This window comes from Pimephales promelas, chromosome 9, assembly GCF_988280905.1.
Source record: "Pimephales promelas chromosome 9, fPimPro1.hap1.1, whole genome shotgun sequence".
NCBI lineage: Eukaryota > Metazoa > Chordata > Actinopteri > Cypriniformes > Leuciscidae > Pimephales > Pimephales promelas.
In genome coordinates this window covers 6,857,270-6,929,358 of record NC_142777.1, presented here as the reverse complement: position 1 = coordinate 6,929,358, position 72,089 = coordinate 6,857,270, and the positions used below count along the sequence as shown (strand labels likewise).

Genomic DNA, 72,089 nt, shown 5'->3' with positions numbered 1-72,089 from the left:
GTGATGGAAACTACAGTCGTTGGCAGGATCACTCCGATTTCGTTTTCAGCTTATGTTCAAAACAATCACGTTTAAGCCACTGAACTAGTTTAGTCCGGTTATACATACAACCGCGAACAGCACATGTTGTCCATGAACTCCGTAACACCATCTCTCATAAAGATTTGCGTCTTTAAATAGTAAAATAATTCTCCGAAAAACAGCTAGCCTCTTCGCTAACGAACACACAAAATACCATTGGAATGCTACTTCCGCCGCCTCTCCGGAAGTTTCACCCACTTTATTTTTTACAGGAGCGCCCCTCGGAAACTTGTGGATACATTTCTGAAATTAACCTTGAGTCACTGAAGATATTCCATACACTGTCTCATGCTGTGTAATTAGTACCCTCTCCCCCAAAGCTGGTGGAGTGGGACCAACTGCAACATCTCTGACCCTTTCATCCACAGCACTGTCTTGAGCATTTGGGTCAGTTTGACAGGAAAGGAGGAGGGGTTTCTCTTGAAATAGCCACCACATGCACAGGTATCTGTGGACGCAGCTTCTCATTCTATTGCGGCACTGGCAGTGCAACTTGCCCAGATGGCTATCAAAAGAGACTCTGGTCCTTTCGAACACCACTTGTCTCTTACCCCAGTAAACACAGAAAAATAAACTAACCTGACAGAGGTATGCTTGTGCCAAAAAATGGGGAAAACACAATCCACACCACCAGCAATACTTTTGTTTCTTAGCTGCTCACATTCATCTTGTCGGGTTTTGGACAGCAGGCCACTCTCAACCTTTGACTCTAAAGAGGCTTCCCTAAGTGCTGCTGGTGCAGAATAGCACACAGCTCTATTGATCCTCTGAAGGTGATCGCATTCAATGCCTGGATTGCCACTTTCTACTCCAATCCTAATAAAATTTCGACAAAGTGGTGACTCACCGGCAATAGACCTGAGACGACTTGTTTCTTTAAGTGAACAGGGACTCTAGGTCCACGGGCATCTTTTGGGGTGGCAAAAATCCCATTTCGTTCATCAATACAAATGACAGGTGGCTGTTCCTTGACCTGCTGCCCTGCCTTTGGTTTGTCTGATGATGGCATTTCTGAGGGACAATATATAAACATGCTAAAGTAGACCAAGATCAACAAATATTAAACCTTCTTAAATACCAGTAACAAAGGTACATACTGTCTGACTTGTTGGTAATTTTGCATGTAACTGAAAGATCATGCAAAAAAAAAGGACAAAAGATGAGGTGAGTTAATCATAACATGAATGAAATCAAAATGAAACAAGACTTTAAAATTTAACTAATTACATTGCACATATTATGATTATGTACATGCTTTTAAAGTCAGGGGCATGACACAAGATGTGCTGAAACTTAGGGCAATGCCAATAGCACCTATTTTGTTGTCGGGCAATCAAACAAAAAGCAAGGAATACAATATTTTTCTAGAAAGACAAGAGAATTTTAATACATTTGAACTTACAACAAACGTGAAATGTATGTGTGCTTTGTACAATGCTTATGGATGCCATTGTCCTCAAAATGTATGGCATGCTTTACATACTTTTCCTGAGAGCTCAGAGCTCAGGACTTAACATTACCCCAGTTGTACAGACAACTGCCTGTCCCAGAAAAGACGTTATCTTTTCAAAAAGCAAAGGGTATTCCTACACATGCAGTGTATACAAGAAAATAGCATACCTCAAAAAATTCATTCATATATAAAGGTTGACATTTTTAGAAGTCTAATTACATCTTTAACATGGGCAGGTTTTTGAATGTTCTGCTCAAATTAACTTAAGTTAGTAAGATTTTGGGAAATAATTAGCTTCTTACCTGCCATAATTGTTTGGTAGTTACGCAAGAGGTGTAGAACAGGGTGTACACAGAGTTAGAGATAGAAAGGTAGTTCTTAAAAGGACTGTTTTTTCAAAAAATGCAATAGTATTAAAACAATATCAGATAATCCCAGAAAAATTAAATACACAAAAAACGATATGGTTAGTGTAGCACATTTAGGCTGAGCTTGTCAATAATTCCAATTAATCAGCATTACCTTTATTCTAATCAATAGATTAAGTTACAATGTTAACAAGCGCTAAAATGTAATGGTATTACTAATAATATTATCGTTGTATTTTAAGTTAATGGTAGCCCCTCGCAAACCAGGACCACACGGTGCACAAGCTGCGTTTCCACAAATGATTAAACTAGCAAATTAAACTAAAGTAGGCACAGATACACTGTCTCTAACATAAAAATCCAATTTACAGAGCAACAATTATTTATTAATCTGATAATTCATTTACAAACTTACCACGCCCAAAACCGCAGCCATTACTGAAAATTCACAGGCGCCACCAATGGCCTGCTGTCGCTTGACTTCAAGTTACATGTGATTGGTTGCTGCTACGTTGGACTATACAGATTGGCTGCCACGACCTGGCAGGTCCCTCCTAATTTGGCAGGGATTCGGCTGTCAACGGCAGATACTTCCTGCTGCCAGTTCATAGAGGAGCTTTATCTCTAAACTGCAGCTCTGACTCTATTCTGCTGTTGGTGTGTTGTTTTGGAGTGAACTGTAAACTTAGGGAAACTCATTAAGGATACTCAACAACATTTATTTATAATATCTCAATTTAAAGAGCATATTGCAGGTAACAAAAAAAAATCTAAATTAATATATAACCTTGTATGAAAATACCATATGAAAAGTTAATGCAGGATTTACAATGTTTTAAAACAACATAAGAGCACTAGTTATTATGTTATTTTACATCATGAACGGGAGCCTCGTTCTCGGCTCAGTGCAGAGTAGTGATGAGCGATGCTTATTTTGTTTTCATTAGACCTTATGCACCAGAGAAACGTGGGCGCCGTCATCTTTAGAATATTGTCTTTGAACTTCCGTTCTTGCGGTCGCTTTGTATATTTCTATGGCATCGCTGTCTAGGAGTAATTAGCAGGTGAAGTGGATTTACTTATTGTAGAGTTAACAAAAGTTATCATGAGCATTGTAATGTTTATCATAAGCATTGTAAAGCAGATGTCTTTACAAATGTCGACCGGAAATTTTTTTACGAGCAGTTCATTCATACCTATGCAAGATCGCTGTGAAAATACAAACCGCGGAATTCAAAAGACAACGAGTGCAGTGCTGAAAAGGGGCGGGGCTACATAAGGTCTATTCAATACTAATACTTTCAAGGCCAGTTTTGTCGAAACTGATACCAATACCAATACGATACCTCTAAACTGAACTTTAAAATTTGAAAAATTCTAAAATGATTCAGTTACTAAGATTAAAATGTGTCATTATTACCTATTGTCATGACCGAGCTCAAAAGGCCATGACAAAAACTGGGAAAGGACTCAGCAATTGATTTAAACAAGGTTTATTATAACGTAAAGTAATCAAACAATACCTGAATAATGGGATGGGTTAGTCAGCAACCTCAGTTATGTAAGTGTGGATGAGTGGTCATGGCGTAAAGTGTTGTAGTGTTAAAATAAAAACAAGCATGAAACAAAACCAAAACAAATGACTGCTGGTAGCAAGGATCAGAGAGCCCGACGATCTTGAAGGTGGAGCTTTTATCTCCTCTGGCGCACTGGGACCAGGTGTTCTCAATCGGTAAGGATCTCTGCAATCAGCTCCTCAAAACAGAAGAACACATCAGCCTTGCAATACTGACACAGATACACAGTCAAGCCACACAGGGGCGTCACCCCCCCCCCCCCCCCTTAAAGTCGGTGTCCCAAAGGGAATCACCGGCCCACCAACTTACAATCACCCACTACCCCATATACTTTAATTCAGCAATTACCTACAATAACAAAAATATGAACATACACCTGACTTCCCTCTGCGCATGGCCTGCTATGACTCCCACCCAATCTTCAGCAACCTGGTACCTAGGAAGCAAATTTAAGAAAACAGGCAGAGCAAAGCAACTCATCCGGCAGCACAAGTGTCATAGTACATTCAAATAATAGGGGCCCGTGATGGCGCATCTGCTATGACGTTTTCCGCCCCTTTAATATGCCGAATGTCAAGGTCATAGGCCTGCAAAAACAATGACCACCTCATAAGTCTTTGATTTGGACACTTAAATGACTGTAAAAATGTTAAAGGGTTATGGTCTGTGTATACAATGAGTGGTGCACCTCCTATGTACACCTGAAAATGCTGCAGTGCCCAAATAAGCGCCAGTGCTTCCTTCTCTATTACCGAGTAATTAAACTGGTAACGGTTAAACTTCTTAGAAAAGAAACTAACTGGTCTTACCACCCCCTGATCATCCTCCTGAAGCAATACTGCACCTGCTCCGACCTGGCTAGCATCTACCTGAAGCATAAAGTTTTTATCAAAACATGGGGCTGCTAGCACAGGAGACGAGCATAACAGAGATTTGATACTATCAAAAGCTTGCTGGCATGCAAAGGACCAAACAAACTTAACCTTGGCCTTCAACAGCTCCGTTAACGGAAACACCACAGTGGAAAAGTTCTTACAGAAACTCCTATAATAACCCACCAGACCCAGAAAACGCTGCAATTCTTTTTTTGTTGTAGGCTGAGGATAGCTCTCCACTGCCCTCAGCTTATCTTGAACTGGAGTCACCCGGCCCTGTCCCACTACACGGCCCAAATATGTCACAGTAGCCCTAGCGAAGTCACACTTAGCCAAATTAATGGTGAGATGCGCCTCAGCCAGCCTCTCAAACAAAGCCCAGATGCGTTGAAGGTGAGAGTGCCATGTATCACTGTAAACCACTAGGTCATCCAGATAAACTGCACAACCCTTCAAACCAGACACAACACGATTCATAAAACGCTGAAACGTCGCTGGAGCGTTTCTTAAACCAAATGCCATCACATTATAAAAATAGAGTCCCGACGGCGTAATAAATGCAGATATTTCCTGAGCACGCTGAGAAAAAGGCACCTGCCAATACCCTTTGAGTAGATCGAACTTGCTGACAAACCTGGCAGACCCCACCTGATCTACACAGTCATCCATCCTTGGCATTGGAAAGCAGTCGGGTTTTGTAACAGAATTCACTTTTCTAAAATCTGTACAAAACCTAGATGTTCTATCTACCTTGGGAACCAAAATACAAGGAGATGACCAACTTGAGGATGATGGTACAGCAAGACCGTTCTTAAGCATGTAATCAATTTCAGACTCTAGATGTTTCGATTTTTCTGGCGACATGCGATAAAACCGCTGTTTAATTGGCTACGCCTCTCCCACATCAATATCATGTTCAATCCAATCCGTGCAAGTAGGAACATCTCCAAACAAACAGCAATATTTCTGCACCAAATCAGACAGTTCACTACATTGGGACTCAGACAAATGGGATAAGAGTTTATCAAAATTTTTGAGTGAGTCTGAATTATTCAACCGGCCATATAATAAACTATCATCAGGCTCCGGCACCCCATCTTCCTCCTGCGACCCCGAAACTGAGTTGACCATAAGAGCCGGACGTACCTTATCTTTATCTGCCGGGCTGACCTCAGCATCCCGACTGTAATAGGGCTTCAGCAGATTGACATGACACAGTTGTGTCGATTTTCTCCTTCCTGGGGTTGCAATGACATAATTCAAATCAGACATTTTTTTAGCAACTGTGTAAGGACTGGTGTATTTGGCTTGAAATGGAGAACCCACAATCGGCATAAGAGCGAGAACCTGATCTCCAGGACTAAACTCATGGCGTTCCGTATGGCGATCATACATCTTTTTCATCCTGCTCTGTGACATCATCAACTTTTCCCTTGCCATCCCACCTGCTACCCACAATCGATGTCTAAACCCATTTACATAGTCAATCAAGTTCTTGGGCGGTTCAGTGTCCACCCAGCCATCTTTCAACACTGCCAAGGGCCCTCGCACTGTATGCGCAAAAACCAGCTCATTGGGGCTAAACCCCGTACTCTCCTGCACTGCCTCTCTAGCCGCCAGCATTAACCATGGAAGACCTTCCTCCCAGTCTTTATCCAGCTCGATGCAATACGATCGCAGGAGTGCTTTCAGAGTCTGGTGGAACCTCTCCAGGGCCCCCTGGCTCTGTGCATGGTACGCCGATGACTGGTTATGCTGCACCCGTAACATTTTTAACACCTGTTCAAACATGTGTGAAGAAAAATTAGAACCTTGGTCACTCTGGATTACTTTCGGTATACCAAACACGGAAATAAACTGAGTTAAAGCTTTCGTCACTGCTTTAGTTGTTATCGACCTCAGAGCATAAGCAGCAGGATACCGTGTGCTTTGACACATCACCGTCAGGAGATACTTACATCCAGACTTAGAACACGGCAATGGGCCCACACAGTCCACAATGAGATACTCAAAAGGTTCATTTACAGCAGGTTCATTTATATCGGCTGCAATGGAGCAGGCTTAATGGACTGGTTTGGCTTCCCCGTTAAATGGCACACATGACAGGTTTTAACATATGCTGCAACATCTCTTTTTACTCGCGGCCAAAAAAAATGCTTCAAGATGTTAAGATATGTTTTTTTAACTCCAAAATTCCTACTCTCATCGTGAGCCACTTTTAGGACCAGCGAACGAAACTTAGCTGGCACCACTACCTGAAACACTGGATCTCCCACAAAGTCATTACCAAGAGTAACCCACTTCCTGAATAACACACCATTCCGCACAAAGTAGCTACTACCTGCACTACTTATCACTGTAGCAGAAACAACACGATAAAACATCTCTTTCAGTGAGGGGTCACTTTGCTGCTCCTGCAATAACTCACTTACTGACACGGACAAAGGAAAATCAGACAAGGACGGAGCTACCAACTCATCACCACCACCCCCCTCAGATGATGCCTCCACATCAGACTTAACCATTGCTCGTGTTACCACACAGGCAGAAATGCCCTCAGATGAGTCATTTACCTTCTGATCTGAAACATGACTAGGAGTAACCACCGGTGATGGCACAGCATCAGCCCAAACCCGACCACCAGTCAAGCCATTACCTAAAATAAAATGAATCCCCTCAATGGGCAACGCCGGGCGCACTCCTACAGCTACTTCACCCTGCACCAGCTCACAGTTTAGGACTATTTAGTGTAAGGTAGTAGGCAAAACAGTTAACCCCATTCCCCGACTCAATATTCGGTCACCAGTGTCACTGGCCTCTGATAGCGGCAGTGCAGAACCCACTATAAACGAATCATAGGCCCCTGTATCTCTTAGGATTTTCACTGGGACTTTAGTGTCATCCCCAACCAGCGACACAAAACCACTTCTAATAAAAGGGCCATATGCAGCCAAAATGTCAGGTTCACAATAAGGGACAAACAATTCAGAGATCTCACCATTATCAACAGCCGCAGCCGCTGCAGCAGGCTTAACCTGGTGTTTGTTAAACTTATTTCTGGACTGCAACACCAGACACTCAGCTTTCCAATGTCCTCTGTCGTGACAATAGTTGAAACTTGTATCGTGATCCGCACTCCCTCGGAGCTTACTATCTGCTTTAAACAACCCAACTTTGCCAGAACGCATCCTGTCACCTGAAGCCCACACTCTTACCTCTCCATCCAAAATCATCACGCGCCACTGTGCGCTCTCTAAAATTGCCCTTATGGAGTAATACATACTCATCTACTGACTCAGCCGCCTCTGCGGCAGTAGTGAACTTTCTCTCTGTAACGTATGTGGCAATATGCCCTGGGAGCGTATTTCTAAACTGTTCTAAAATCACCAGATCACACAAATCATCAAACGTTTGAATTTCCAAGGCAGTCAACCGCTTTTTTAAAATGGTTAGTCAAATCCCTAGCAAACTCCATATGTGTCTGGCCATTCCTTCTCTCCCATGACCTGAACCGCTGACGATATGCCTCTGGCACTAGCTCATAAGCCTTAAGCACGGCTGATTAGATTTTTTCATAGTTAGAGCTATCATCCACACTCAATGACGAATAAGCTTCCTGCGCTTTCCCTGTAAGAGCGCACTGAAGCATTAGAGCACAATCTGCATCAGGCCAGTCCCTCGCCTTAGCCACACGTTCAAACATCACAAAAAAGACATCTGGGTCTCTCTCATTAAACTGCGGTAACAATCGTAAATTACTAATATCAAAGGGACGCACCCCAACAGGCCCATGCTTACCACGACCGTCACTGGGCCACCTGCCCTCTTCCCCCAAAGAAAGACGATATCCCTCCAGATCTAACTTGGATTTCTCTGTCTGCTGACGAATCCTCTCTAACTCAATTTGTTTTTTAATTTCCAATTCATGTTTAAGTTTCTCATGATCCATTTGCATCACTAGTAGCTCCTTCTGTTGCTCAAAAGTGAGGCCCTGCACCTGTATAGGTCTAATAGTGGGAATTGGAGAGGGATCCTCTAATTCTTCAGTTATAATCCCCCTTTCAATTAATTCAGCTTTCACCGTCATTTTAATATTTTCTTTAATACGTTTATCTCCAGTCACCACTATAGAATAATGCTCTTTAGCAACTGCTCCTTTGTGCATTTCTCCAAAGCCTCCTCAGACGGAGCCGCCACAAACGTTTCACAGTCAGCCATTTCCACTACTCATTACAATCAGCCAAATCCCAACAATTTACCGTTCCAGCAGGCCCAGCTAGACAGTCGCGTTTCCCTGTGAGCACTGAGAGGACTAATCCTCCATGCGGTTTGGAGTTTCCCCGCTACCTAAAAATCACCCAACTAACTAAGCTCCACTCTAGTCTTCATGTGGGTACTTGTGGTGGGTATTTACACACTGAAGACCGCTGGACCAGGAGAGCGACTAGCAAGCTAGCAACCCACCCAGAGCCACGGACATGCTCCCAAGCAAAGCTTCACCCACGTTCTCCACAACACTAACCCCAATCCACTCAACGAACCCCAAAAGGGGATCGTCGCTACCACCTACAAGAGAAAACTCCAAACCACTTTTTATAAAATAGCACACAAGGACCCACAACTGTCATCTGGCACCTAACACAACGTCTGGACTGAACTTCTCCTTCCCCAGCCTAAATAATGAAAAAAACAAAAGAAAAACAAATATATATATATAATTCCACAACAACTTCCAACCAAACCTAACGCTTACCCTGCCAAATCAAAACAGCAAAATAACACTGCGCCCTTTCCTTCAAACATTCCCCATATCAAATCACGGTAACAAAGGGGAAAAACAAATTAATTTATCGTACCTGCGCTACCCTGCTCACAAACAAACCAAATTTGATAATCAAACAAAGCAACATGTGCGACTAACTGCTCAAAAACTCCACAAACCTATTTCAAACAAATCTACAAGCATCTCATATAGATCGCGCTACTCAAACAGTTCAAAAACGGACGAGCCCCCATTTTGTCATGACCGAGCTCAAAAGGCCATGACAAAAACTGGGAAAGGACTCAGCAATTGATTTAAACAAGGTTTATTATAACGTAAAGTAATCAAACAATACCTGAATAATGGGATGGGTTAGTCAGCAACCTCAGTTATGTAAGTGTGGATGAGTGGTCGTGGCGTAAAGTGTTGTAGTGTTAAAATAAAAACAAGCATGAAACAAAACCAAAACAAATGACTGCTGGTAGCAAGGATCAGAGAGCCCGACGATCTTGAAGGTGGAGCTTTTATCTCCTCTGGCGCACTGGGACCAGGTGTTCTCAATCGGTAAGGATCTCTGCAATCAGCTCCTCAAAACAGAAGAACACATCAGCCTTGCAATACTGACACAGATACACAGTCAAGCCACACAGGGGCGTCACACTAGCCTGGTTCAACCAGACTCTAGTTCATTTCATTTCCACATAGAGTCTGGAACCGCTCAATTGAGAAACGTTTCCTTCCTTGTAGGCGGGTTCACTATTAAAGTTCAAATCTATTGGATCTGCCCAAAGTCACTCACGATCTGCCATAGCCAATCGCTAACAGGGTGTCGTGAGTGACGTATGTCACGCGCTGAAATGGCTGGAAAAAAAAGTCCGAATGATCAGAGGATTATGTTTACAATAGGATTTCAGTCAACGAGCGCCGCAGGTTTTGTTAATCTAGGAACAATTATTAATTCGAAATGTATATTTGACACGAAGGACAGTGATATATTCATTCAACGGTGAAAGCTGTATCTAATCATTACAAATACGCCGCTGTGGTCGTTTTCTGATCTGCCGCAAATGCTGTAGCAGCTACAGTGAATGATCAGTCTTGTCTCTATCTGCAGATGTGTAATAAACAACAATTTTTTCATATTACGTCTTATTGTTTCTTAATTACCTTAATTATGGTCTTCAAAGTATGTGTTTGTACATTTTTATGTGGCATTTAGTTTTTTTTTAGTAAAACAAATCAACCATTGCCATCTAATATCTTAAAAGTATGGTTTTTCACATTTTTATTTATGACAATTATTTTTTAAAAATCACAACCAATTTGTATGATTTACAACATGTAAAACTGACACAAAAACCTCCTGCACGAGTGCACAAAGGGGCTCAAAATGTTCTATTCATCACAAGAATCAGTAAATTTACAGTTGGGAATATGAGCGACTGACATGACTCCTGAGCGGATCTTCAACAATAGTTTAGCAGCCAGGACTCGGGGCTTCCGAACACCGCGAACACCAGGCTAAACCGTCCGTCCAAAATGTCACGGTCATCGTGCACGAGCTGTCCAGCACAAACTTCCAAACTTTCTGCCTCCTTCACTTGGTCCTCAGTTGTGCAACAAGAGGTGAGACGATTACAATCCGGCTTTAAATTCTGTATATTCGGCAGTTTCTTTTTCAACAACGGACCGAATAGCTTTTCTCACGTCTTTCTCCGCTGCCATTACTGAACTCAAACTGACTCACTTACATCAACGTCATCTTTCTCAGCCACTCCCTCTATTCGCTGATTGGTCCTACAAAAAAATGGTTTCTGGAAACCTAAGGATAGGGAGCGATCCCAGACGTAGTACTGAAGTAAAATGAAATTGAGCGGAAGTGCGTAGGAGGGCGCAGCCAGGCTAGCGTCACACTATTCACTACAATTATTCACTGACAGGCTATTCATCCAATTCAATGCATATTGTACGTATTAGATGTCTTGTCAAATGAACAAAATCACTGGTAAAAAAAAACAAAAAACCTGCAGTATCGATATTTTTATTTGAGTATCGATACTTTCGATTTTCGACGTCAGTATCGATACGCCCATCACTAGCGCAGAGTCGGCTGGCATTCAGTGAGAGCAGCCGTCAGTCAGTGTGTTTTTGGTAGTTTTTGTATTTTAATTTATCATCGTCATGGTAACTTATTGTGTTTGTGGAGGTTGCAAAAACTCTGGCCTGTCAGGACGGTTTGTGCAGGTAAAGAGACGGGATTTCTCTTCTCTTCGCGACTTTGAGAAACACGGTTGTGTGAAGCGTTCAATTCAGAGGATTATCATTCCGGCGATATGATGGAGTTCAACATGTGATGCCAAAGCAAGAATATTGATTGTCCAGTACCAATGGCATCAAATAGTGTGATATAGGTAGTCGTGCCCTATATAGAGGCAACTTGTAATTGAAAAACAAAATTACTAGGTTGTTTAAATATTATAATCTTTAATTTTCTGTTTATGTTATAACCAGGTGAAAAATATAAAAAATGTCCTTAAGTATGGTTTTGGTACATTAGAAATATACTCAAGTATAGTTTTTGTTCATTTAATAGTATAAATCTACCCTAATGTCTGCTGTCATGATTTACAATAGTAATAATCTGTACAATATTGTGAGCACAGTGTATATCGTTATCGAACGTGTATATCTATAAACATGTCTCTCACCAAGACAGTCCTTTTCTCCGGTTCTCCTCACACCACAACTCAATGTGTCTCTGATCGTTCTGTGTAACATTAATCCTGGCCTGTCCTGCTCTGTTGGCAGCATAGCAGGCTCATAACTGTATGGCTGTGGTCCGTCAAACGAGTAAGTATGAACAATTTCCTCAGCATCCAAAATATCATTGCGATCCATTGTTTTCCTGTTGTCTGAATTATAAATATGCTCCAGAAGCTTCTGTAGTGTATTTATAAATATATGTTAAAGAAAATCTAGTCCCTACATTATTTGTCTATACATTAACTTGTTGGGTCCTCTAACCTGCAATATGCCCTTTAATATTTGGGGGCAGGAGGAGTGTTACGAAAACTTGTTAGTCAGTATTTAATTAAAGCTCCAGTCCGTAACTTTTTTGGGTTAAAAATTACCCAAAATGATGATGATTTAAAAAAAAAAAAAAACATAACCAGACAGTGTTCAAAAATATCTGCTTGGCTTTGCTCGATTCAAAACGGTTAGCTTGTAATAATGATTTTAATTCCAGTGGTACTGTTGGATTTCCGCGGGAAATTCAAGCATGTCTTTGCGTCATTACGTCACATCTGTACAGATAAAGAAGGAGTCCCGCGTAGTAGGCTATATTGCGTGTGAGGATGTTGGAGGTGGAAATGTATAGCCTTTACTCACAGCATTTTAAATAATTAAACTTATGGCATATCCAGAAAGGTTAAAACGACAATCACCAGTAACAACTGAGATTCACCAGTTGTAAAACCCAAAAGATTTCGGACTTCGGAGTGGGTAGAGAAAAAAAGAGAGACTGGGACCAGGCCACGCGAAAACAAGGATAAACATCGGCAGTGCTTTGGAACTCTGTGATTTGAAGGGGTTCAAAACGGACACAAAGATCGTGTAACAGTAGCACACTTGTTCGCTTAATTCACACAGTTACAGAGTTTCCTTTGTTGTGGCTTTTTTTGTTTTGCTATTATGGTAAATATGAATTATTTTGTGCTAGCTAGGAGAGGGAGCAATTCTTGAGAGGGAGAGAATTAATGCAACGTTTTTTCCCCCTTAGTTGATCAGAAAAAAGTAGATGTTAGGCGTGCTTACTTGTTCAGATGATATTTTCTGATCTTCTGATTTTCTGTCATACTGCACTTCCTAAAAGTATAATGTGTGATTCAGAATGCCAATATCCACACCGGCACGGTGAATGACAGACTTGCAGTCTCCGTGTTCATCTGCGCTGTTTCATGCCAATGTACAACTGATGTAAAATTAATAATTCCAATATTACTGCAATTACAGATTTTGAACAGAGATGGTGACAAAGAGGAAAAATTGCGGACTGCAGCTTTAAGTGCCATTAGTGTGTGTGTTTGTTGCTTCTGTAGCCATTCAAATAGTTGAGAGTTCTAAATGTTCTGACATCATAGAGGAGCTTCATCTCTAAACTGCAGCTCTGACTCTGCTGTTGGTGTGTTATATTGGAGTGAACAGATCAAAAGACTTTCGAGACTTTCTGCAGATATCGACGACAAATATTGAATTGACCTGCAACATTTGGTGGCCATTATGGCGCTGTTCAGCCGTTTGTGTAGACAACTGTTCGAGTGTTGCACGTCAGTGACATGAATATTCTATTTGACTTCAACTCCAACATTTCATAAGTGTTACGTGTTAAATCAGAAATATATATCAGTTGAGCATGTTAAACTCATTTATATTTCTCTCTCTCTCTCTCTCTCTCTCAGAGTTGAAGCCATTCTTGCAGGTGGAAAACAGGATCTTTTTGAGGCTTTTGTTCTAGCATAAATAATTTTGTTCTTTCGTAAAATATAAACAAATACATATGTGTATATAAATTCATGCTTGAATCATTCTCGAGTTTTGCCTTCTGATATCTGGCCATATCATTTAGTGACTGCATGTGCTGATTCCATCGTTATTTTATCTGATAATGAGAAAATTAGTTAAACTTAAGGAGGTTAATCATTATACAGTATAATTCAAGAAACTAAGACTCACACCACTTTTCAGTTGATTAAAGATTGAAATACATTTTTAATTTGTTTTGCATAAATTTAAATTTTTCTAAATGCCTCTGATGCATTTTGAATAAAAAAAACACATTTTATTAAAATACTCCTGAGATTAAATATCTTTCAAACTATGTACGTACAAACTAAAACAAGGGTCCTGTAACCGGGGTCCTAAAGCTGCAGCCTCCAATTGTGCAGTGATTTTTAGTATAGTGAATGCGTTGCTCTGAACAACAGTGACATTGGTTATTTTAACAAAAGGTTATCACACTTGCATAGATGGGTCATTTTGGAACCATATGTGTAAACTTGGTGTATTAACACAAAATATTACATTAAAAAAATCATTTTTGACCAAGATATTTTGAACTATGATGATATTTTGATATGTTAAACTTATAAAACCTGTACAGAAGGGAAGTGAGAGATTAACTGTTTTTTATGTATTAGAATATTGTGCAAAAGTTCATTTCGAGTTTCACCATATTCTTTAATTTAAGGTTTACATAAATTCAATTCTGCTGTTCTATTATTTGATTTCAAAGTAGTTTGCTATAACAGGGATTAACAGGTGAATTTTTAATTTTTAAAAATGCAATAATTCTATAACCACATAGAAAGAAATGTTTTAAAAAAGTTATTTTTATTTTTTATTTAGAAGGGATAACTATATGTGCAATTTGGATCCCATATCAAAAACTCGTTTTAGTTTAAGTATAGATACTCCCAAAACCATTATTGATTACCATTTGTAACAGAAATACAAGAGAAATACAAAAATATTGTTTTAAAGCTACACTGTGTAACTCTTTTAGTTTATTCTTAGCTAAAAACACTTAGTTCTTTCAAAAATATATGTGCTCATTAATGTATATTTACTTCGTTCAAGTAATAAAGTATTCTTGTGAGTGTATAATATGCCATTGAAAATACATACGGGTAAAGGGGTCGACATGTTGCCCCTTCATCTTGAAAGTACATTCAACAAAGAGTGACATACCCGTTAATTCAAGCTTCGCCTTTCGCGTTTACGTTTGAGTTAACACTCACGGACGAGGTCGAACTGGAAGCCATGTTAATCTTGGACTACATTGGCCACCGTAGGAGTTAAAACGAAATCGGAATTGAGAGGAACAGAAACTAATATTCACTGGATGGTCATATATCTTTTCACCGCTAGATGGGGGTAAAAATCACACAGTGTAGCTTTAAGGTACATTGCTTACTTGTACTATATGTCATTAACTTACAAACCAGAGCAGATCTACTGGAGGGGCATTGGGTCATCAGCGGGGGGGCACTGCCGTTTAAGAAATATTTTTAAGCAAAAAAAAAAAACAAAAAAAAAAAACGAAACACCTTTTATTATTATAATTATTATTTATAATTATTATTTGTGTAAGGATTTTGGCCAGGCGAATTTCTGAAACACACACGCACACACAAACCTTTCACTTCCCCCACACATCGGATTGTGTGGAATGTTTTTTGAACAAAGAGAAGGACTTTTGGTGTTTAAAAACATTCAACAAAATGTTTTTATGTATATGTGTCTTCCCCATGTCACAGTGAAATAACTTTGTTTGGTCACAGTTTAAATAGGAATTAAAAATACCTTCGTCATGCATTTGAAACATAAGTGTATATTCCTTTGATATAACATAATGTTCCTTGATATCTCTAGAATGCTTATTGAATGAAACACTCGAATATGCATAGAGATGTAAAGTAAAGTGTATTTTTAATTCGTTTTACTGCCAATGAAGATCAAATTGTTATTATAGAACACACCCCCTTCCACGAGAAGCGCGCTGAGGAACAAAGGACCATAAAAGAAGGCTTCCCGGTTGTAATATCCACTCTCCGATTGGCTCAAGCCAACAGGAAGGGGATGGATTTCTCCAAGGTGATAAATGTGAGAACGCAGGTCCGCCCTCGCTCTCTTCTGAACTTTCCAGCGCTCAACATGTAAACCTCACGGGACTCTGATCCAACCATGGATCTTTCCTTTTGTTCGTCTAAAAGTTTCATCTTTTCCTCAAGTGGACTACCAAGTTTGTCTTCCAGGAAAGGAAGTGGACTTTGCCGAACTATCTCCTCGGGTAACGTCACCTCAAAGACTCTCAGCCTTTCAAATGCTGGCGCTAAATGCCGACGAACATTGTCCCCACGGAACAAAGCAGCCATGAACGAGCCGGGACGGGCCGCGCAAACACGCCGCGGCCGCGCTTCACGTGACGCACGCGCGCCGGACCGGCGCACCTCTAGCCGACACGTGGCCCGAACGGGCCGAGCAACGAGCCCACGACTCACACAGACCAAATGTGCCCTGCAAGTATACCTTCTTTTAGAGCTCTAAGAAGCATTAAGAAAATGTTTTTGTGGTGTTCAGAAAGGTTAACTGACTGTTTTGATGAACGTAACTCTCTCTCTCACAACTCACTCTCTCTCTCACTCTCTCTCTCTCTCTCCAACTCACTTAACTTGCGCGTATCCATTGTCTAAACGCTCTGCGTCGTCTTAGTTTGTGTTTTAATGTTTGTAAATACATGTATCATTGTAACGTAGTAAATGCTTAAGTAGTAACTTTATTAAATACAAAATATGCTTACCTTGACTGATTGTCTTGCTCATAATACGGGTCAATGAAATGTCAATTTAAAGCTACACGCTTTACAGAACTATAAATACCTAAGAGGGTATTTGGTTATAGAGCAGGGAAGGCAGATTCTAGTGGCCACAGAATTTGTTTTCACAAGCTATATAACTTAATTGAGCTAATTGATTTTGCCTGTCTTGTAAAACGTGGTCCTTGCAATCAATAACAATTAATTTGTGGTTGATTGCGGGGATGCACATGTATGCATATGGGTAAAAATTAATAAATTAATATGTAAGACCGGTCTGATCCAAATCCGTATGAATAATTATTAATTATCAATTATTAATTATGATATGCAAATTCCCCCCCCCTGATCAGAACCGACCCAGAGTCTTTACATTTGCGAATTTCCCCACCACTTTTTGCCAGGGTCGATGTTGTCCCAGCACTTTTATACATCTTGCGGCAAGGATGTAACCAATACAAATAAATATCCGGTTACCAAGCAGAGCACTCATTTGTTAAATAAGAGGCGATGTAGCACACTGAAATGTGTTGTTTTTTAAATCAAGTGATCAAAGTGCTCGTTGACGCGATCTGTGGTGCTAATAAAGTGTTCTCTTGTGGCTCGTGCTGCCACAATAAACATCTTCACACGGACGCGCGCTTGATCTGTTGAGGCGAAATCTCTATTCGTACCGGTGAAATCACAAAGTAAAATGCACTCAAACATGTCCCTGCTTGACAACCACTGATAAACATAATCGGTTATAATGATAGGGAAAAAAATAGCCACACGAGTGTGAATTCGAACCCAGAATCTCTTGCACGCCAGTCTAAAGTTCTGTCACTGGACCAACAGCACTTATGATGAAAAGCCAAATTGGATAGATTTCTTCATGTGAAAATTCTTGGCACCAACACATATTAGATCCAGTTAGTCAACAAATTAAACACAATGTACTATTCAAATAGATTGCTGGACATTTGGTATTGTATAGCCTACATCTGATTTATGATTTAACATTGTATTAGAAACTGTGGTAGGAGGGGCATCAATTAGCGCTAGGGGGGGCACGGCCCTGGAATGCCCCACCATAGCGCCGACCCTGTAACAACCATAAACATATTCCGACAGGAAGCAGCGACATCTTGCGCATGCATACAACAAATCACAACAAATCGAGTCACGTCTTTGGGCATGGGCGAGGCTTCTGACGTCACACATGGGCGTGGCTTCTGGGCGTGGCTTCAGAGGTCACACTTGGATGTGGGCCGGGTTGGATATCCACCGCAGGATGCAGCGAGCTGTACTTGAGGTCATAAGCTGCAGAACATGTCATGACAAACACAGACAAAGGGGAAGCTCGTGATGCACCCTGGACCAAGGGCGTAGATTGCGTAGATTACCCCCACATTTTATAAAATGTAAATTTGTCCCCCGCACTTTTTCATAGGGGAAGTGTTCACGAGCCAATGTGTATTTATAGATACAGATTTAAAATTCAAAGAGAAAAGATCGCCTATCTACTGAATCTACACGTGACTTTCACGTTGCCATGGTAATCAGTCACTCGCGCTCGTGCATCACCACACGCCCGTGCTCGCACCCGCACTGAATCCATCGTCGAAGGTCGAAAGGAATTCAAAACGGCGAAAAACACTTCACACTTTTTTTCGCAAAAAAGTCAAGAACTGTAAGTTGTAATGTGGTATCCGAATTTGGTTGCTCATTGTCATTGATGAATAACTTTGCCTAATTTTCTGCCATTATCTAACTTATTTGCTTGAATCATGCAGCGTTGTACTTAACATGTGTACATGATGTTTACCATATAATATATAAGTTATAACCAGAAAGTTTGAAGAAGTTTTAAAAGCATGAAGTTTGAATGTTTTCAATATGAATGACAGTTTTGGTTAAGTAAGACAGACAGACAGACAGACAGACAGACAGATAGACAGATAGATAGATAGATAGCTAATGAAACCTTATTGTAAAGTGTTACCATTCAATATAAATGCAGTATGCAATTGTATGCATTAATGTTCTGATTTAGGTCTTAATTTATAGGGCTCAATAACTTTATTGCACTAATTTAATGTTTTTTTTTCTTCTTCTGTGATGTCAAGATTGATCAAGAAACAGGGAGCGTAGGGTTGTCAGGTCAGAAAGAGGATGACACTCAAAAAAAAGAAAGTTCACCGGTGAAAAGTAATAGACTGGCTTTTAAAAAAAGCTTGAATCATGCAGTGTTGTACTTGTAACATGTGTACATGATGTATAAGGAAACACTTTACAATTTGATTAAAAAGGTTTGTAGACAAACGTTAAGTTTTCTTTAAAAAGCCTAACCAGAAAGTTTGAAGAAGTTTTAAAAGCATGAAGTTTCAATGTTTTCAATATGAAAGACAGTTTTGGTTAAGTAAAACAGACAGACAGACAGACAGACAGACAGATAGATAGATAGATAGATAACTAATGAAACCTTATTGTAAAGTGTTACCATTCAATATAAATGCAGTATGCAATTGTAAAAAAAAAGGTATAATGCTTGACATTCTGTCCCCCTCACTTTTGAAATGATTGCTACGCCCCTGCCCTGGACCGTGACCGTTTAATGTCCCAGACAACCTCTGAGGTCCCTGTATTTCATATCATAGAAAAAAAACAACAACAACATGAAAATATCTTGAGCTTATGTTAACCACAGAAATTTTATCAAGCATTTTACCCAAAAACCATTGACTTCAGGACGATGCGCCCGGAAGTGCTAAAATGTCTACATTTTTACAACTGTGTGTAAAAAAAAGTGTTAACCACACTTCACACATTTTAAAGTCCTTCACTGCAGAGCTAAAAGTGCTTGTGTAAATACAGTACAGTCATTTGGTTGCTGTTGATCTTATGTGCTTCAACACGGTAAGACAAACACACGTATTTGTAAATGAAAACTGATGATTATTTATATAGATGACGCTCATATAACACATGATTCCTGACATTTAAAATTATGCAAATATGCAATTTATCCAAAGCGACTTACATTGCATTTCCAGATACACATTTTACATTATTATCAGTTCTTGACTTGGGAAATATCTTCTGTACATCTAATGATCAGTTCATTTACACAATTTGATGTTGTGCATTAATAATCTTCAGATGTGCAAAGATCTTATTAACACAACAACAACATGAGAATATGTTAGGGTAGCTGTTTAGGTAAAAATAGCTGTTTAGAGTGATGAAATACACTGATTATGAGCATATAAGTGTTTAATGCTGTATCATAGATATATTTTATGCTGATGATTATATTAATGCTGAATTATAGATGTATTTTATGCTGATGTGGGTCAGAATGGCTCCTCGTCTTCCTCTGATCTTTCTGCTCATGATTCACGGTGAGTTAATATTACATTATTTTTTTATATCAGCTGGACTCTTTCGGGTTTGAACAGTTAGTGAAAGGGCCAACACATTCTCTTGGCCATACATTGGATTTAGTGCTGACTTATGGCCTACCTATCTAGGATATTGATGTTTGCGATGCTGGCTTTTCAGACCACAAACCTATATTATTTACAACTACTCTGTACTGTCCTTCTATTAACCATCAGACTTCTACAAAATTGTTTCGGAAAATCAGTGCTGATACTGGGACGGTTTTTTCTGCAGCATTTGAAGTGGCATCTAAATCATGTAATTTAGAAAGTCCCTTAGAGGAACTGAGTGCAGAGGAACATCTAACCCTTTTTAATTCTACCTGTATAAATATTTTAGACGACATTGCTCCCCTAAAACAGAAAACGGTTAAACCAAAATCAGAGCCCTGGCTAAATGATAATATACGTACACTGAGACAGACATGTAGAAGAGCAGAACGGAGGTGGAAAAAAGACAAGCTTCAGGTGTCTTATGAAATTTTGAGGGACTCATTGTGTACTTTTCAAAAAGCAGTAAAAGCCGCCAGGACAAATTGGTCATTTCAAAAAATTGCCATAGACCAAAAATTCTATTTCATACAATTAACTCTGTTGTAAATCCATCTTCGGACGTTCTTCCAAAACCATCTCTAACAATTTGTAATAATTTCCTGCACTTTTTTGTAGATAAGATTGCAAATATTAGATCCCATATCCAACCATCATTGTTAGATCCGTCAAACCCAGTTACTTGTTCTAGTGTCTTTGTTTGAACCCATCTCGCTTGAAACTCTTCAAGAAGTGGTTAACCAGCTGAAGCCAACCACCTCCCAGCTCGACAAGATTTCGACTCACCTTTTAAAGCAAGTTTTAGAGACTGTCGGCCCTACTTTACGGTCCATGATAAATAAGTGCCTTAGTTTAGGGACTATGCCAGAGGGACTGAAACATGCTGTCGTCCAACCCCATATCAAGAAACCAAATCTTGATCCTTCTGACATGTCAAACTTTAGACCAATTTCTAAGCTACCTTTTATCTCGAAGATTATAGAGAAAATAGTGCTTCTACAAATATGAATATGAATAACATTTCTGAAATATTTCAGTCCGGCTTCAGGAAATATCATAGCACAGAGTCTGCGCTGCTGAAAGTTTTAAATGTCATTTACTTAACCGTGGACACGGGTGATCATGCTATTCTGGTGCTATTAGACTTGAGCGCAGCATTTGATACTATAGATCACAATATCCTTATGTCCCGTCTCAAACAATGTGGATGGATCAAGGGAACTGCTCTAAATTGGTTTAATTCATTTTTATCAAACAGAAGTTTTTCAGTTTGCCTTGGAGAATTTTCTTCTGCCACAGCCCCTCTAAACGTTGGTGTTCCGCAGGGATCTATTTTAGCTCCCATTCTTTTCTCTCTGTACATGCTTCCGTTGGGCACCATCTGTAGGAAACACGGTGTTTCGTTCCACTGTTTTGCAGACGACACCCAAATTTATCTTCCACTGAAACTGAGGGATTCAGACTCATTGCAACCTTTATTTGAATGCCTGTTCGACATAAAACACTGGATGTCACTAAATTTTATAAATCTAAATGAATCCAAAACAGTCCCTCCGACAGGTATGATACTCAATATCTACATCTGGAGCGACTAACTTGCTTTCAAAAACCATATGTAAAAAATTTGGGAGTTCTATTTGATGGCTCCCTCAAATTTGATAAGCAGGTAAACTCGGTTGTAAAATCTTGCTTCTACCATCTAAAAGTTGTGGCAAAAGTTACATTTTTGCTGTCCCGCAAAGATTGTGAAAAGGTAATTCATGCACTCGTTTCTACCCGACTTGATTACTGTAATTCTCTTTTTGTGGGAATTAACCAAAGATCGATCTCCCGACTCCAAATGGTGCAAAACTCTGCGGCTAGACTCTTGCTGGGTGTACGTAAGCGCGATCATATTACTCCTATTTTAATGTCTTTACACTGGCTTCCTGTTTTATATAGAATTGATTTTAAAATTCTCTTATGGGTCTTTAAATCCCTAAACGGATTGGCACCTGTATATTTGGCAAGTCTTCTGTCTGTTCATAAGCCTTCGAGATCAGTCTATTGACGGTTCCAAGCTCAAGACTAAAAATGAGAGGGGATCGGGCCTTCTCTGTCTCTGCCCCCAAATTGTGGAATAGCCTCCCACTGAATATTAGAACTGCCCAGACACTCTCTGATTTTAAATCCAAGTTAAAAACTTATTTCTTTTCTTTGGCTTTTACTGTAGTGTAGTGACTGCAAATGTTGTATTATGTGTACGTGTGTTTGTTGTATTGTGTATGATGGAGCTATCTATAAGATTGTAAAGCACTTTGGTCAACTCTGAGTTGTTGTATATAGTGCTATAGAAATAAACTTGACATTGACATTATATTATTTTTATTTTCAAAACCTCATAATGATGGTTTAATGAGCAGTTTTCTGTGGTATGTTAATGCATTTACTTTTGAAACAGGAAGTTTGGGTGAGGCATGTCAATGAGCTTGTTTTCTTTTTTTTCTTTTTTTAGTTAGTTATGTCACAGTCTTGATCACGAATTGCTAATTTTCTACTTGCTACAGTAGCACCTCATTGTAGTACACAAGATCCTAGGGGCGGATCCAAATCTAAGGGGTTGAGAAGGGTACGATTAGGGTTGGGGTTAGGGATCAAGGGGTGGAGACGGTTAGGAATAGGGGTCGGGTTAGGGATCAGGGGGTGGAGATGGGTAGGATTGGGGGTGGGGTTAGGGATCAGGGGGTGGGGATGGGTTTGATTAGGGGTGGGGTTAGGGATTAGGCAGTGGAGATGGGTAGAATTGGGGGTGGGGTTAGGGATCAGGGGGTGGGAATGTGGGATCAGGGGGTGGAGATGGGTGGGGTTAGGGATCAGGCGGTGGAGTATGATTAGGTATATGCAAGGTGATAGGAGTTGGATCTGGATCTAACTCCTCCCCCTGGGTATCATGTTCTGTAGTGAGGACCATCTCACTTGCTATTCAGTGTCAGCTGATTTAGGGGAGGGACTTTCTCACTCATCAGAGGATTTGAATGGGCAAACAGATTTTTTGTTCATTTCTTTCTGGAGATATGATGGAGCAGTGTCAATCCTGTTCCTGGAGATCTACCTTCCTAAAAAGTTCAGCTTCAACCCTGATCAAACATGGCTAATGAAGATCTGCAGAAGCACGTGATGATTACAGACGGCTGTGTGTGATCAGGGTTGGATCTGAATCTAATCTCCAGGAACAGGATTTGGCTCCCTTGAGGAACAGGTTTGTATGTTAAATGATTTTGTCAGCATAGATGTTTTCTTAAGGGCTGTTTACACCTGGCCACTGATTTATCATCTGATTTATCAAAACGATTTCATTTACACCTGGTCACATTAATGTGGTTTTGCAAAACGGATATAAATCCGATCTTCAATTCCCGCGCTATATGCGGATTTAATGAAGTGCACGTCACTGAAAGCAACAGATATGAGCTGCATTTTATTGATCATCAAAATCAGCAAAGACGGTTATAAGAGAGAGCGGCAACAGAACTGGTAAGATCATTTCGTTTCTTTACTTTTAATGAAGATGGTAGTGTTAATCGTCTGCGACTTACTTTCACTTTGATTTGCGATAGAATGTGGCGCGTTGGCTTGATAGGCGTTCAGCTGCTCATCTGAGGTGATGCGCGTCGCAGTAGCGTCATCATATCTAACTAAAATAGCATGACATATAGCCTGTAACACGCTCTCACACGTTTATTTTGGGAGTATTAACATTTGCATATGTGGTTTCAAGAACCAGATGCATTTACACTTGTCCAGTTTCGTCTGGAATGCGGCCCAGACCACCTCCCGAAGTGGTTTGAGCGATCGGATTCAAATCCGTCTCGAATGCGTTTCGGGGGGCATTTACACCTGGTCTTTTCACGATCGGATAGCTATCCGATCACAGAAAACGCATGAAGTGGACAAGTGTAAACGGCCCCTTAGACTTAATTGTGATGTTTTTGGAAAGCGTGCCGCACAAGCCCTCAAAAGTGCAGCCAAAACGTCTCGATCGCCCCCCTGTGACCGGACCTAGTATAGCTCATAACCCCCGCCTCCCCATGTTATTCAATGGGATGCGAGACCAACTAAACAATTAAGGATCTGCAATCAGCAGACATCATTGGAGAAGAACGAAGCAGACAGAGGACACTTAATGAAAGTGCGGGGCGTGTGCTTGCGTTTGATTCAGCGAGAATGAGGCCGCGGCCTTGATTTTGCAGCTTTACTTCCTGCTCACGACTGTGCATGACTGGTCCCGAAACACGCAAGTGCGCAAGATTCAAGTTCCAAGATGTCAGCGTCATATCGAGACACTGGCGGCTTCAGTTCTCTCTGATGGAAAAGAGAGATGGGGCGTCGTCCATCTTTTTTTATTTAGAGGACAGCATGTTGTTCATGACTGATGTGTTTGCTCTGGTTTCACTTCTGTTTATTTCTGCACATCCTGCCTCAAAAGTGATAAAGAAATTCACATTTAGATCAGTTAACACTCAAAAGATTCTGAGAAGATTCACTTATAATATTCCCTGAAATGAGTTTAATGAAGTTTAATGAAGTTTTTGTGATCTGTCACTGCATGAAAAGGGGGATTTTTGGCAATTAATGGCACATAAAATTGTAGTGGAATCTGAGGTTAACGGCTATTAACGGGAATTTTTGGTCAGCACCAAAAACTGTCAGGAACTGCCAGGAATTGACGTGGGCTTTGTTTGTCAGTGTTGCCCCCATGACCCCCCTACCCCCAGGTCTAGAGGTGGCTTTCACATGTAAATGAAATCGCTGAGCCATACAAATGCAAATCAAGTAGCAGTGGTGGAGGTGTGATTACCTTTCTTTAACCAGATGCTTACATTTTAACAATGATTTGTTCATGCAAGTGACTACAACATTTTTAACTAAAGTTTAAAAATTGTAAAGTTTAAAACTATTAGTTTAAAACTAAACTTATTTTCATTTTCTTTAATTTTAAATAATTCTTTGTAATATTTTCCATGTCATTACACGACAAGTTAAAAGATAAATAAAGTCCGGTCTCAATGGAGGTCTGGTCTGTTTTTTAGTTTCGGGTTGTATTTCCATCCATCCATCTTCTTCCGCTTCATCCGGGGCCGGGTCGCGGGGGCAGCAGTCTAAGCAGAGATGCCCAGACTTCCCTCTCCCTAGACACTTCCTCCAGCTCTTCTGGGGGGACACCGAGGCGTTCCCAGGCCAGCCGGGAGACATAGTCTTTCCAGCGTGTCCTAGGTCTTCCCCGGGGCCTCCGCCCAGTGGGACGTGCCCGGAACACCTCCCCAGGGAGGCGTCCAGGAGGCATCCGGAACAGATGCCCGAGCCACCTCAGCTGACCCCTCTCGATGTGGAGGAGCAGCGGCTCTACTCTGAGCTCCTCCCGAGTGACTGAGCTTCTCACCCTATCTCTAAGGGATCGCCCAGCCACCCTGCGGAGAAAGCTCATTTCGGCCGCCTGTATCCGGGATCTTGTCCTTTCGGTCATGACCCAAAGCTCATGACCATAGGTGAGAGTAGGAACGTAGATTGACCGGTAAATCGAGAGCTTTGCCTTACGGCTCAGCTCCTTCTTCACCACAACAGACCGGTACATCGACCGCATTGCTGCAGAAGCTGCACCGATCCGTCTGTCAATCTCCCGTTCCATCCTTCCCTCACTCGTGAACAAAACCCCAAAATTCTTAAACTCTTCCACTTGAGGAAGGATTTCTCCACCAACCTGAAGTGAGCAAGCCACCCTTTTCCGACTGAGGACCATGGCCTCGGATTTGGAGGTGCTGATTCTCATCCCAGCCGCTTCACACTCGGCTGCAAACCGTCCCAGTGCATGCTGAAGGTCAAGGTGTGAAGGGGCCAACGCGACAACATAATCCGCAAAAAGCAGAGACGAAATCGTGCGGTCCCCAAACCTGACACCCTCCGGCCCCTGGCTGCGCCTAGAAATTCTGTCCATAAAAATTATGAACAGAACCGGCGACAAAGGGCAGCCCTGCTGGAGTCCAACATGCACTGGGAAGAAGTCTGACTTATTACCGGCAATGCGAACCAAGCTCCTGCTTCGGTCTTACAGGGACCGGACAGCCCTTAGCAAAGGACCCCGGACCCCATATTCCCGGAGCACCCTCCACAGGCCGCCTCGGGGGACACAGTCGAATGCCCTCTCCAAATCCACAAAACACATGTGGACTGGTTGGGCAAACTCCCATGAACCCTCCAGCACCCTGTAGAGAGTGTAGAGCTTGGTCCAGTGTTCCACGGCCCGGACGAAAACCACAATGTTCCTCCTGAATCCGAGGTTCCACTATCGGCCGTATTCTCCTCTCCAGTACCCTGGCATAGACTTTCCCAGGGAGGCTGAGAAGTGTGATCCCCCTGTAGTTGGAACCAGTGTTGTATAAAGTACTAGAAAGCAATACTTGAGTAAAAGTACAAGTATCATACAAGAAAAAGACTTTGGTAGAAGTGAAAGTTGCCTTTTAGAATATTACTTAAGTAAAAGTCTTAAAGTATCTGATATATACTGTACTTAAGTATCAAAAGTAATTTTCTGATATTTAATGTACTTAAGTATTTGAAGTAAAAGTAAAAAGTTTATATATATATAACAGAGAATTCTAAACACTCCGATTGCCACCCTTACTAGACAATTAACACTATTAACACTAAAAACACTATTAACTGTTGTTTGTGTTTTGTAGCCTTTACTGTACTTGTGTTATTGTTTATCTCACACTGCATGTACCTTAAGTTAGATGCTCTACTAAGAAAGAAAAAAGCACTGTGACTTTGATCAATAATGCAAGCCTATATTCACAATTTATAACATTAGCCCAACATTATCCAATATCCACTGAGTTTTGAGGTAATTAACATTAAAGGGCACCTATTATGGAAAATTCACTTTTACATGGTGTTTGAACATAATGTGTGTTGGCAGTGTGTGAGCAAAACCACCCTAGAATGATAAAAATCCACCCAGTGGTTTTTTTACAATCTCAATAAATCATCTGCACTGTCTCAGAACGAGCTGTTATTATGCTTTTGAAAACGTGAATAGCCCTTAACACTTTATAACCTCCCACTGATTAACGCAGTTTTCAAATAATATTTCTCAATCTAACATTAGCCTACCTGAGGAAATATTTGGCCCAGCAGTTAACGTTATGCTATACCAGACCAGTTAAGTGTGTTTCAGTACATGTATTTGAGAGTTCTCTGTTAAATTAAATTCAACGTTAACGTTGAAGTTAGGGTTAGTTAAACATGTGCGCCATATCAGCTAATTAGCATCGTTAACAAGCAGACATTAGCCTGGCCATCACGTTAGCCAGATATCTCTAATACGGCTTATGATAACAATGTTGAATCACTCTTATATGGTGGCATTACTGAATAACTATTAATTTAACCTACCTCGATGTGCTTCTTCAGGTTGGACGGAGAGTTTTTGAACGACAAAATTTCAGTTTTTTTCGGTAGGCATAAGAGGCACTTCATCCGGTAGGAAGAATCTTTCGATCCAATGTACAAAAACATTTCTTTCAAATACGGCCACGGGTGTATAACGTTATCTTCATCACTATCGTCGGGGTGGTTGTCTGTGATAACGGCAGGTCCTTCAGGTGCTTCCATGGCGGTATAGCTACAGTTGTGCTGCTTCCTCCTCCTTTGGCAATGGCAACAAACAAGCATTCGCGCTGAAAAAGAGCGTGCGTAGCGTAGCGTGATGCAATCTAGCGCAGTGATTCGCCAAACCTCCCTTATTGCAGTCGCACACATTTCTTCTGATTTTATTTTGTAGTAATGAGTAACGAAGATGAAGTGGAAATATAGCGGAGTAAAAGTATACATTTTATCTAGGAAATGTAGTGGAGTAAAAGTGAAAGTTGACATACATTTAAATAGCGAAGTAAAGTACAGATACGTGAAATTTCTACTTAAGTACAGTAACGAAGTATTTGTACTCCGTTACATTACAACACTGGTTGGAACACACCCTCCGGTCCCCCTTCTTAAAAAGAGGAACCACCATCCCGGTCTGCCATCCCAGAGGCACTGTCCCCGACCGCCACGCGATGCTGCAGAGGCGTGTCAACCAAGACATCCCCACAACATCCAGAGACTTGAGGTATTCAGGGCGGATCTCATCCACCCCCGGTGCCTTGCCACCGAGGAGTTTCTTGACTACCTCGGTGACCTCAGCTAGGGTGATGGACGAGTCCACCTCTGAGCCCTCAGCCTCTGCTTCCTCAATGGAAGACGTGGCGGCGGGATTGAGGAGATCCTCGAAGTATTCCTTCCACCGCCCGACGACATCCCCAGTTGAGGTCAACAACCGCCCACCCCTACTGTAAACAGCATTGGTGGGGGACTGTTTCCCCCTCCTGAGGCACCGGACAGTTTGCCAGAATCTCTTCGAGGCCAACCGATAGTCCTTCTCCATGGCCTAACCGAACTCCTCCCAGGCCCGAGTTTTTGCCTCCACAACCACCCGGGCCGCAGTCCGCTTGGCCTGCCGGTACCTGTCAGCTGCCTCCGGAGTCCCACGAGCCAACCAGTCCCGATAGGACTCCTTCTTCAGCTTGACGGCATCCTTTACTTCCGGTGTCCACCACCGGGTTCGAGGATTGCCGCCTCGACAGGCACCGGAGACCTTACGGCCAAAGCTCCGGGCAGCCGCTTCGACAATGGAGGTGGAGAACATGGTCCACTCAGACTCAATATCTCCAGCCTCCCTTGCGATCTGGTCGTAGCTCTGCCGGAGGTGAGAGTTGAAGATCTCTCTGACAGGAGATTCGGCCAAACGTTCCCAGCAAACCCTTACAGTACGCTTGGGTCTGCCAAGTCTGTCCAGCCTCCTCCCCCACCATCAGATCCACCTCACCACCAGGTGGTGATCAGTTGACAGCTCCGCCCCTCTCTTCACCTGAGTGTCCAAGACATACGGCCGCAGGTCAGATGAAACGATCACAAAGTCGATCATCGACCTACGACCTAGGGTGTCCTGGTGCCACGTGCACTGGTGGACACCCTTATGCTTGAACATGGTGTTCGTTATGGCTAAAAACTGTAACTAGCACAGAAGTCCAATAACTGAACACCACTCGGGTTCAGGTCGGGGGGGGGGGGGGCGTTCCTCCCAATCACGCCCCTCCAGGTGTCACTGTTGTTGCCCACGTGAGCGTTGAAGTCCCCCAGTAGAACGACGGAGTCCCCAGTTGGAGCACTTTCCAGCACTCCTCCCAGAGACCCCAAGAAGGCCGGGTACTCTGCACTGCTGTTCGGCCCGTAGGCACAAACGGCAGTGAGAGACCTATCCCGACCCGTTGGCGCAGGGAAACGACCCTCTCGTTCACCGGGGTAAACTCCAACACATGGCGGCTGAGCTGGGGGGCTATTAGTAAACCCACACCAGCTCGTCGCCTCTCACCATGGACAACTCCAGAGTGGTGAAGAGTCCATCCTCTCTCAAGGAGTGTGGTTCCAGAGCCCAAGCCATGTGTAGAGGTGATCCCGACTATCTCTAGTCGGAACCTCTCAACCTCACGCACAATCTCAGGCTCCTTCCCCACCAGCGAGGTGACGTTCCACGTCCCTAAGGCTAGTTTCTATGTCCAGGGATCGGGTCGCCGAGGCCCCTGCCTTTGACTGCCGCCCGATCCTCTCTGCACCGGCCCCTTACGGCTCCTCCTGCAGGTGGTGAGCCCACGGAAAGGCGGCCCCACGTTACTCCTTCGGGCTGAGCCCGGCCGGACCCCGTGGGGAGAGGGCCTGGCTCCAGGGTGGGGCCCCGGCTGCGCCATACCGGGCGACGTCACGGTCCTTAAATGTACTGTTCTCATAAGGGGGTTGTTGAACTGCTCTTAGTCTGACCCGTCACCTAGGACCTGTTTGCCTCGGGAGACCCTCAGACCTCAGACATATGAAGACAAGGCATCATACCTCAGACTAAAAGGCTTCAGTTATTGGACAAAACGGCATCACGCCTCAGACTGAAAAGCTTCAGGTCTCAGGAAAAACAATGTCAGGTGTCAGGTCTCGTACAATTAGGCATCAGACAAAACAGCCACAGACAAAAAGGCATCAGGCAAAACAGCCTCAGACTAAAAGGCATCAGGCAAAACAGCCTCAGACTAAAAGGCATCATACATAAAGGCATCAGGCGAAACGGACTCAGACTAAAAGGCATCAGACAAAACAGCCTCAGACAAAAAGGCATCAGGCAAAACAGCCTCAGACAAAAAGGCATCAGGCAAAACAGCCTCAGACTAAAAGGCATCAGACATAAAGGCCTCAGGCGAAACAGACTCAGATGGAGTTTGGAGGTTCGCATTGCCCCGCCTCTTGTGACGTCACGTTTACACGCGGTTCATAGCTCGAAAGAACCAAAGAAAGCTTTACTTCACAATAGTTTGCACATATTATGTCATCTAACATTTCAAACGTGCAAATAAAACTCGCGAAATGCATGTTCTCTTCTGCATACAATGAAATTAGTGTAACATTTAATTAAAACATTTATGAACGATAGCCTATATAGCCTAACACTAAGATTTTAAAAATGTTTTTAAAAGTATCTTCTGCTCACCAAGGCTGCATTTATTTGATTAAAAAACAGTAATATTGTGAAATATTATTCCAATGTAAATCATCTGTTTTCTATGCTGCCCTACAAAGTCTAAGTGCAGTAAATAAGCCTACGCAAACAAAGAAACAGGGAAAAAGGCCTTTGAAGTTTTTTATACCAGCCAGTTAAACATGTTATGGGTAGATAATTTAGTGGTAATGCATCTCCGAAATGGGACATAATTGAACCCAGATATTTTTTCACAAGACAGAACACATGTCATAAAGCCCATTACAAGTACTCAGTCATTTTTGACAAAATTACTGTTACTGCGCTTTGCCTTTGTAGGGCAGTATGTGAATATACAGTAGGCCTAAAGTGTAATTTATTCCTGTGATTAAAATTGAAAGTTCAGCATCATTAATCCAGGCTTCAGTGTCACATGATCCTTCAGAAATCACTCTATTATGATGATTTGATGCTCAAGAAACATTCATTATGTTTATCAGTGTTGAAAACAGTTGTGTACATTTTTTTTTCAAAATTCTTTGAAGAGAGAACAGCAAAAGAACAAAAGAATCTTTCAAAAGAACATCATTTATCTGAAATCTAAAGCTTTTGTAACATTAAACACTACCGTTTAAAAGTTTGGGGTCAGTAAGAATTTTTGTTTTATATTTGGGGGGAAATAAATAAAATAAATAAAAACATTTATTCATCAAGGATGAGTTAAACTGATCAAAGTTACTGTAAAGACATTTATAATGTTAGAAAATAATTTATTTTAAATAAATGCTGTTCTTTTTAACATTCTATTCATCAAAATTTTGGAAAAAAAATTGTACATAACTGTTTTCAACATTGATAATAATAATGAATGTTTCTTGAGCATTAAATAATCATATTAGAGTGATTTAATCGTGTTCATTGTGTTGTCTGGAGTAATGCTGAAAATGATGCTGAAAATTTAGCTTTAATCACAGGAATAAATTACACTTTACAACATTAGAAAAAATCTTAGTGATATATATGCTCTAAGTAAATCCCAGACAGCAAACTGACATTGAATCAACGTGGAAACGACGTCTCTCATGACATTGAAACAACGTTGATTTTGCTCATCGAATTAACATTGAACCAACGTCAGACGGTTATTATTATTATTATTGGGGAGGGGTTTACCCAAGCCTGTATTTCTAAAGTTCCAGGGTGACCAATAGCAACAGATCTACCAACCAATCAGATGTGATTGATGATTTGATGTCATTTGTTTAACCCAATGACTGAGAAGCTTGGTCGGGCTGCTGGAGATGCGGCTGCTTTTATATGGCAATAAAGTTGTTAATCCCGCGCGGGGGTGCCTATACGTTTCCGACGATTTTCGGCACAGGCGAACGCGCGACGCTGAAAACGTCCAATAACTGCCGGAGATTAGTGGGATTCACGGCAGTTTACAGGGATGAAAACCCCACATTTCATGCAGTGTGTTGGAACTGATAAAACAACATTTTCAGCAGTGTGAATTCTGTGTTTCAGGGGTTTCTAGTGCTAATTGGGGTGTGAGTTACAATCCTACACACATCTGTGCACTAAACGGCTCAACAGTGATCATGAGATGCACTTATACATACCCTACTGGATATCAGATCAAGAAAGTGTTCTGGACCAAAACAAAAGATAAAGAGAAACATGAAGAGTTTCCAGATCTGTCTGAGGACCCTGAATACAGTCAGAGGCTTCAGTATCTGGGAGATAAACAGCAGGACTGCACCGTCAGACTGAGTCATGTGACACTGAAGGATTCACACATGTACTATTTCAGATTCATCACTGATAAAGAAAAATGGATTGGTAAATCTGGAATGTCTCTTACTGTCACAGGTGACTTTTATCTCTTAATAAAAATACAATAATAATAGACTGTGACAGCAGCACTAGATATAATGTGTGTGTTGTGTTCAGATCTTCAGGTGGAGTCTCCTGACAATGTGACAGAGGGAGATTCAGTCAGTCTGACATGTAAAAGCAGCTGCGCTCTGACTGACAGAGCAACATTCATCTGGAACAGAAACTCACAGCCATTAACTGAGAGAAGAGACAGAAACAATGAACTCCTGCTGCAGTCAGTCAGAAGAGAGGATTCAGGCAGATATAGCTGTGCTGTAGACGGACACACACACGTCTCTCCTGATGTTCACCTCAATGTCCACTGGTTGTCCTCCTTTCATGGCAAGAGGAGATTATTTCGCATTTGGGATTTTCTGTGTGTTTGATCTGGATTTAATTTAGTCTTTTTAAAAAACAGAGATTGTGTTTAAATTACATGATTTAAGGGTTTCATTTTTGTCCGTTTTAGACCCACCGAGGAACGTCTCAGTGTTGATAAATGGATCTGGTGAAATAGTGGAGGGAGATTCAGTGACTCTGAAGTGCATCAGTGACTCAAACCCTCCTGCTCTGAACTTCAGCTGGTTTAAGGAGAATGAAAGCTCAGCTGTTGGATCTGGACAGAGTTTCAGTGCACTTCAGAGTGGACGCTTCTACTGTCAGGCTCACAATCGACATGGATCTCAGAGATCAGACGCTGTAACAGTCACAGGTGAAGCTTTTATTAAAGGATTAGTTCACTTTTGAAAAAACTTTTGCTGATAATTTACTCACCCCCCATGTCATCCAAGATGTCCATGTCTTTCTTTCCTCAGTCGAAAAGAAATTTAGGTTTTTGATGAAAACATTCCAGGATTTTTCTCCATATAATGGACTTCAATGGGAACCGGATGGTTCAGGTCCAAAAGACGGTTAATAACAGTTTCAGATGCAGCTTCAAATGTCTTTAAACGATATCAGACGATGAATAAGGGTCTTATCATGCGAAACGATCGGTTATTTCAAAGCTTATTCCAAAAATGTAACTTTTCTAAGGACAAATGCTAGCCTTGCTATATTCTGTGAGGCGCGTTTGCAACGTCACGTATTACGTAATTACGTTCAAAAGGTCACGGGAGACGTAGCCAAAAGTACAGAGTCAGTGTTTACAAGTTGAACGCATAGATTGAACGTGCAAACTAACTCAAACACCGTTTACAAAAAAAGGAATTAAAAGGAAAAACAACGATGTCGGACGATTTTGATTCTGTACTTTCGGCTACGTCGCCGTGACCTTTTGAACGTAATTACGTATTACGTGACGTTGCAAACGCGCCTCACAGAATATAGCAAGGCTAGCATTTGTCCTTATAAAAGTTACATTTTTGGAATAAGTTTTGAAATAACCGATCGTTTGGCATGATAAGACCCTTATTCATCGTCTGGTGTCGTTTAAAGACATTTGAAGCTGCATCTGAAACTGTTATTAACCGTCTTTTGATACTTGAACCATCCGGTTCCCTTTGAAGTCCATTATATGGAGAAAAATCCTGGAATGTTTTCATCAAAAACCTTAATTTCTTTTCGACTGAGGAAAGAAAGACATGGACATCTTGGATGACATGGGGGTGAGTAAATTATAAGCAAAAGTTTTTTCAAAAGTGAACTAATCCTTTAACACACTCCTGTATCTTCACATCATTCATCAGTTTGGAGAGTTAATCATGATGATCTTCCTCTTTCAGTTCATCACATTGCTGGTAGGAATGTGATTGTGATCACAGCGACATCTGGAGGATTATTCATCATCATCATCATCATCTTCAACATACTATTTATAATGTAAATTAAATAATAGAGTATAAATGTAATTTACTTAAAGGTGCATTGCGCAACATTTCATGTTAAAAATACCAGTTTTTCTAACCCATAAATGCTTTAACAATTGCCTAATGGGCTGAATGAGCCCTTCTCTGATCACTGCGATCGCCTCTATTATCCTGTACAGTAAAATACAGTTTTTGAGACTGATGTCATGCGCGTTCACTTTCACCTTTTGTCTAGTGCCAGGCGTAGGAATAAGACGAGAGTCAACATTGGGAAGCTTTCAACAAATGGAGAGATCTCCGGTCTGCTCTAGGGCTCAAACCGGATCAAAGTAATAACTTATCCACAAGTTTCCTACGCCCCATGAGGCCTTGCGTCAAAAGTGGGCGCGACTTCCGGTTGGAAGTAAACAAAGCGCGATTTGACATGCTTGACACTCGTTCATTCAACAGTTGACAGTCATTCAAGTTATAGAGATCCAAACTAGCTAACGATGTGGGCACACAACCTCAACGAAATTAAAAAGGGTGAAATAACAGTACTTCTACCCTCCGCAGTAGTTGATTGGGAGTATTATAATAACATTATTAATTATCAATACTTATCAAGGCATGGTGACAGACAGTTGTGCGAGCTGACAAACAATTAAAATAAAAAATACACACTTAGTCATTGTGCTTTGGAGTTTATTCAAAATTATAAATGAATGTGCTACTTGAATACATTAACTGGCACATTTGGTATTCTGTCAACACAGGCTTTGATCCTGAGTTTAGGTGTAACATCAGTAGCGAACAGCCAAACACATGCTGAGAGAGTTTATAGAATATTAAGAATTTAAACAAATGTACATAGGAAGATTCGTCGTCTTTTGGGAGGTGATGGAAACTACAGTCGTTGGCAGGATCAGAGACGCTGGCAGAATCACTCTGATATCCTTTTCAGCTTATGTTCAAAACAATCACGTTTAAGCCACTGAACTAGTTTAGTCCGGTTATACATACAACCGCGAACAGCACATGTTGTCCCTGAGCTCCGTAACAACATCTCTCATAAAGATTTGCGTCTTTAAATAGTAAAATAATTCTCCGAAAAACAGCTAGCCTCTTCGCTAACTAACACACAAAATACCATTGGAATGCTACTTCCGCCGCCTCACCGGAAATTTCACCCACTTTATTTTTTACAGGAGCGCCCCTCGGAAACTTGTGGATATTGTTCATGAAAGTGTTTCCATAATGATACAATCATAAGTGGATACAGTAAACACATAAAACAGTTCAACATGGAGATAGATGGAAACAAAAGCCCGAAGTTTTCCCCTCACACACACACACACACACACATAAGTGTGTAATTTACTTAAGGTAATTTACAGGTTTATTACTTTTATTACCTCTGGAGTCATTATGACTGCAATAAAAGATTTGTGTGGCTGATGCTCCCTTGGTTATGAACAGCTTGTGCAAGCGTGTGTGTGTGTGTGTGTGTGAGAGAGTGGTTCATGAGCATGCACACATTTGGTTGCAGTTTCGCTTGTCGCCAGAGGGGGCGTAGTTCTGCAAAAACTTGCGGAGACTTGCGCAATGCACCTTTAAAAACAAATGTAGAAGGATGTGTCATTATTATCTATATATGAATTATATTTCCTTTTTTGACAGTACAAGAAAAATAATTAACAGACAATCTGCAATACACAAGTGTGAGGTGAGTGGAATAACAACTACAGAATAAACTCTCTCTCTCTCTCTCTCTAATATATACAGTAATATATTTCTCTCTGTTTATCTATAGGATGATGATACAGGCTCATATGCAGCTCTTGACCTCAAATCCAGATCATCTGATGTCTACGACACACTCACAGTAAATTGAATATCAAAAACTACACGTGCAAAAGAATGTGTTCATTCAAAACTCGGGTGATAAATAATCAATGTGTTTTTCCCATAGACTGTCCATCCCATACCTGATGTTCAGCAGTCAGACTCTTCTGAATATGAGAATCTGTCCATAAGAATCCATATCACCAATAAAGAAGGAAATGTCCTCACGACTAGTAGATTCAAGTCAGTGTAATCCTTCACGGAGTGAAAATAGATTTCACATACAGTATATGACTGATCACTATATTAAATGGTTTAACAGTAGATTTGAAAATATACAGAATAATATATTGTGTTAATATGTTACAGTAAATTGAATAATACATAAGGAATTGCCGCTTTTCATATATTGAAAAATGTACCAATGTTTACTAAAATATCATAATGTATGTAATTTTAAATTCAGTAATACACTTTATAATAGGTAAATGAGGGATCAGATATGGTATTCCATGTGTAATATAAACATTCATGCAATATAAACACATAAAAAAATATATAATGCAATATATTCCTGATGCTTTTAATTTTTGTACATTTAGTGTTTAGAATTTTAAGCTGATTAACAAAAAGCATAATTTCATGTATTCAAATACTCAGCCATTATATTATTGTCATGTTGAAAAGTGCACAGTGATGCCTATAAATACAATCATGTTGCTAACCTTAATATTGGCTGTAGGCCAATCATCACCCAAACCACAGGCTCTCGTCTTCAGCACAATGGTCACCCCAAAAACTCACACACACCAGAAAACCTGTAAAAAAAAAAAAAAAAATAGAACATTAAAGTCCCCGTGAAATCAAAATTGAACCTATTTACTTTGTTAGCGCATATTACTGGTCTTGTGGTGAACAATTAATCCGTGCAAGTAAAAATATATAAAAAAATGTTTTACCTTGGTAATCTTTAATCAAAATCTGAAAAGTTACTTCCAGTCTGGAATGCTTTCTTTTTCTGATGACGTAGGTTTCACAGTTTGGGTGTGGAAACGCTTAACCACTCCCCTCAAACCGTTAGTTTACTATGAGCGAGAGATGGAGAGGAGGAGCGCTAGAGTAAAACCCTGCCCTCTGTTTCACTTGGAAATACGTCACAGCACTGGAGAAAAATCGTTTGCAACTTCCGGTTCACGGGGACTTTAAACACTAACCGATCTCCCCCTTTATTAATATTGAGCTAAAGACGTAACACTTAGTTTTAACATGTGCTCTCCTTTAACAGTCAGAAGCAAAGCATGCTGGGAACTAAAAATCTGTTGTGACTCATTCCATGAATGTGTGTGTATGTGTGTATAACATGTATATGCAAATATTTATACAATAAAGGATGAAACTTTGTGAATATTACATGTGCTATTTTTGTCTTCATTTATTAATATTTTATATTCATTTTTATACAGGTGCTTAATAATTAGAATATCATCAAAAAGTTGATTTTATTTCAGTAATTCCATTAAAAAACTGAAACTTGGATATTATATTCATTCATTACACACAGCAAAATCCCCAGCGTTAAATTAACACTGAGAAGTGAGAATTATATAAACTATGAGCAGAGTGTTAAATGAACACTGAAGCAGTGTTAAATTTAATGAGATAATTAAGTGAATAATTTAGTGATGATTGAGCATTATTGAAGACACCTGATGTTAACAAGCAGAATCTCTGAAGGAGCAAACCGTAATTTTTAAGTCACCATTGTGGTGATCAGTGTTTGGTTTAGCTGGGCACTTGACCCTTAACTCATTAACTTTAGATTTACTTTGGCTGCTGTATGTGAATTATAATAGCCAGATTAACTAATACGGGCCCGGCGTCAAGGGGCTTGGGGGGGCTTAGCTTAGCTTAGATAGAATGACCGATTACTATTTCTAGATCCTACCATAACAGAATATAAAAATGGATATCCGAAAATATATGACAAGTCGGTCCCGTAGTTTTCCAGATGCGACCATCCAACAGCAACTCAGCAGACTTACCAGGTCCCAACACAACACTGACTGCTGTTCTGGCCTCGCCCCCCGGCTCAAGCACGCCTTAACCCCCAAGAATGCCTCTCGATCTTGGTGAGGATAAACCGAATCAGGTGAAGTTAAGACATTTCCCTCTTTGCCTTTGAGGCAACCAGCAACGGTCATTTGTTGCGTCATGGTATGTGTCTTGTGAGTGGTTGGAATACTCCGTGGAAGCAGATGCGGCATTTTGTTTCTCGTGCAGAAAATACTTAATTTCACCTTCAGTCTCCACTTTCACTGTAAGGGGCTTCAGCGATTGGAAGCACGCAGTAGAGGCGGGAAAAGGCCTAAATAAACATGCTGCGTCAAAAGAACATATGACAAGTATGGCGCTCTGGAAAGAGAGAGAAAAATGGACTGAAAGTGGACAGGAGATTTCCACCCTAGTTAACAGTAACCAGTTAGCTAGGAATCGCTACCATCTCTCCTCTATAGTGGACACGGTTGAATTTCTTGTGGTGAATCATTTGCCACTCAGGCGAAGCACAGATGCATTTGATAGTCTATCAGAGGGGGGGGGGGTGGACTTTTCCTTTCTTTATTTGAATATACCCTCCGCAAAGACCCAGAGCTTTGGAGTGTTGTACAGACAATTCCACACAATGCAACGTACACTTCTCACGACATTCAAAATGACGTTATTCCAACCATGAGCTGTCTGGTGAATGAAGAAATTGTTTGAGAAGTTGCAGATTCATGGTACACAATCAAAGTAGATGGGACACGTGACCCAACCGGAATAGAAAATATTTCCATTATCGTTCGCTTTGTCAAGAACAATTATCAAGTCACAGAGCGACTCCTTTCCATGACAACAACTGAAAAAGGGGATGCTGAAACCCTGACCAACAAGGTAATCGCAGAGCTTGAAAAGACTGGGCTGAGTACTTCTAAAATATTGAGCCAGGTGTACAATGGGGCATCCCTTATGTCTGGGAAAAACGGAGGAGTACAGAAAATCTTGCAGGACAAATTAGGAAGAGTGATTCCGTACGTGCATCGCTTCGATCATCAGCTCCACCTTGTGGTTGTTCATGCAATATCCACCGAGCCTGCAGTTGAAGACTTCTTTAATGTGTGTAATTTGCTTTATAAATTCATTAAAAAGCCAACCGTCGCTGTCTTGTATGGCGGGCAGCAGCTTAAGAGACTACTTGAACAGCGGTGGACAGGGCATCTTCAAACAGTCAAAGCAATTCTTAATTCTTTTCAAGACATCACTGAGTTACAAGACAGAGGTGCGCATGGAAGTACTTGGCCTGATTAAGGAAGTATCAGAGACGAACTTTAAATTCATTGCCCATATGGTCTATAAGATTCTCCAGCTGCTTGATGCTCCAAACTGCTAAGTGCAGTCAAATTAGTTACATGGGCGTCAGAATGCCTTGTGAAATTGTGCTGTGAATCTGACTTTTTAGAGATTTGGGAGAAGGCCGAAGACAATGAAATCCAAAACCTTCCAAACGAAAACACAACATTAACAAAGGCCTTAAAGAATATCTGATTGAGGAGAGCATTGGCCAGGCTCAAAGTGATTTGGGAGAAGAAGAAGAGCTTCGGCGTTTGTACTACAGTACTTTAGACTGGTTGAAGCACTTTCAGCTTTTGATCCACAGAATGACAGCACATTTTTGGATGCGCAACTCGTTCAACGCATACTAAACTTAACTAATTCGGAAGTGGTTCATTCAGAATTTGCTGTGGCCCAACAATTTCTGCGTAAAGACCTGTCTGGATTGGTTTCAAGTGGCGAGAAGATGACAGTTAAACAAATACTCGAGCGATATCATGCCACCCTTGAAGCTATGCCTAGTGTTCTCGCTGCAATGAAATGTGCACTGACATTTGGAGCTTCTACAGCTATGTGCGAAAACCCGTTTTCTACTCTGAACAATGTGTTCACGGACAATCGAAGGAGCATGTTACATCAGCGAAAAGCACATTTAGTGCAACTGGCATTTGAAAGGGACTTGACTAGAAAATTTTGGGATGGAACCCACATGGAACCCATCTGCAATACAGAAGCACCCCACCAGATGGCGTTTTAATATGTCACTGTTGAAAGATCCAGAATTTGACAGCTACTTCAAGAGAGAGTGGACATCTTTCCTTGAAATTAATGACTCTCCAAAGTCATTCAGCATCACTGCTCTGGGAAACATGGAAAGTAGTTTGATGGGGGAAAATTATATCATATTCAGTACATTAAAAAAAGGACAGAGAAAAGGAAGCCCAACTGGAAGAAAGAATAAAAGAATTAGAAATTTTACATGCAAATAATCAATCAGGAAGCATCTATAAAGAAATTAGAGAAAAAAAATTGCTTAATGACATAATAAACAAAAGAAACCAATTTCTGATTCACAGGCTCCGTCAAGAAACTTTTCACCATAGCAATAAATCCGGAAAATACTTAGCCAGTCAAATTAAAAGAAATAAAGAAAGAACAGCTATAACTGTCATGAAACTGCACACTATGGAACATGGACAGAGGTGATCCAAACGCAGGCTTTATTAAGAGGAGAATCCAGGGACAGGTACAGAGAAACAGGCAGGGGTCAAAACCAGGTATGCAGTCCAGATCAGCAATAAACAACGTATTCTCATCCTTTAACGTCATATAGAACGCTATATGCAAAAACGGCGCTATATACGCACATGGCACCCGTTATCGTTAATACAACGCACTGTGAGGGCTAAGTTTAAGTGTGGGGTAGGGTGTGCGTGTCATATTCACGCTAAAGGATTTATGACGTCTTGGGTTCGCGTGTTATATTAACGATAAAGGGTGCCATGTGCGTAGTATAGCGCCGTTTTTGCATATAGCGTTCTACACTTTGAACGTGGCATGATTGTTGGTGCCAGAAGGGCTGGTCTGAGTATTTCAGAAACTGTTAATCTACTGGGATTTTCACGCACAACCATCTCTAGGGTTTACAGAGAATGGTCCGAAAAAGAAAAAACATCCAGTTCCAGTTCTGTGGGCGGAAATGCCTTGTTGATGCCAGAGGTCAGAGGAGAATGGCCAGACTGGTTCGAGCTGATAGAAGGGCAACAGTGACTCAAATAACCACCCGTTACAACCAAGGTGGGCAGAAGAGCATCTCTGAACGCACAGTACGTCGAACTTTGAGGCAGATGGGCTACAGCAGCAGAAGACCACACCGGGTGCCACTCCTTTCAGCTAAGAACAGGAAACTGAGGCTACAATTTGCACAAGCTCATCGAAATTGGACAATAGAAGATTGGAAAAACGTTGCCTGGTCTGATGAGTCTCGATTTCTGCTGCGACATTCGGATGGTAGGGTCAGGATTTGGCGTCTACAACATGAAAGCATGGATCCATCCTGCCTTGTATCAACGGTTCAGGCTGGTGGTGGTGGTGTCATGGTGTGGGGAATATTTTCTTGGCACTCTTTGGGCCCCTTGGTACCAATTGAGCATCGTTGCAACGCCACAGCCTACCTGAGTATTGTTGCTGACCATGTCCATCCCTTTATGACCACAATGTACCCAACTTCTGATGGCTACTTTCAGCAGGATAATGCGCCATGTCATAAAGCTGGAATCATCTCAGACTGGTTTCTTGAACATGACAATGAGTTCGCTGTACTCAAATGGCCTCCACAGTCACCAGATCTTAATCCAATAGAGCATCTTTGGGATGTGGTGGAACGAGAGATTCGCATCATGGATGTGCAGCCGACAAATCTGCGGCAACTGTGTGATGCCATCATGTCAATATGGAGCAAACTCCCTAAGGAATGCTTCCAGCACCTTGTTGAATCTATGCCACGAAGAATTGAGGCAGTTCTGAAGGCAAAAGGGGGTCCAACCCGTTACTAGCATGGAGTACCTAATAAAGTGGCCGGTGAGTGTATATGACATTAAAGGATGAGAACGGGCTGCAATAAAACAATGCAGGGATAAGTCAAACGGGAAGACCAGATACAGACAGGGAGTCCAGAAACCGTGAAAGTGAAAACACTCGGAAACAAGAAACCAGGAAAACGCTCGAAGCAGTCATACAATACTAACAATACTGAGCAATAGTACAAAGGGCCACTCAGGCTTAAGACAGGTGCGCTAAACAAGATAATAGAACACAGGTGCATAAAATCAACCATAACCAGTCCAGGGGAAAAACATAATGGAAAAAATAAACTAGGAAGGAGTGCCCCCCAGAGGCACAAGCCGCAGATCGTCACAATAACCTCCATCAGAAACTCGGCAGGGAAGCTAACCAATTCACCAGTGGAGATAAACAAGATTACTATACAAAATTATACTCATCTGATCTGGACCCAAACTAAGAAGACATAACCCAATTCCTCGATGACACCATTCTACCAAAACTCAACATGGAACAAATAAACACACTAGAATTACCAATCACAAAAAAAGAACTTAACTCCGCATTGAAAAGCATGCAAAATAATAAAGCACCAAGTCCAGGTGGCTTCCCTGCTGAGTTCTACGAACATTTTTGGTCAACCTTATACCCACTATTTAGCTGAACAATAACAGAAATAAAACACAAGTTAAATAAAACACACTTATATAACTCCTTCCTAACCTAACAAAGACCTTTTGTTCACCTTCACATCGAACTATCGTCCTGTCTCACTTACAAATTTCGACATAAAAATTATTAGCAAGGCATTAGCCCATAGAATTGAACAAATTATACTGTATATAATCCATCCTGATCAGACCGGCTTCATAAAAGGTAGACATGCATCTAATAACACCCGCAGATTAATTTAATGCACTACTCATCAATAGAACAGAAAGATACTCTCATTGCCACATTAGACGCCGAAAAAGCTTTTGATAGGGTCAACTGGAAATTTGTATTCACCGCGTTACAAAAATTCGGCTTTGGAGAGTCATTTATTAACTGGATCAAGATTTTATACACATCACCATCGGCCACAGTCACAACGAACGGACTAACATCACAAAGCTTCACACTGCACAGGGGGACGAGGCAGGGATGTCCACTCTCTCCATCCCTATTCACGATTTTTATTGAACCTTTAGCAGCAGCTATCTGTCAAAACCCAGCAATCAAAGGTATTGAAACACCACAACAAACACATAAAATCTCACTCTATGCAGATGATATCCTACTATATATACAAGAACCCCTAGCATCTACTCAAGAAATAATTAAAACAATCCAGTCCTTCTCAAAAATATCCGATTATGCAATAAATCTTCCATACTCCCTTTACATAAAACCAAATGGGATGTGGCACCCCATCAATCACCAATACCTATTTGTCAAGATCACATCACTTACTTAGGCATTAAGATTTTCTCCAGACTGTCAGAGTTGGTAACACTCAACTTCACACCAATGTTAAAAAAAAAAGAAGACGATTTGCTCAGGTGGCTCAACCTCCCAATCTCCATAATCGGCAGGATAGCAGCAATAAAAATGACGATTTTACCAAAAATTAATTACCTATTCTCAATGATTCCAACTCACCCCACACTCACCTTGTTTAAATCACTAGACTCCATTATAACTCGCTTCTACTGGAAAAATAAAAACGCCAAGGATAAAACTCACTACACTACAAAAGAGTAAGGTTCAAGGAGGACTTGGCTTGGCTAGGACTTGGAATGGCTAACCAACTGCAATACATATACAAATGGATTCACCCCACCCAATCTGATATTATATGGCTAGATATAGAACAATCACTATGCAAAGAATTAAATATAGCTGACATACCGTTCCTCACCAAATCAATCAAACAACACACGTTTTAATGCAGTAACTATAGCCACCACTCTGACAGCCTGGTGGAAATTTCACCAAGTCACAAATTCTACATTAGCTCCATCTAACCACACCCCACTATGGAACAACCGTGACTTTATAAGCAATTAAAAAACATTGAATTTTCACACATGGGCAGAAAAAGGTATCACCAACATTAAGCATATTTTCAAATCCAACACATTTAAACCATTTCCACAACTGGCCCAGGAGTATGGCATCGGGAACAGTTCGAGGGCAAGAGTGCGGTTCGACTGAAACTTTTTCAGAGGCTCTTGGGGCATATGGCACCTGCAGTGGTGGGCATGGCAACACAGCACTCTCCGAGTACCAGTTACTCCGACTTGCCGTCAGACCTTCACCCCGTGGTCGAACCTCAGTTTTCTACGGGCCGGAGTGCCCCTGGGACGAGCTTCCCGGCATGTTGTCTTGACGAAAGATGCCTCCACCACGGGCTGGGGTGCCATGTGCAATGGACGTGCTGCCGCAGGCTCTCGGACAGGACCCCAGCGCCTATGGCACGTCAATTGCCTCGAGTTGTTGGCTGTACAGCTCACCCTGCGCAGCATGAGAGCCAGCATGTATTAGTCCGATCAGACAGTACCGCGACTGTAGTGTACATCCACCATCAAGGTGGTCTGCGCTCCCGCCGATTGTCGCAACTCGCCCGCCACCTCCTCATATGGAGTCAGAAGCATCTGAGGTCGCTTCATGCCATTTATATTCCCGGAGCCCTGAACTGTGCAGCCGACGAGCTGTCATGGCTTCAGCCCCTCCCTGGAGAATGGTGACTCCATCCCCAGTCGGTTCAGCTGATTTTGGACCAGTTCGGGGATGCACACAGATAGATCTGTTTGCCTCTCACAACTCGACTCATTGTGCCCTGTATTACTTCCTGTCCGAGGGCATGTGATTGGTGAATGCCGAGGGGATTCAGTAATAAGCGGATGGCAGTTTTGAAAATTTGTCAAAAAAAACGTTAGTACGGATGATGAGTTTTGTGATGGGGTTGCGGTTTAAATAATAGCCCATTCGCGCATCTCTAATACAAATGGAATATTACTCGCGAAAGGTCGGATCTGCTCCATCTTTTGATAAGTTTTGGTTAGACAACCTTGAATCCATGTAAGACACAATGTCATTATACATAATTCATGTCATTAGAATCAATGAATCCATGTCATTAGACACAACGTGCACACATGGCAGGCCAATGTGGTAGGCGTCACGTGACTGCGGTTTTGCAGTAACTGTCCCAGCCCTAATTCTGGTAGCGAGCGTTGCCCTTGGAGGAGGCAGACCCAGCCTTGACCCCCAACACATTCACCAGATTCTACAATCTCTGAGTGGAGCCTGTCATCTCATGTACTCGCTTCAACCAGCTAGTACTGGACCCGCTCAGGTGTCTTCGCTTGCTCGACATTCCAGTCTACAGACTGGTTACGTGCGATATTCTCCTCAGGTAAGCCTCATAAGCCCTGAGTTCCTGCAGTACTCCTGACATTGGTGCCAATATCTATTTCCTGTGCTTTGGCTAGGTGCATCACATGTGCATGGTCCCTCTCCTGAGCGACCCCCACATGTATTTCCACTGTAAGAGTGGAAGTGTAAGGTGTCTTCTTTGTGTTCAAGGTTGTTCCACCTTGCCACCCATGGGGCTGAAATATTCCAGTGTTCTCCATATGCACCCTTCGGGTCATGTGTATTCTCCAAGTCCCCCCCCCCCAACCCCAACATTTTCTCTAAGCTATGGGATATGCTCCCCAATGTACCTTGGTATTCCTTTGCTAAATAAGAGTGCTTCGTCCATGCCAGTCTCACGACAGTGATCTCAGATTTACGCAGGGCACTGGAAGACAGCTGAGAAGGTGGCATGATTAGACTGGTATCCCCATTCGTCGTCATCCGATGGAACTCCAACAGTTCCGTTTTCCTGCTACTTTCCGCTGTACTGCGGAGATCGCTTGAGTTCAGTCTCAGCTCCTAAGCAAAAAAACATGTCTGTATTCTGCCGGCATCCTCCTTTTATACTCACGAGGTAAGGCAGAGATACGCTAGGCAAATTCCGCAGGCCCATGGCATTTTTTTGCCATTGGCTCGTTTTATATTGATCGAAGTTGACAGGCTTTCTAAGCGAAACCCCATTCGTCGTCATCCAACGGAAAGTATTGGTTAAATCCGTAACCAAGACGTTACACATACTCAGACATGCTTCCTCTCACTGTTTCCCCCTTTTACTTAAACATGTTATGGAGTTGTTTCCTTGCCACTCACCATTGACTTAAAGGGTTAGTTCATCAAACAGATCTCAATCCCCATTGACTACCATAGTATGTATTTTTTCCTACTATGGTATTCAATGGGGATTGAGATCTTTTTGATTAAAACATTCTTCCAATTATCTTCCTTTGTGTTCAGCAGAACAAATAAACACATAGAGGTTTGGAACAACATGAGGGTGAGTAAATACTGACAGAATTTTCATTTTTGGGTGAACTAACCCTTTAAGATTTAAAGGATTACATTCCAGAAAAGTGCTTGGAGACAACATGGATTGTAAAAAGTGCTACACAAATAATTAATTAATTGGTAAATGTAGGATGTACTAACTTTTCCATACAAGATATGGGCATTTCTGTTTATTTACGCTGTACACATTATTACAAAATGTACATTCGAAGTAATTTGTAAGTCCTAATATGTTGGGGAAAAACAAATCCACTTTTTATGGTGTGTACAAACATTCACAGTACTTCAATCTTTAATACAATATGTAAATTCAAATTTCACACTGCCTGTACATACTCTTACCACTTCTGCACATTACATTCAATACTCGCAATAATCTGTATATAGCAGGTATTCTGTACATGTTATTCTGTGTTCTATACATGTTACTATTCTGTGTAGCTGTTGTATTTTATGTGAGTATTGGAAGTTTCAACGTGTTTTTTTTTCTTGCGGTAATTTTAAGAAAATGTCACAGTGCAAAATAATAATAATGGTCCTAAAATCGTCTTCATTTTCTTTATGCAACAATATAGTTTCTTTTTTATTTCATCTTGGGGTGAAACATGTTATTGACAGGTTTTGTGAAATTCACCCAAAAACATGTAAGTTGTTAATTAGACTAACTCTTTGCTGCATGAACAATATCACACATGTATACTGTTTAATACAGATGACTTTAAAAACAAATATGCTACTCAATCAATCAAACACAAGCCATCTTGGTGATGGACATTAGTTAAGTCTGTAGAATATAAACTTGGTAAGAGTAAGGGACCATGGAGTTCCCTTTAGTATGATAACTATAAATGTGAAAGATTAACATACAGTACAAATCCTGATATTGTAAGCAGCATATATATAAAATCTAATTAAAACAAAGATCAAACAGATGTGCTAAATCATTGATAAAAAAAAAATCTATTTCATTACAGTTATGCTTTTTTTCTCCTTCAAGAAATGAATGGGGTTGATAACCATCAAAAAATAGAAACAACTCACCCTCATATTCAATTTGTCTTACTTTCTTCCATGAAACACAGAAAATGATGATTTACCTTGCTTTCCCGCCTTGCAAAATAAGATCATATAACTGGTGTACCATAAAGATAGTCGATAACACAAGCATCCCATACAATAGCTTTGTGTGAGGAACAAACCCAACTGTGACAAATTTTACCCCCCCCCTCAAAAAAAAAAAAAAACATCAAAACTGACTGCCTTTACTGGGATGTGAAGAATCTTTAAGATGCAACAGCAAATGAGAATTAAGGGTAACACTTTAGAATACGGTTCCTTCGTTAATGAATAACTACACAAGAACTAATGAGTAACACAATATTAACAATCTAGTAACTATTATTAACTAACAAGAAACTCTGATTAACGAACTAGTAAGTAATAGCGCACAGACGAAAGTGGTAGTTCACTATTAAGTAATCAATAACTACTATTTTTTTAATACTTCCCAGAGAGCTACTGAAAAAGTTTATTAACAATCTAGTAACTACTATTAACTAAAAGAAATTCTTATTAACTAATTAGTAAGTAATAGCTCACAGATGAAAGTGTTACTAGATACTTCTGTGGGAATTACTAATTATTTGGATTCGTATTATAAAGTGAAGATCATTGGAACTAACTAGTAATTACTCAAGTGTTACTAAAGACATTTTCTAAAAGTATACTAAAGTTCACCAAAAATCTCAAACGGTTGCACAAATCATGACTAGATCATGTAGTAACTTGAGTAATTACTAGTTAGTTCCAATGATCTTCACTTTATAATACGAATCCAAATAATTAGTAATTCCCACAGAAGTATCTAGTAACACTTTCATCTGTGAGCTATTACTTACTAATTATGTGGATCCGTATTATAAAGTGAAGATCATTGGAACTAACTAGTAATTACTCAAGTGTTACTATATGATTTAGTCATGATTTGTGCAAACGTTTGAGATTTTTGGTGAACTTTAGTATACTTTTAGAAAATGTCTTTAGTAACACTTGAGTAATTACTAGTTAGTTCCAATAATCTTCACTTTATAATACGAATCCAAATAATTAGTAACTCCCACAGAAGTATCTAGTAACACTTTCATCTGTGAGCTATTACTTACTAATTAGTTAATACGAATTTCTTTTAGTTAATAGTAGTTACTAGATTGTTAATACACTTTTTCAGTAGCTCTCTGGGAAGTATTAAAAATAGTAGTTATTGATTACTTAATAGTGAACTACCACTTTCGTCTGTGCGCTATTACTTACTAGTTCGTTAATCGGAGTTTCTTGTTAGTTAATAATAGTTACTAGATTGTTAATATTGTGTTACTCATTAGTTCTTGTGTAGTTATTCATTAACGAAGGAACCGTATTCTAAAGTGTTACCGAATTAAGCACTACGAAGGAGGAGATCTGTCAATAACGACTTCAATTTTGGTCCTCACACAAAACGATTATATGGCTTCAGAAAACACTGTCTATACTGCATGAATAATGTGGACAACTTTTATGGCACTTTCTTTTTTTAACTTAACAGAATAAATCCCCTTCTATTTTCGTAATATAGTAATGATGATGAGCAGTGTGAATTAACACCTCCTGTGTTTTGCAGAAAAAAGAATTACAACAGAATTTTCATTTATTGGTGGACTTCTCCTTTAAACTCCCCATCCTTTAGAACTGCATTAAAACACCGTGAAAAAAACTCAAAGAATCAAAACTAGACGGTTAACATCAACGTGAAAAGACAATGATGTGTGGTTTGTAAGCGCACAGGAAACACTGCAGGAGTTTAGTGCGGTCCTGTGTAAGTCTCTGAGGTGAGTGGACTTGCATACTAAAGGTTTCTACTGCTTCCGACAGCTGGGCCAGCTGAGTCCTCCACAGGCAGCTGTCACGATAAAATACAGCACTACCTGAGACGATAAGACAAAACCAGAAGAACACTATTAACTGGAATCAATGTCTACTGTACGTCTGACCTCCTCACATGCAGTTAAAGCATTTTATTAAGAATGTTACAACATTTTCCCCACAGGATGTCAAAAAGTGGCACGAATGATTCCACAGATATTCGCTAAAAGCCAATGAGCACTACTGAGGAAAGGTATTAATACTGAGGACAGGTTTTAATACTCAGGGCCGGTATTTATACTCAGGACAGGTTTTAATACTGAGGACAGGTATTAATACTGAGGACAGGTATTAATACTGAGGAAAGGTATTAATACTGAGGACAGGTTTTAATACTGAGGAAAGGTTATAATACTGAGGACAGGTTTTAATACTGAGGAAAGGTATTAATACTCAGGGTAGGTATTAATACTGAGGACAGGTTTTAATACTGAGGACAGGTATTAATACTGAGGACAGAATTAATTGCAATCTTTCAATTGCAGTAGAACTATAGCTACAGATGCCTGTGCTCTAATTTAATAGTTTTATTTAGCAGTTCTGGAAGAAACTGTTTATAGTGGATTACTTGGAAAAAGTATATTCAAAATTTAAGCCTCCACTGTATATGACCATACAGTTTGTAATAAAATAACTCTTTGTACTGGACATTCATTCATTTACACAGTTTAGGGACAAGTTGTCGCAAAAAATGTAATACAGTTATATGTACTTTTTTGGTATTATAATCTGTTTTGAATGTATAGCTTGTTTATAGTTATCTCTGTCCATTAAAATGAATGCATTGCAGCTTCTTGGCAATATTAAACATTGCTGTTCTTGTGTAATTTGACCAGCATGACAGAGCAAGATCATAACAAAAGCTCAAACAGTGGCAGAAGAAAAAGTGAAAAATGTTGACAGAAGTATCATTGCATATCAGTCTTTCTAAGAATCATATAGTGCAGGGCTGGGCAAGTTGGGTCCTGGAGAGCCGCTTTCCTGCAGAGTTTAGCTGATAAACCCTCACCTGCCTGTAGCCTCAGGGTACATTTACACGACAACGATTTGTTTAAAACAGAGAAGTTTTTCCTTTGAGGTTTTCACGTACAGACGACATCATTGTCAATACTATCGCCATTAACACAGATCCGTGAAAACAAACCAAAAAAAACAAACTGTTTTCTGCAACAGAATACAGTAAACACTATAGACTGAACACGTAATATGTGTGGATCATGCATGACGTCATCGTCTTCAGAGATTCACGTTTTTGTTTACACGGAGACCGTTTTTAAAAAACTTGCACCCAAAATGCTGTTGTCATGCAAACGAACGTCCAAAACGCAAAAGGTTTTACGATTTAAGTTGCAGAACCTTATTTACACGTCTGCGGCACGTTATGGCTCCGATGAGGTTTTGTTCTGTCCTCCACGCGGTGCCAACTCACACCAGGAGCATTTCAGAAGCGACTGACCATGTGATTTGCCTGTCCGACGTGTTTTTTCCTGATTTTTTGGTTTCTGCCTTACAGTCTACGGTTTCTACCAAGGATATATTGGTGTGCAATACAATATAGTCTGCACAGAGTGCTCATTTTGAAATTTACAGTGTTTTTTAACTTCTATTTTGTATTTACTGGGCGAAGCGGGTTGGACGCGGCGTCTGTTGCAAATAAACTCTGCGCCTACGTTTAGTGAAATGGCGCAGAGAGCCGCTTTTGGGTCGCTTCAGAAATGCGCCGCTGGTGTAAACACAAGCATCGACTAGAGTGGGCGCGATCAACTCCGGTAGCCGTGTCACAGCTGTAATGCGCAGTGTAAATAAGGCTATGTTTACACGGAAACGATTCTGAAGAGAAAACGCATAATTGGCGTTGCGTCATCACTTTTTATTCTGCGTTTAGACGAGCCTTTTTTTAGTGTGGGAAATCCGTGCAAATGGTGACGCAAAAGTGTGTAAAATTCAATGTAGTATGCCCTTAAGGTGGCGAGGAGTGCATACTACAACAACACCAAGTCCACGCGCCTGCGTACAACCTTCACTGTCAAGCAGACTTTTGCGTTTTTACCGTTTACACGGGAACACGGCGGTGGAGCGTTTTTAAGATTTCCACTCTGTAGGGTGGTTTCACTTTTTTGCGTTTTTAAGCCTCAAAAATGCCGTCGCCGTGTAAACGAAAGGTAACGATCTGATAAAATATTTTTACGTTTTCACGTAAAACGTTTTCGTTGTCATGTAAACGGGGTCTAAGGGGTTCGTGATCCTGAAGACATTAATTAGCTTGTTCAGGTGTGTTTGATTAGGGTTGGAGCTAAACTCTATAGGACAGAACTTGCCTACCCCTGATTTATGAAATAGTGAGGAGAACATGTCTTGAATATTTTTAACATGATTTTTTATTTTGATTTATTGCACTAAACATTTTATAAGGTTTAAATGGGGAGAAAATCAGTCTTCTAAAAAAAAAAATTGAGATATAGGTCCAGCTTTACTAAACAGGGCAAAAGCACAGATGGGAGTGTAAAGTTCTGCTTGTGATCTACTGATGGAAAAATTAAAGAACAGAAGTAGCCGGACCAATTACATAATGACCAATAGAATTTACCAAGAGCAGCGCAAAATAGCGTCCGGTTTAAGACAAGCTTTTGTGGTGTGGTAAATAATGGCGCAAAAAAAACAGACAAGCGTAAACCTTAGTAAATCACCTTGCTTCATTTATATATTCAGGGCTCCAGACTGCGACCAAATGGTCGCATTTTGCAACCAAAATTTGAGAGTGTGCGACTGAATTTTACATCCAGTCGCACATGTGCGACCAGTAAATTTGCCACACGTTAAACGCATGGTAAAGCGTGGAAGAGGCGCGTCAATGAATCCGTGACAAGAATAGCGCGCGTTAACGTCTGTGGGAATGTTTAAAGATTGTCCTAAAAAGAAAAATTTTAAGATGTTGGAAAACTCTTATTTAAACACTTAAAAAATAATAATATTAGGCTATCGGTAGGATGTTTATTGGCTATTTTCACTCCATAATCCATATAGCCTACATATTTTCACTACTTTTATTAATTAATATTAAGACATTATAAATGATAATAACTAAAGTTAATTTCATCTACACCCTAAATTAAGCTTAGTGATTTATTGTCAGCCCCAGTGCTACCAGAATATGGAATTTTTTTTTTTTTTTTAAGTAGAACTCGCTGTGAGTTCTCATTTGAGGTGGTGCTGCCCTCAACTTTGAGTCTGGAGCCCTGTGAACTTGAAATAAAACAGCATATCATAATGTTAAGTCTATTTATTATTAAAGAATTTGTCAGTATTACAGTTATTTTGGGGGAAATTTGAATAATTGCACTGCAAGCTGATTTAAGGTGTGCCCCTAAATTTTCTGCTTGCGCTCCTAAAATTTTCAGTCAGGGGCAACAGCGCTCCTAGTAAAAAAAGTTAGTCTGGAGCCCTGATATTCTCCTCCCATAACAACAAATGCATGTGCAATAAGGTCAGCCGCAAAAAATAACTGTGTCCACACATTTTTAGTGCTAATTTTACACCTTTTGTCTTTAGTAAATCCTGACATTAGTTTTTCAATGCCAAAAGAGGGTTTAGTAAATCTGACTATATAGTGTTTTGCTATATAGTGATGTGTCGCTCTTGGGCTTGTCCATTACTGCAGTGAGACGTACTGACAATAAACCTACAGTCCGCTCCAGAACTTACCAGCACGACTATTACAACGATGATTGTTAACTTCATGTTCTTCATACACATGGCGTGGGCCAGGTTACGGCTTGTTGTTTTAAAGGTGACAGACTGCACAGACAAGAGAAACTTAAATCAGCATACATATTATACAGTGACAAACAAATATGTTTCAAACGAGACAAAACCAAAACTCACAGAATCCATCAAGTTCTCGGTTTTATCGATGAGCAGTTCAAGCCGCTCTCCTCTCTGAGCTACGAGATCTACAGTAGCACAGTGCAGCACATATTCACTCAAACGTTCACTGACATTTATAAAAGTGTTCCAAGTGACTCAGTCTCACCAATGTTCCGGACCATAATGCCTTTCAGGTCGTCTACCTGCATCTGTGTTTCCGTCAGTCTTTCTGAGCCTTTGGGATCTGAGTGATGTTTCTAACGATAACAGCAAAACACATGCATGTCAATACATGGCAACAAATATTCTGTTCATACCTACTCAAAAATGAGAATTATTTTGAGTTCTACAGAAGACAGAAATGCATACAATGACATGAGGGTGAGTAAATGATGAATTTATTTTTTAGGAGTTATTTGTATTTGACACAGCAGTTGAGAACAGTCTCTAGGCTGAGGGCAACTTCAGGTTATTGATATAGCCTGTATTAACTTGTACAAAAATGGCATTATATGACCATTTTTTCAGTTCTCAATGGTGGAGAATAGTGCACGGGAGTTATTTGCTTTACTATTAATAGAAGTGGAGAAATTAAATTGTCTTGCTTTACAAATTACAGAATTGTATTCGCTATTCGTAAAGTGTCCCGTTATGGATCAGATAGTCTGAATTAAGTTTGGATTTATAACATTTCTTTCAGTTTTCAAGGAGCAATGTCATCCATTATATTTGTCATTCTTAAATTAAAATCCTCCAACAAGTCATCAGCAGTCTTTGGGAATAAACTTTTGGACTGAAAGAGTGATTGCTTAAAAAGAACACAAGTTTTGTCATTTATAGCTCTCTTTTTGATCATAATTGACAACATGACATCATGACTTTTGCGTAAACATACACGCCACTTTCGAGTCACGTGGCGTGTTATCTCTACGCATTTTGAGCTATCCGCGTGTATACGCGTCTATGCGTGTATGTCTACGCCATTAATGTCCGCGTCATTCCGCGTGTCCGTACACACAGTCAAATCTCCAGTCATAAATGCCATTAACCCCAGTGACGGTTAAGTTTAGGGATGGGGTTGAGGTAAGTCATATCTTTTTCTTTCCTAGGATGGTAAGGGAACAGTCATAAATGCCATTAACCCCAGTGATGGTTAGGTTTAGGGACGGGGTTGAGGTAAGTCATATATTTATATAACGTTAAGTCAACGCCGTTCATAAACACGCTGAAAAGCGATTATGCGTCTTGATAGCACGGCAAAAATGGAAATACGAATTGGCGTGGCATACACACGCTACTTCATGAGATCAGTCTGTAATAGAGTTATTCTGACGATAGGGGAACAAGCAGGCTTCAAAGAAAATACAACAGTGATCAGATGAAGTTAAATCCGCAACAGATGTGGAGACAGTTACATCCTTTGTGATGACAAGATCGAGTGTATGGCCCTGAGATTGAGTGGAGCCTTGTATATGTTGTGTCAGATTGAAGGCATCGATCAGCACCAGAAATTCTCTTGCATGCGGGTTTTCAGGGTTATCTACATGGATGTTGAAATCACCTGACATAACAATGCTGTCAAAGTGAACACAGATTTCAGAGAGCAATTCATAGAAAAATTCAATGAAGACTGCAACTGATAAAATAGGACATCTAAATGCAGTCAGCAGCAGGATTTTTGGACAACTTTTAGGGACAGCACAAAGATATTCAAAAGAAGCTTAGTCACCATAGGATGACTGTTGACACTGAAAAGAAATTTTAAAAATATTAGCTATACCTCCCCCATTTTCACGGTTGATAGTAGGAGGGAGAAGATTTGATAAGAGTAGTATTAAACTACGTTCACACCGGATGCGAATAGCGAGTCAAATTCGCATCTACCGCGCCTAGTTTGACCCTTGACCACTTTGTGTTAAATTCGAGCGAAGACTGACGCGGGTAAAATAAAAAGTTTGAAGCGAAATTTAAAACTGAAACCCGTTGACGGCCATCTTTGTTTATGTTGATCGAGCATTCATCGAAGAGATTCACCGCACTGTATTTGCTCTGGAGAGCTAGAACAGCGGCGTGGGGATCATTGTCGCCGTATTTGTGTCCACCGGACCTTTCGGAGGCAAACCGTTTGGCTAGTTTCACCATTTGCTCGCTCCAGGAGTTGCGCCTGGATGACGGCCGCGGTACTTCCGTCTGTCCCGCGCCCAGTTTGATGACCTGTTGTCCCGCATCGGAGCGAGGATCACACTCACCCTCATCCACCTAATCTAGCTGTCATTAATTTTTGTTTTGATAATAAATAGAGCCAGCTTCCAAAAGTTATTAACCTGTCCTGTGATTTTTTTCTCTCTCTCACGTCTAGACACGAATTTATGCACATGTGTGGATTGTCTTTACATCATAATACTATTTCATATAATCTAGATATGGAATGAATAACATGGAATGAATAACAAAATGAACATGTCTCGTATATAGAAATAATGTTTTAAGTGATAAAATATTTGCTTTGTTGTGCATAATCCCACCATGCATTTAGTCATATTACAAAATAATGTATTGAAGCATCCATACACTTCACCACGTGAGCAAGCAGCTAGGCTCCTGATTGGTTAATGCGGCGCGAATTCACGGCAAAGTTCGGATTTTTCAACTCGGGCGGCAGACGCGAATTCGCGTCAAACGCATGAATGCACAAATGGCACTAACTAAATCATTCGCGCATAACGCGCCAGATAGGTACCCATCCTCTGATAGGTACTTCCAGCAGGATGATGCACCAGGTCACAAAGCTCGAAAAATTTCAAACTGGTTTCTTGAAAATGCCAATGAGTTGACTGTACTAAAATGGCCCCCACAGTCACCAGATCTCAACCCAATAGAGCATCTTTGGAATGTGGTGGAACAGGAGCTTCATGCCCTGGATGTGCATCCCACAAATCTCCATTAACTGCATGATGCTATCCTATCAATATGGGCCAACATTTCTAAAGAATGCTTTCAGCACCTTGTTGAATCAATGCCACGTAGAATTAAGGCAATTCTGAAGGCGAAAGGCGGTCAAACACATCATGTCACATATTAGTATGGTGTTCCTAATAATCCTTTAGGTGAGTGTATATATATATATATATATATATATATATATATATATATATATATATATATATAGAGAGAGAGAGAGAGAGAGAGAGAATATTTTAATTTATTGTTTGATAAATAGGAATGAGTAAAATGCATTTCGAGGGTGTTAGAAATCAAATAGAAAAACAGCGAAGTGTATTTCCCAGAGCACAACTGGACCTGACTCATTGGTCAATGCCTGTTATGTTGTAGAAATTTCCAATTTCAAATAGGAATATAGTTCTTTGATTGTGGGTGAAGAGTCACTTTGTTTCCACTTGTATTAGAGTCACTGAAGCCGGGTTACTCCAGGTTTCTTCGGATTACTGAAAATTCAAAGTGTCTGCTAAATGCATACTTGGAATTTTTTTCACAGGATACACTTTTCTCTAATTATTACTTAACACAATCATGTGAAAAGTATTGAATAAGATCTAAACTAAAGCTCAACACCATCACATGCTTCTTAATTCTAAAGCTATACGACCCATATCAACAGTAGTGTAGTTCAGAGCAGGGTTTCTCAACTGGTTGCAAGACCTTTCTGAGCGGCTCGAGGAGTGTGTAGTCGAAGAAAACAACAACCAAACAAAAAACTTTATTCTAAATGCTTTTCTGACGCGAAACGTTTATTTTGAAAGACGATCATGACAAAGTTGTTGACTCTTCTGTCAGACGTAGTTTAAGTGAAGAAATGCATTGTACTTATTCAGTATCTGCACTCAGATGAGATGACATGTTGTCCGGCTATATGTCAGTGTCATTATGCTAATGTTATTTGTTACAAAATAAAAAGTCTCTCACCTCAGAAATACGAACTTTCCTGTCTTGTCAAACGTAATACTGCGCACGCTGTATATCAATTCACTATATAAATAGCTAAATTTCGAACATGCAATGTCTTAATTACATTGTCAATTACTAAGTCATGAAATTACCAAAAAGTATCAATATATTATGTAGCTGGTATGTCACGGGTTTGCAGGCCATCCTATTCATTTGGATGTTTTATGGAAATCAGGATGAATTTGTTTAATAAACAGTTCATGTTGGGATTATGTATTTACCAGGGTTACTTTACTTTCTGTAGCCTTAAAGGGGACATATTATCATCACAGAATGTGTCTGAAGTTTCAACTCAAATTACCCCACAGATCATTTATTATAGCTTGTCCAATTTGCCCCTATTTGGGTGTTAGCAAAAATACGCAGTTTTTGTGTGTGTAAATTTAAATGCAAATGAGCTGCTGCTCTCCACCTCCTTTCCAGAAGAGGGGTGGAGCCTTTACAGTTTGTGCTTTGGATTCTCCGGCAACAACATTTCCTTCATAAATAAACTTCCTGTCCTCAGTGCCGGGAGCCTATGGAGACTTAGTTTATATACACATGGCGGACTATGTGTGGCTCTATGCTAATGAAGCAGATCGTCACCAGTCAAATTCCTAAAAATTTGTGTTGAGCCTTAATGACCATGGGAAAATGTGTGTCCCGTGGTCAAACCAGTTGAGAACCACTGGGTTAGGGTTTACGCAGAATTATAGCGTATGACCGTCTACTTTTAAAAGGATTCTGTGTATCAACTGATTATTGTTCATGAGCCCAACAACCAACCAAGCAAGAAAACGTGATCAAAAAGGAAAATCACCTTTCACAATGGTAAGTTAAAGTTGATAAACAGAGAAAAACTATTTACATTTAAGGCGAGACATGGCAGCCAAAATAATCGATTTTTCATGCAGTGATCAGTTTTAAGATTTTGGGATACCATTTACTACTTCAATATGTGTTCTTTCAAGCTGCTATATAGAAAACCTTGAAAAAATCTATTTAAAATGTTTATTTTATTACATTTAGTTTACTTGCAGCAGTAAAATTCTCCTGAATTTACCAAGAAGTTAGCATTTCAACGCGTCAAGCCGCGGTCTGTGTGTTTACTGAAGTCTGTCATGAGCGGTATCATTGTAAAGCTCTGAATCTCGTGCACAACGCTTTGTAACACAAATATGGGCATTTCCTTTCTATCAATAACCAATCGTGAATGTCCAAAGAGTGATTTAAACCTAATGACGAAATCTCACTGGCTACTGCTGGTTTCTGCTATTGTGATTCGCTCAGGCACATCATGTGGTGTACTCTGCCAATGTTAATTCATTGAGTTACAGCAGTTATAGGCTTTATGCCTGCCAGGTTATCAAATAATCAGTTCTAATGAGCTTTGAAATTTTCATTTCATTGAGATATTGTATATTATTATTACTAAGTACCTGAGCATTTATTCTATTTTTGAGAATTTTTGTCCAATAGAAATATATTAAATTCCCTACTTAAATCTTTAGATGCCTTTTTCTCAAAATGAGTTTTGTCATTCTCCAGTACAAATATCTCAGCCTATGTAACACCCATGTAAACCAAACTTTCCAGTTATACACTTACCAGTATCTGAAGATATTTTCAGAGGGATTTTTTAAATAAATCATTCCTGGCCTGATTTATGTGACATTTAACTGATTTATGTGATATTTTTTTTTATAAAAAACTACAAACAGTTACAAACTGTTTATTTTGATTTCCTAGGTAATGAAAGAATGTATCCTGATATCCCCCTGAACTTTTTTTTTTTTCATCTTGTGTGTAAGCAAAATGAAAAAAATCATTTTGCACCTGGCTTTATCATATGTTCAGAATGCCCAAATTGCGCATATTTAATGAGATAATGCCTAATTTGCATAATTTAACATAACATTTTCAAAAACGTATAATACATTTATTTTTATATATACCTGTGTGAAAAATCATATCCCTTGCTGGGGATATGTGTGTGTGCTTTCGGGTAGTATGATCATTCATTAGTGACCCCCATGGACATTTGGGTCGTGTCATACAACTGTCGTGGTTTGAGTGTCGGTCAGAGTGATGGGGTTAAAAGACATTTTTAGCTGTGCAAGAGTTCGAAAAACTGTTTTAATGTCAATTTTCATGGTGTTGGTGAACCCACAACAGAAAGTGGTACCGGTATTAGAGGTAGGATACCGGGGGTGTGGTTACCTGAGGTGTCAGCTGGGGTATAAGAATAAAGATTTCCCATCAGGACAAGCATTAATTATGATCTGGATCCAACTCCTCCCCCTGGATTTCATGGATTACCATCTCGTAAAATGGGGCATTAAAGTTTCTGCACCTTTTGGGGTTAGTAATGGTGTGCGACAAGGAGGAATCTTTTTTAATCTTTGCATAGACGACTTATCTAAATGCTTGAATGCGTGTGAAACTGGTTGTATGGTTAGGAACATGTTGGTGAACCACATTTTGAATGCAGATGATCTTGTGGATCTTAGCCCTAGTAGTGCTGGTCTCCAACAGCTGTTAACCATTTGTTCTGTTTAAGGCGAGACACGACAAAACATTGCATCGTTTTTTTTTCACTGGTCAATTTTGAGATTTTTGGATATTTGTCTTCAATAACATATTTTCTTTCAGACTTGTGGTCAAAAGTCCGAAATACACATTTAGGTCTTTATTTTACTACACTTTGTCTGTTTGCGTCTGTAGATTTCTCATGAATTCTTCAAAAGTTGTCGTTTTAAATCATCCTGCTGCTCAGCGATCGCGATCTGCACCCTGTCATTACACACACAGTTAGAAAGCTCTCTTTCTCCTGTACAACGCTTTTGGATCCAAATATGGTCATTTCCTTTTTATCAGCAACCAATAGCGAAAGTAAAAGGGGGGATTTAACTCTAAATGCGCAATCTCGTTGGCTGATGCTAAATCTTTAAGGCCAGTTTTATCAAAATGACTTTTCTCTCATACTCCAAGTCCGAAATCTCCACTTCAATAGCACCTATATACACCAAACTTTGCAGTCTTGTACCTGGTTATATTATGAAGACATTTACAGAGGGATTTGTAAATATATTATTCTTAGCCTGATTTATTGAACATTTTATTCCACAAAACATGGCATAAATATTTTTAAGGCAATTGGCAGTATATTCTGATTTACAAGATAACAAAAGTAGATATCCATAAATCCCTCTGTAATTTTTTTCTTATCTAATATGTGAACACAATGAAAAAAGAATTTTGAACCTGGCTTTTTTTTTCCAATACTAAGATTTAGTTTTTTTTTAATATATGCAAATTAGCGCATATATAATTAGATAATGCAGATATCACCATGAAACTTTCCCAGTTGATTACCTACATTAAGATGAGAAAAAAATGTATTACAAGTTTTCTGTAATTTAATGTTTAAATATTCAAATGAGGCATTATCTGATTAAATATGCACTAATTTGCATATCTTTAAAACAACGAAATCTGACTATTGCATAAAGCCAGGTTCAAATTTTTTTTTCATTGTGTTCATATAATAGATGGGGAAAAATTACAGAAGGATTTATGGATATCTACTTTTGTTATCCTGTAAATCAGAATATACCATCAATAGTTTTAAAAAAATGATTTTCGCCATGTTTTTTGGGATAAAATGTTACATAAATCAGCCTAGGAATAATATATTTACAAATCCCTCTGTAAATGTCTTCATAATATAACTAGGTACAAGACTGGAAAGTTTGGTGTATATAGGTGCTACTGAAGTGGAGATTTCAGACTTTGAGTATGAGAAAAAAGTCATTTTGAGAAAACGGGCTTTAAAAATTTATATTCTAAAATTCCACACATTTCTACATGAAAACATTGCTAACAAGCAAAATAACTGGCCAAGTTATCGTTTATAACAATTTACATGAAAAATGACAACTGAATAAAACAACATTGCCAAATAAGCAGCCACTGTTGTGTTGCGTGCGCTTCATCTTTATTTATAGATTGGCTTCCCATCGACAGCTTGCGTTCAGATGCGCTTCCCGAGGGCATTTCACAGGGTAATACATCACTAATTTTCCTTTTCCCCCTAGCAAGTGACAACTGCTGTAATCTTTTCGATGACTGACGTGAAGTCATTTTCATTCATTCATTCAGAAAGTCCCGCGGAAAGCTAAACCAAATCAGCAAGCGTCAAAGCATACCATGTGACGATTGACGAATCACGTTAATCTCCGAGGTAAACAAATCCCCACTTTTGCTTCCACGAATGGATGTTGATTAAAAGGAAATGACCATATTTGGACCTGACAGCATTGGAAAGGAGAGAGATGTGCTTTGTATGTGATGACAGGGTGTATGCAGCGATCGCGGAGCAGCGCGATCATTTAGAACGCAACTTTTGTTGAATTTATGAGAAATCTACTGGCGCAAACTGACAAAGTGTAGTAAAATAAAGACCTAAATATGTATTTCGGACTTTTTTTCAAGTCTGAAAGAATACATGTTATTGAAGTCAAATATCCCAAAATCTCAAAATTGACCAGTGGAAAAAAAACGATGTTTTTGCCTGCCGTGTCTCGCCTTAAAGGAGTCATATAACCAAGTATTACCTTGGATACCCACGCTCTATTATAGTTTTTCAGGCCCTTCTAAAAAAGAAAAGTGGAAAAAAAATAAACACAGAGCTCCTCTGACCCTTATTTCTGAATGCATTCTTGTCTCGCGAGATCTGATGCGATATTTTGGCTGTCGTGGACGGTCATTTTAATAATGCAAATGAGGGGCGTGTTGATTGGTTGCAGGAAGGAGGGGGCTTGACACCGCAGGTAACTTCAGCATATCATTCCAAAATAACATCATGGCGCAAGTTGTGAATGAATGAACCCGACCTGGCCGCGACCTACGGAATTCAACCATATATGTTTGAGCCAGACTCTGAACCAGAGCTGGAAACGGAAGATATTGAGTCAATGGAAGGACGTCTACATCAACATGTCTCTGAATAGTAAAGAAAATAATTTTGACTGAGACATAGGCTACATTAACATCAGTAACAAGCTAAAACGTTTGTTGCTATTTTCTCCCACATAAGTTTACCTTTTATTTAATGTAGATTACATTAACGGAGATGTAGTCTACTTTTTTGTTATAGAGATCAACGTTTGCTATCATGTGTTGTTTTTGCCTTGTTTCACGTTCACGCACTTCTTATAACTTACTGTGTTTACTCAGCTCTTACGGTGATTTTCTGAGGTAAAACTGACGCTTCATCTTTTGTGTGATGTACAATAAACTTTATTAAACTCATCAGTATGTGTTTGATCCATAGCTGTCAACCCTCCCGTTTTTTCCGGGTTTCTCACGTATTTTAGCTCTTTTCCCGCTGTCTTCCCGTTTTAGAATTTTCCCGTAAAATATCCCGTATTTTTGTGTGAGACGTACGAGCTCGGACAGATTCGGCTTGAAGTCGTTTAACCTCGGATGCGGTGCCGCGCGCACTGGCCGGAGACACACTGGCTGCGTGGCGTGTACGTTTTTATTTCGGCTCCCATTAGATTAGAGCTTGCACGCTGCCTGCGTGACACGCGCGTCTCCAGAAAACGCGTGCATGCTAGAAATAGAACTGACGCCTATTTTTCACGCGACAGGCAAGCGTGTTTTTTGCCTGGAATTTCTTTGCGTTTCCAGGCAAAAAAATAAATAAAAAATAGGAAACTATGTTTAGACTAGCTGTATGTCATTTTGTACTCGAATACATATTAATAAATTACATTTTGATGTTTGAAAGTCTAGGTTTTTACATAAATTCAGATATCAATGTAATTTAAACAAATAATAATTATCATAAATCGATTTTCAAATATATGAATAAAATATATTTTATTTTTTTCCATTTGTTTCTTATGCTCTTAACAATGTGATTACATGAAGAAGAAAAAAAAACTAGAAAAAAAAAAACCGTTCTGGGCCTCATGAGGATATAAAGATAGGATAGTGTGTCTTCTGAGTGATGGTCCACCATCAGGCTAAATAGGCTCTTTAAAGCTGCACAAAATGTGTAAATGTAATTGAAGTAAACAGACAGCCCACTTCCCTATTTTGCGGATTTTAGAAGATGTGTGATAGGCTAACAGTAGAAATTGTTGTCCAAATGCAAGAGCAACACACTGCTAATCCAAATGTAGATTTTTTTTTTCTTTAAATGACACTGTCTCTTTCTCTCTCACACATAGGCTTACGTTAGTTATGAACTCTTTAGACTTTTAAGGATTAGTGCTTTAATCCCTTATTTTGGGGATGGATTCCGGGAAAACTCCCTTATTTTCAATGTTCAATGTTGACAGCTATGGTTTGATCATCATTCGGATCTGGTCCGAAACAGCACACTTGTAGGCTATTAATAAATAATGGATACATACAAGCAGATGACAAATACGTTATAATAACCGTAATTAAACTGCTAAACTATACCTGTTCCATCTCTATACAGCACTCTGACTCTGTAGGCATTATTGTCCGACTCGAAATGAACGTTGTAAAGGATTCCTGTGTAAAATGTTTAGCGCAGACACCTAAAGTTGATAGGGTTGTTGGAACAGCGTCATTAAAAATTAATTTCATCCACTGGTTCCTGGTGGTTTGGTCCGTTTTTGGTAGAGAAAACACATTTGAATGTTGATTCTGGCAGTCAACCACAGAGCAACTCACGTGTGCACTACATTTCTGCATCTTTATTGACTGAATATGAGGGGGAAAGGGATAGCGTGGGCTTCCTGCAGCATACAGTATGTCTGCGGTGTCCATATATGGTATATCCTGCCCCGTCTTGACGTCAAGTCGGGGGAGAAATTAAAATCTCGTATTTGAGTGCGCGTGCACGTGGGCTGGTTTACGAACCCTGGGGTAAACAAACGCTTCAGTTTTGAATATCGGCTTCCCGGGCCAATGTATAATCGTTAGGCAACCATAACATACATTGATTCTCGTGGAAAAGTGAAAATTGCAGGTTATGACTCCTTTAACAACATGACATCATGACTTTTGCGTAAACATACACGCCACTTTCGAGCCAAGTGCCGTGTTATCTCTACACATTTTGAGCTATCCGCATGTATCCGCGTGTTTGCGTGCTTGTCTACGCCATTAACGTCCGCGTCATTCCGCGTGTCCGTACACAACGTCAAATCTCCAGTCATAAATGCCATTAACCCCAGTGACGGTTAAGTTTAGGGATGGGGTTGAGGTAAGTCATATCTTTTTCTTTCCTAGGATGGTAAGGGAACAGTCATAAATGCCTTTAACCCCAGTGACGGTTAGGTTTAGGGACGGGGTTGAGGTAAGTCATATATTTATATAATGTTACGTCAACGGCGTTCATAAACACGCTGAAAAGCGATTATGCGTCTTGATAGCACGCCAAAAATGGAAATACAAATTGGCGTGTCATACACACGCTACTTCATGAGATCAGTCTGCCTTTAAGGTCTTGAGAAAGATATTTTATATAATGCTATATAAGAGTGTTGTGTTGATTTGTAGAACGAAGGAGGACAGGAATTTAAATCTTCCCTTTTTTAAATTGACTGATAAGGATCTTGCTGTGTGTGCGAAAGTGAAATATCTAGGTCATTTTATAACTGAGCACATGACAGATGATGAGGACATTGAACGGCAATGTCGCATATTGAATATGCAGGCTAATATAATTTTGCGTAAGTTTGGTTCTTGTTCAGATAAAGTTAAGACATCACTGTTTAAAGCATACTACACCACTTTATACTGCCCAGTTGCGGACAAGTTATAAAAAATCTACTTTACAGAGGCTTCAAGTAGCTTACAATGATGCAAAGAATTTTATTAAGGAGACCTAGATGGCATAGTGCGAGTGAAGGGTTTGTAACTTAGGGTTAGTGGGAGATAACACATTTAAAGCTGTGTTACGGAATCTTATATACAGATTTGTCTGCCGACTTATTGCTTGTAAAAATTAGATAATCATGGGCCTATCAAATATAAGGTTTAACACTACACGTTATCAGTGTAAGTTGTGGAAACACTGGTACTTTTGTATTTTTGTAATGTATTGGTGTATATATATATTAGGGCTGGGTATTGAGACAAATTTCACAATTCGATTCGATTTTGATTCACAAGCTTTCAATTCGATTCGATTACGATTCGATTCGATATCGATTATTTTGGATATCAGTTACAATAAATGGCAATTTTTCTCAAGGGAATTAAATCTCTTAACTAATGTTGTAAACTATGGGAGACTAGTTGTAGCCTACTAGGCTTCATTAGCCTAATATGAAGGTAATAATGAATGAATCACTTAAATTACACTTTTATTATTTTTATAATAAGAAGATTATATGAAATATAAACATTTAAATGGTGGCTGTCATAAAAACTTGCCAGATTTATTCAAATATGAAGGTAATAATGAATGAATCACTTAAATTACACTTTTATTTATTTTTATAATAAGAAGATTATATGAAATATAAACATTTAAATGGTGGCTGTCATAAAAACTTGCTAGATTTATTCAAATATGCATTAATTATTGAAGAACATTAAGATTATAATGCATATGTAATATAGTGTATATATTTAGCAAAATGCTCGTCTCTGGAGTCATTTTTTTCTATCAGACTAACGAGTTGATGTGGGTCTTCTGAGGTAAATATGACGATACATGACAAGACATTGATTACAAGCTGTTTAACTGACGTCTTTCCACGGTTGAAACGCTGATTGAGCGAATCAATGTGACATGATACGGATTTCGATAAGTTGTACTCTATCTTTTAACACACTTTCAGATGCTCCTTCATGTTTATTTCGCACTGTGACTGGTTTATTAAGCCGGAAGAGAGATCAGCGCTGCTGCTTCTCTTGAGCTGCGCCAGAGCCATCTCACGCCACAGCGCCAAAACTCTATTTATGTTTTTGAATTTCTAAAGAAAATGGACGTAATTTGAAAATTGAGACTTTGTTTTATATTAATAGTAACAAAGGACAAAGATTATTGCGATTTTTTGAATGCGCACAGCCGCGATAAAATGTTCCATTCATTCAAATGAAACAGGATGACTAATCGATTCTTGAGACTTAAGAATCGATATCGGTTCGTAAAAATGAGAATCGATTAATATCGAGAAATCGATATTTATTACCCAGCCCTAATATATATCAGGGCTCCAGACTAACTTTTTTTACTAGGAGCGCTGTTGCCCCTGACTGAAAATTTTAGGAGCGCAAGCAAAAAATTTAGGGGCACGCCTTAAATAAGCTCGCAATGCAATTATTCAAATTTCCCACAAAATAACTGCAATACTGACATTCTTTAATAATAAATAGACTTAACATTATGATATGCTGTTTTATTTTAACTTCACAGGGCTCCAGACCCAAAGTTGAGGGCAGCATCACCTCAAATGAGAACTCACAGTTCTATAAAAAAAAAAAAAAATCTGGTAGCACTGGGGCTAACAATAAATCACTAAGCTTAATTTAGGGTGTAGGTGTAGATGAAATTAACTTTAGTTTTTATCATTTATAATGTCTTAATATTAATTAATAAAAGTAGTGAAAATATGTATATGGAGTGAAAATAGCCAATAAACATCCTACTGTTTACAATGGTATTATTATTATTATTTTAAGTGTTTAAATAAGAGTTTTCCAACATCTTAAAATGTTTCGTTTAAGGACAATCTTTAAAGGATGAACAAAAAATGTGTTGGTATGGTAATCACATAAAAAATACAAAAAAATAAAACATTTATATATGATATTATTGAAGTGCTGGGAAAGGATGTGTAGTAGGCTACTTACACATTATCATATTTATGGTAAGAGTTAACTTGCCTAAATTCATGGTTCTGTTAGGCTGATTTGTGGACTGAAAGCCTTCTATAAGTGTTTTTCCTGGTTTCCACGTCAGCGCTGTTTGATCTGATATGGTTTTTAACAGAACTCTGCGCCGAATCGGAGTGTTTCTCACTGGATCTCGTGGTGTTGATGTTATTAACCCTTTATGACCTGCCATAGAACAGTTCCACCAGAGTATATCTTTCTATTTTTACATGCTGTGCTGTCATTCTTTTGAGCATTTTCACATGCCATACATCAAAATAATCCTTACTTTCTCTACTTGAAGGCTATGTTTGTAATAAATCAATAGTACCTAGATAAATATCTCAAAAATGCAATAAACAAAAAGAAAAACAATTTTTTTGAAAAAAAATCTCCATATTTTATTCAATACAAAAAAATGATAAATGTAAACCTCAAACTTGTCAATGAGAAAAATGTGCATAAAACAGTTTAAAACTATACAGAATTGATTTGAACTGTTTACATCACTTAGTTTTTAAGATACACTCATTTAAAAAAGGGGAGTAAAATGCCATATGTAAAATATTCAATTACATTTGTGGTCAAACAGATAACATTTTGCTTTTGAACATTGATTAAACATTGAATTGGTTAGAATATAAATTAAATAGACCCTGTCAGAACAATTAATAATAAAATAAATATAAAATAAATAAATAAAGGCAATGAGCAGAAGGAATTCGGTGCGTCCGTGTACTTTCATTTTGACATAACGTTGCGCGCATGCGCACACGTGTGTGTGTGTGTGTGGGGGGGGGGTGCGTGTGTGTGTGAATGTGCTTGTATTTGCGAGTGTATAAACGAGAAAGAAATGATAGAATGAAGCAATGGTGAAAAGACAATAATGATAAGAAGGAACATATAGCAGATGGGAGTCAAGTGCGAGTCAAACCTATTATATATTCAGTCAAACGCATGGCCAAAAGACGCTGCTTCTGACGTCACTACATGCGACACAAGCTGGGGTCAAAGTGCACAGGAAGTGATGTCGTGATCAGTCCATGGATCCGTCATCGGAAGACGCAACTACCAATTGCGGATCTATAGCACATGTGTGCAAAGACGTGCAATGCATTTTTGTGTGTTTTTTTGGAAACGCGCATTATTACAGACCCATTAGATGGTGGAAACCGCGCAACATGAGCATGTTGAGGCTTGATCTGCCATGTGCACCGAACGTGATACCTCAATGCGCCATCGGAAGGCGTTACTATCAATCGCAGATCTACAGATCATGTGTGCAAAGACGTGCAATGCATTTTTGTGATTTTTTTGAGAAACGCATTTTGCGCATTTTGTACAGACTCATTAGAGGGTGAAAACAACGCAACATGCGCATGTTGGAGGCTTGATCTGACAATTTTACATCTCTGGTTTTGTATGCAAAAAGAATGATTGAGCTAGCCACTTGGTTTCAGTTTCTATAGGCTGTTAAACAGACACACGCAAACCGGAGCGCCGACGCTCCCGTCGGTCTTAAAGGGTTAATTCTGAGGCGAATTCAATTGATTTCTTCACTGGCTCTCCTAGTAACAGTGTTGCGAGATCGGCCCGCGACTGGCAAGTTCGGGGCTTTATTTTGTCAATGGTTCAGATCGCTGCTGCAGCTCCACGGTCCTAATCATACATGAGTGGCGTATTTTCGTTCCACATTCATTTTGTTTGCATTCGTTGCTAGGTAACGACTAAAGAGTCGATAGATCGCTGATTGCTCAGACGCACATCAGTTTGTGATATTTGTTTCCGTCTCCTTCCCACAAACGTTTACGCGCGCTATTCTTGTCACGGATTCATTGACGCGCCTCTTCCACGCTTTACCATGCGTTTAACGTGTGGCAAATTTACTGGTCGCACATGTGCGACTGGATGTAAAATTCAGTCGCACACTCTCAATTTTTGGTCGCAAAATGTCTGGAGTCCTGTATATATATATATTTTTTTGTTTATGTATTTAAAAACTGGACCCTGCATGTAATAAAGGTTTGATTGAATAAAACAGCTGTCATTGAATTCATTTTCTGAGTAAGCTGATTGACAGAAGCTGTGTACAAGGTCACCATGAGAATGGCGATAAAAGCTTTTAGCAAATACATTCTTTCTACTAAGAAATTACATTAGAGGTAACAGTTCTCAAACTGTACATTTAAAGTACACATTTCAAGTATGGCTCTGTTTATCTGTCTACTACTGTATCTGTAGGATGTTTTTGTGAAATACTGACACTTTTGAGGTTTGTTCTTAGAGCTTTTCAGAGGGAAGAGTTTGGCAACACTGTTGATCAGCTAAACCTCAGCTAAACCACATTTTGTGTCTTACCACACAGACAAACTTAAGAAAGTATGAAGAGGCAGTTATGTTTAGAAATACGGCAGACGCACGTACCATTTGTGCAGCCAGCGTGCTGGAAAACTCACTGTTCATGGCGTAGGGCAGCGCGGTCTGAGCTCGCGAGCCGTAGGTGGTCTGAAATCTCTTCTTCACCTCATTGAGGAAGCCGAACGCACGGGAGCGCTCAAACTCCTGCAAGAGAGACGTACAGCTCAGTATATGAGCGGAGCCGCAGAGAAACGGAGCTCACGAGGCAGGCACTTACGTCATCAGTGATGCACAGATAGATGATCCTCTCGTGGCAGATGTAGTGGAAGAGATAGCTGGGAAACAACAGAAGCGCATCAGAACATCAGAACTGACAAACGTCACCGAACATTAGCCGAACAGCACAATGTCAGTCGTACCTGCCGTGAGAATACGTGAGCTTGTTGTTTTCCGATGGGATCTTGGCCAGAATCTGTTCCGTCACCTCCAGAAAGTTGCCAGAGAAGCACGCATGTTTAGCCAAAACGGTCGATCCTCGAGCCACCACCGCAAACAGGATAGCCATCACCGCAAATAAACCTGATCCAACACTGAACGGTTCACAAACAAACACATGTGAGACAACTCACATGAGATTAGAAAAGGCATTTCTGAGAGTGCTTCTGTTTCAATACTACACATTTAATCAATGTTTACACTTTATAATACGGTATACCTCCTTATATAGGAAGTGTAAGCATCAAAGAACCAATAATAAACAAAGCCCATTATCCCAGTGGGAATTTTTGGTCACCACCTGTCAAGTGCTGTGCCCACTCAGTCTGAAGAGAAACGTGGATTTTGAATGCAAATTTCCTTTAAAAAAATTCCAAGATTTTTGTAGGTTAAATTAAATATGATCATTACTGTAAATTTGTGGCCTTTGGGTGAAAAATCATTATTTTGAATCCATGGTGGCTGATGGCAACAAAAGGTTTGTCACCACAAGACTACTTACCAAATAATTGTATCATTTTGGGAGATACTTTTTATACATCCACTTAAATGTCAAATTTATGTGTAAATGTCCAATTGTGCTCGGCCAGTCACATGCTTGAGTACAGCAGTGTTGAGAGGTGGAATAGAAAACTGATGGTTTAAATCTTTATGTAAGACATATAATACATGGAACACTAAATTCATGCAGGACTTGACAATCATATTTGGCAGTTTGATATTCTAAATCATGAATACTGAAAGAAAATTACAGAGAAAATAGACAAATAAAACATTATGCCAAACATTATGCCATCTTTGTCTTTTCCCCTCTGTGTTTACATAGAATCATATTTTACTGTTCAAGCTTGTCTTCGTGATGGAAAGTCTAGTTATTCTGAATGTGTTCTGACATTTGCTTGCAGTAGTGCAGTAACGTATATGAATTCATTAGAGAACATTACAGTGCGATTTCATTTTGTTACATTAACGTGTAACATTTGCCTTCGTGAGCTTTTAGTTTATCTGACTTAAAATCGATCGGTCATAGGTAATGATATGCATGTGTAAATTTCAAATGTCATATGTGAAAAAGTGTTTTTTTTTTTTTTTTTTCAGCTAAAGTTAGTAACCGAACTACAGTGAGAGCTGCCGTCAATCATCGGGCTAAATATTAGGAAATCAAAACGATGAGAAATCATAGAGTATCATTTCCAGCATGAGATTAGTCAGATAAGAAATGACTGTGAATTAGATTAAATGATCTAATGACATGATGATCAACCAAGTGATCATCTTTTGTGTAACATTCAGTTAACGTTACCTGGTATTCTGATGATCTAACAGCCGCTCGCGCTCCGCTCTTTGATGTCTTTAAAAGGAAGTGGCCATAAACAGAACTTTCATTGCCTGACAAACATGGTTGAAATCATAAACATGATACTATTAAAAATAACAGCAGTCAACGTAAATACAGATATGAACCAACGTCACTGTTTTCCGTGAAACGTCACAATCGTGCGACCACGAAAAGATTTCCGCCTTGCGTCAGACACGCGCGACAGGGTTCTTTAAAGGAATAGCTCACCCAAAAATAAAAATTCTGTCATCATGTACTCAAACTCAAGTAGTTTCAAACCTGTATTTCTGATGAATACAAAAGAAGATAATTTGAAGAATGTCTTTAACCAAACAGTTAATGGTCCCAAATGACTAACATTTTTTGCAAGCACTGTAGGGTGACCATATTTTGATTACCAAACACTCGGGCCAGCAAACAGATAATCAAATGATACTCGGATTTTACTCAAAGATGCCTTATTAATACATGTATCAAACAGGAGCACTGGAATCTCAGCTTGATGACAATAAAAGGATTGTTTCCCCAAAAAAGACAATTATGTCATTAACTTCCATCATTTTCATTTTTAAAAATGTTGATAAACAATTCGATGACATGTTATGAATTAAACAGCTCATAAAACTTCATCAGAAAAAAAAATATTAATAGGCTAACCCACTAAACATGAAAGTATTATGCAATCATGTCGGACAATTCTCCTCTTGGCATAAATGGTTATTTAAAGGGATAGTCCACCATTTTTTCCCATGTTATTCCCTTAACTAAAACGAGTTGTTACACACCTCTCTCGTCTCATTGGGTGCACTCAATCGCGAGACACTCTGATCGCACTTAACTAGCCCAGTTCATTC

At 39.8% G+C, this 72,089-nt stretch overlaps 2 protein-coding genes and 1 pseudogene across 2 annotated transcripts; 2 read left to right on the top strand and 1 right to left on the bottom strand.

Annotated features, from left to right (window-relative positions):
* Positions 1-19,374: 19,374 nt before the first annotated feature.
* Positions 19,375-36,529, top strand: LOC120494827 (B-cell receptor CD22). Its single transcript, XM_089134712.1, has 9 exons — positions 19,375-19,389; positions 19,805-19,874; positions 32,086-32,430; positions 32,512-32,760; positions 32,906-33,148; positions 34,161-34,257; positions 35,904-35,949; positions 36,037-36,108; positions 36,196-36,529. The coding sequence occupies exons 1-9, from the start codon at positions 19,375-19,377 to the stop codon at positions 36,319-36,321; spliced, it is 1,263 nt and encodes a 420-aa protein (XP_088990838.1). The 3' UTR covers positions 36,322-36,529.
* A 1,652-nt stretch (positions 36,530-38,181) lies between these two features.
* On the top strand, positions 38,182-39,413 carry LOC148977479 (uncharacterized; annotated as a pseudogene).
* A 9,658-nt stretch (positions 39,414-49,071) lies between these two features.
* Positions 49,072-71,404, bottom strand: vamp7 (vesicle associated membrane protein 7). The gene is made up of 8 exons (XM_039694198.2): positions 71,200-71,404; positions 69,821-69,991; positions 69,679-69,736; positions 69,468-69,605; positions 53,395-53,485; positions 53,247-53,314; positions 53,067-53,159; positions 49,072-49,366 (listed from the first exon to the last, which is right to left on the bottom strand). The coding sequence occupies exons 2-8, from the start codon at positions 69,964-69,966 to the stop codon at positions 49,298-49,300; spliced, it is 663 nt and encodes a 220-aa protein (XP_039550132.1). The 5' UTR covers positions 69,967-69,991; positions 71,200-71,404; the 3' UTR covers positions 49,072-49,297.
* Positions 71,405-72,089: the final 685 nt, after the last annotated feature.

Excerpts from the sequence above, each read along its gene's own strand:
- LOC120494827 (XM_089134712.1), top strand. Across the intron at positions 19,875-32,085 it reads CTTTCTGCTCATGATTCACG|GGGTTTCTAGTGCTAATTGG; the intron begins GTGAGTTAATAT and ends TCTGTGTTTCAG. Across the intron at positions 32,431-32,511 it reads AATGTCTCTTACTGTCACAG|ATCTTCAGGTGGAGTCTCCT; the intron begins GTGACTTTTATC and ends TGTTGTGTTCAG.
- vamp7 (XM_039694198.2), bottom strand. The coding sequence starts at position 69,966 with ATGGCTATCCTGTTTGCGGTGGTGGCTCGAGGATCGACCGTTTTGGCT. Across the intron at positions 69,606-69,678 it reads ATCTGTGCATCACTGATGAC|GAGTTTGAGCGCTCCCGTGC; the intron begins GTAAGTGCCTGC and ends TCTCTCTTGCAG. Across the intron at positions 49,367-53,066 it reads TCGTTGTAATAGTCGTGCTG|GTAGTGCTGTATTTTATCGT; the intron begins GTAAGTTCTGGA and ends TTATCGTCTCAG.